The following is a 72,089-nucleotide window of genomic DNA, read 5'->3' as shown; positions in this document are numbered from 1 at the left end:
TCTGGTTTCTATGGAAGATCGTTCTTTCTTCTTTTTGACGATATCACGACGCTCATATGGACACACAAGTAATGTTAGAGTGTCTCAGTCAGTGTACGTGTTTTGTGGAGTAAGGTACTAGTCTTTCAAATGGTTCACGATGCCATCAAAAAAAAATCTAAAATAAGGAATAATTTATGAACACTCTGGAAAAATCCTTTCAAGTAACTCTGAGGAATATATTTACGACACTCTAGATTTATCAATGACAGACTTAACACTTAGTCGTGGGATGATGATACTGAATGAAATAACAAATAGGTAGAATACTAAATACTTACTATCAGAAAAAAAACATAGGAAAAGCAAATGTGAAAACTATAGTTAAAAGAGATAAATAAGTCTATATTAGAAATCCCACTATTTATACTGCAGTCTAGTTGTGGACCTGTTAAATTACAATCAAATATCGTGCCAGCTTTCAGTTAATGCAACAGGTGATTCATTTTGCAAACAAAATGGCTCTGAGCACTATGGGACTCAACTGCCGAGGTCATTAGTCCCCTAGAACTTAGAACTAGTTAAACCTAACTAACCTAAGGACACCACAAACATCCATGCCCGAGGCAGGATTCGAACCTGCGACCGTAGCGGTCTCGCGGTTCCAGACTGCAGCGCCTTTAACCGCACGGCCACTTCGGCCGGCCATTTTGCAAACACTGTGCGTCATATTACTCAGGCAGTAAACAGTAAAAACAGCACATGCAGTACTAAGACGTTCTGACTGCTCAAGGCATGACTTGATATTTTTCATTTACAATGTCGGAACAACAAATATGCGATAATGAGGCTGTGCCGGTGGTAATGATGACAGTAGCGGTCTGCCCGCACTGACAACAATCAACCTGCTGGATCTCGTAGCTTTTGATGGAGTGTTCAGTAGGACACTATCTTGACCACGTTGTTGCTGTTCACAATGGACTTAAAGGGTACCTAAAATTCCAACGTATATATCCTACAATACTCTTATGATTTATGTGCTTACACTGAACGTGAAGCATCAGCGTATGGTCTCCATAACATAGTTCAGTTGATGACTAAATTACGCTCTTGGTTGGAGGCAGGAGATAATCGGTGTTATTATTCAACAGGTAATGGTTTCCGGGCTCATGCTTCTCAGATCGAAACTGGAGTCGACTGTCAATATATTCTCACTGAGAACAAACTAAAATGCAATATTCACATTAAAAATGCTTTTGCAAAATGGAGAAAAGCAATCCATATGTTACGAAGGCAAGTAAACAAGTTAAAGCAGTTTTTTCTTCTCCAGAGGTCAACAGCACTGACTCAATGACGATATGCCGCAACCTCACTGTTGTTCTTGCTCATTGGGTGTATTGATTTAGAAAACAGCTCCATCCTTTCTGTTCAATATGAGTGCCCGTTGTCCGTGCGCACCAACATAAAGTCTACAAGGTATTGTGAGACCTTCAGAAAACAGAAAGCATTCGAAGATTTCGACCACACATGGAGCACCGTCTCATTCAGCAAGATAATACCAGACCACACATGAGCGCTGGGACATCTACGAAGCCGATGCCTTGAATTCACTATCATCGATCATTCTCCATACACTCTCAGCTTGGCGCCGTCCGATTTTCATCTGTCTCTAGAATCTAAAAAACACTTTCGATGACTTCACTTTGATAGTGATGAAGAGGTGCAAGCAGAGGTCAGTCTGTGGCTCCGTGAAAAAAGTTAGACATTCTACAGTAACGCTGTCAACAATCTCGTCTTCCTTTGGGAGAAATGTGTTCATCACCAGGGTGACCATGTTGAGAAATGAATATACACAAGATGAACAGAACTGTAGCTTGTTAACGTTTGCTTTATTTAATAGGATTCAAGAGCTTTCACACAATATCTTGGAAGACGTTACTTTTCAGCACGCCCTTATAGAAATAGACACTATGGGTAATGCTTTGTGTGGCTACCGCACATCTTGACTCATCCAGCAGCCCTTCTTCGCAGTGAATCATGCACACATTTTGATACAGCTGGCTCCATTCGTACTGCGCCACATGCATTGGTCACACGCTCCTGTAACCCCTTGGTGCTATTGTCGATGAGCTAGGCGTACACCGTGACTTCAAATCACCCAATAGACAGAAATCCAACTGATTCTTCTCCGGTCAACAGGTGGCCATGCTACTGGACGTCCACGGCCAATCCATCGCACATGAAATGTGTGGTGCCCCATCGTGCATAACCCATTAAACGTAGTCTTTCTGCAAGGGTAACATTCACCAACAGAAAGTTGGTGCTAAGTTATTCCATAGATATCGCTCATACACAGCAGCTCTTAATCTGTTTGATAAATTGTATGTCCCAACAATTCCTGCCTATACAATGATACCGACGTGATGCTGATTCCTCACTTCCTGATCGCTCGAGGATTTGCATCTCCTCACAGATGCGTGTCGTGGTAATTTACTGTGACATTTCTTGTGACGGCCTACACCACCGAATGCTACTACCTGTTACTCGTCAAAAGTGAAAGGGACACATTTCCTCATAGGTCCTCAATTCCAGACACGTGATTATGTGAATGTATCTTCTGTTGACCTCCTATAGGAATATGTGACTCTTTTTTAATACACTGCATCATGAAAATTTGTTTTTTCCGTCGAGTATTTGCAGTTACAAGAGTAAACAGTAGCCTATTTTTTGACGGGTCGATCTTCTCTATTTCCGAAATAATCAGTGACCAGGAGCTCCTATTCCAGTAATGCCTGAAGTATCAATTGTGTTGCCTACTTACGTGTTAGTCAGCACTATAACATGAGATCGAATGTTTTCTAAACGCACCAAGTGGAATCATCCACTTTTCTGGAAACGTTCCTGTGATTTGAGTAAGACTTTGCATTTGTGCCGAAATCTGTCTATTCTTAAATGTCACAGCAAATTTTTTCCTTGTTGTGCTGAAAACGGGCGCTTTTTTGTAATACTAGAAGCAATGTAAACTTCCTGTCTTCTTTTCCCACATTTTTTCATGCCCTGATACTATACGAAACACAAAAACAATCTGAAGTGACTCTATGATACATGGTAGAATATTTTTATGGCTATACAAGAAATGTCAACATTGCGTTATCATCCACTGCAACTTCTTTTTCTCGGCCTTTATTCCGTATCTTCTATGGAACATGTTGATAATGGTTGGATTTGGCAATTTTAGTAGTAAAGGGTAACCTTATGATATTACTGTCACCACCTATTGCCTCCTAGGACGGAATTTTCGTACTCCGTCTGACTGCGTCTGGTTTTATCCCACGTGAAAGAGCGTGAGACTTTTAAAATATTTGCGAATCATGTAACTGAGGTGGGATATGAGAAACAGCCCGATATTCGCTGACACGAATGTGGACGCCCAAAAACCATAACCATAACCATAACCATAATCATAACCATAACCATAACCAGCCCTCGTCATTAACGCGCCTGGCCAATTTGATACGGGAGCGACGCGCCTCGCCAATTCCCGAAACGGCGTGTCAACCCTTGTGGCTATCCTGGCGGGTATCATACACTGTCATTCAGAGGAATACAGTCCATCTTCAGATAACAATCATCCCGTGAGCTCCATTCAACGAGGACCGTCGTCATTCTTGTTAATATCTGTGTAACGTCGCTCCCAGTGCAACCTTAACTTCAAGAATAATTACTACATTGCCTGGTAGGTTCCTCCAGCGTCGACATATCCGAAATTAATAGAACTCTGGGGGTGATGGTCTTCGTCTCACGATGTCATGAACTGCCTCAAAACTAGTTCCAGTCTTCCCGCTTATTGTGTAAGTAGGCTGTTTAGGTTTTTTTATTGGTAACGCCACGTAGCGCTCTGTATGAAAATCACTGGCTGTGCTGTGTGCAGTCTGTGGCTAGTTGGCATTGTTGTAATATTCGCCATTGTAGTGTTGGGCTGTTGGCTGTTAACAGCGCATAGCATTGCGCAGTTGGAGGTGAGCCGCCAGCAGTGGTGGATGTGGGGACAGAAATGGCGGAGTTTGGAAATTTGTAAGACTGGATGTCATGAACTGCTATGTATATTATGATTTTTCAACACTATTAAGGTAAATACATTGTTCTCTATTAAAATCTTTCATTTGCTAACTATGCCTATCAGTAGTTAGTGCCTTCCATAGTTTAAATCTTTTATTTGGCTGGTAGTAGTGGCGCTCGCTGTATTGCAGTAGTTCGAGTAACGAAGATTTTTGTGAGGTAAGTGATTTGTGAAAGGTATAGGTTAATGTTAGTCAGGGCCATTCTTTTGTAGGGATTTTTGAAAGTCAGATTGCGTTGCGCTAAAAATATTGTGTGTCAGTTTAAGCACAGTCATGTATAATTGTTCAAAGGGGACGTTTCATATGTCGACCCTTAGCCGAGGATACCTCACTGGAATCTTCTGATTTTTTCTTGTAGTTTGTGTAATTAGTGTAGATTTTGTTTATTGCTAGCGCGTAATTGTAGAGAGAATCTCCTTTGTAGTTGCAGTCTTTCATTGCTGTACAGTAAAACAGGTGTGCCATGCATGTAGATTTGCACCAAGTATTTCGCAGCTGCGCTTGCAATTAACTAGATATTATTTTCAGCGCTATGTTAATGTGTTCTCTTATTTTCTGTGTTATCGTGTGAAATATTGTGACAATAATGGCGTGTGAAAAACGTAACACTAGGCTCCAAAGTAAACTGAGAAATAATAGTGACGACGAGCGTAGCTTACCAGCACCGCTGTGTAATGAATTAACAGACATTCAAAGTAGTAATTTGGTAACTGTGCATAGGGAAATGGAGCGGGCGTCAAATAATGGTGTAGACAGTGAAACAGGTAGTGAACAGGGAAGCATTATCGATCGATCGGTCGGCAACAGCTCGCCTCAGGAATCGGGAATGACAGAACACAACATTGCAAATACTGTAGACTCAGGTTTTGGGTTCTTACCGTTTTCTCAAATGAGTCAAGACACATTTTCCGCTTGTCAAAATGTGAATGTTGCCGGTGCAAATTCACTGCCGAAAAGCACTGAAGAACATGTTTCAGACACCAGTGCATTGTTATTACAATTAATGCAACAAATGGGACAAAAGCTTCAACAGTTAGACACAATGGAACAAAATCAGAGACAAATACAGCAAAAGCTTCAAAAGTTAGACACAATGGAACAAAATCTTCAAACGTTAGACACAATGGAACAATACCAGAGACAAACAAGGCAACAGTTAGACGCAATGGAACAAAATCTTCGGAAGTTAGACACCACACTTGAACAAACACGTGAAGGTTTAACTACTGAGTTACATAACATTGAATCAAAATGTCAAAAAGTCTGTAATGACGTAAAAACACAAATTTGTGAGCATTTCCAACCTATTTTTTCGCGTCATGAAAATGCATTACAGAATCACGAAGCAGCCATAAAAGAACTGCAAACTATTGTTCATGAAAATCACGACACCTTGCAAGCTAAAATTGACTCAGTTGCATCTACCGATTCGGTCACGCAACTTGCAAAAACTCAGGAAAACTTAAAGGACTCAGTAGATACGATTTCAACACAAATGGACACTCTGAAACTTGGTTCAGAAAAACACACAGAGGAAATAATTTCACTAACGGATAAAGTAGCCGAACTTTCAGATCAGTTCACTAACTTATCTACAAAGGTAGATGATGATCTGAATGACACAAGACCTGTAGCCTTCACTGACACTGAAGAGTATGAACAAATTAGAAAATTCGAACAAAATCAAAATCAAATCAATGCACAGTACAAAAGAGAAATCCGGGAAGTACAAGATCAGTTGGCACAAGTAATACAAGAATTACATATTTCAGAGGACACTCGCGCTCCAGTACGGGAAGAGGGACATAGAAATACGGAACAACCACAAAATAATAACACAGGACACTTCGGAAATTATGAAAGAAATTGGCAAGGCGCATTGGATTTTGAGATGGAACCGCTGAAACGAAGTAACAATGAGCGATGTGCGACTCGCCGACACGATGATTTTGACTATAAGCTATCCATTACTACACGTAAATTCAAAACATTGAAGAATTCTGACAACGACATTCATCACAACCATGGCTTCATCAATTCTCTCATTGTTTTCCTCCCAACTGGTCATTGGAGCACAGGTTAGAATTTATGTGTGGGTACTTGGAGAATGAACCAGCTGTAAGAATGCGATCGGTCATTCACGATTGACACAGTGAAGGAGAATTTTATCATGCCTTCCTCTCAGCGTATTGGTCTCAAGCTACACAAGACAGAGTAAAACATAGCATCATAATGATGAAACGTTTCGAACAATCTGAATTTTCCTGTCTTATGAAATATTTTGAAGACATGTTGAATCAGTATCTTTCAAACGCATACAGCCCCTCAGAACTCATCCGCATTTGCTTAATCAAATTACCTGAACATTTACGACATATTATTTCGGCAGGGCGTTGCAAAGATGACATTGAAGCTTGTCAGGGACTCTTACAAGAATTAGAAATTGACACTGACAATCGCGGAACGCGAAAACAGGAACCCAACAATTACAGGTCACATCTGTCGCAATTCCGCGATGAAAGAAATAATAACTGGACACGACAAGGCTATTCTCACAACACAAATCGTGACCAAAACAGACACCACCTGTATGACAACCGTTGGCACAGTAGTAATAATTACAGGGAAAGATCACCTCTCCGCGTAGTGACTATCACAGAGACAATCAGAGAAACAGACAATATGGGAACCAAAATAATTATTATCAAGGGAGACAGAATAACATTAGACGCAACGGTCCAGCGCGCAGTTACGATTCAGGGAGAAATTCTCCACCACATGACCGACAAGAAAGAAACCATGGAATCTACCGACATGACGACAGACGATATGATCGTAACGACAGACCTGAATTGCATCAGAACTGGCGGGTTTCAAACAGAGCAGTGCCCTCTCAACAAGGTGAATTTGTAGAAGTTAGGTCTCCAAATCCCAATAACGACGCGCGCTAACAAAGACACAATAGGCAATGACTCATACGGCTGGCAGCCACAAAACGTACTTATGAAACTGACGACGCAGCTGCTGTAGCTAGTAATTACGTAAAAATGAAAGACATTAGGGACGTCTTACTCCAGGAACACGACGTAAAACATAACAACATTGCATATCCTGTGATTCATATTACTGTAAATGACGTAAAATTAACGGCAGTACTTGACTCTGGCAGTCCCATTTCAGTAATTAGTGAAACAGCTTTTAGCAAATGCAACAAATCGAACGATTGCCCCACACTTCCGTTACGTAAGATTAAATTACAAGGTGCATTCATTGGAAAAAGTGTAGATGTATGCCAACAAACCAACTTAGAATTCTTTTGTCAAAGCCATAGCTTAAGGTGTTGCCTTCCATTGATCTCAGATCCAGCTTTTATTAGATCGAATTTCATCCAGAATGTAGAAAATACACAGCTTTCCTTTGTTTCGGCGTTTGTTATCAGTTTCGGAAACTTCCTTTTGGTTTGAACATTTCTTCAGCAGCATTCATTCGCGGGCTAAATTCCATATTACCTGAGTTCTTAAAACGTCAAATCACCTTATATGTGGACGATATTCTGATAGCAGAAGCCTCACTCCACACCGCTCACCCACTACAGCATTACTGACATTTTCCAAAATATTTACACGAACTGCATAACATGTCAATGACTCCATTTTTGATAAACATTGAACATTTATTATGTATACCTGTGAACTGATAAGAGAAAATGAACACTAACAAGTATAGGAGATGGATTTGTAACACGTAGGTAGTGGGAACATTATAAAAAGTGATGCTGTGCTAAATGATTTCAAAAAACTAAGTGATATGTCCTAGGACAAGTGACCTTGCAGTATATCGTTGAACTGTATGTGACTGTGATATTATGTAACCGTTGATGACAAACTGTTGAATCAATTCAAAAGAATGACTGTTAAAGAGACAAGATTAATCATGAACCAACTGGGATGGCTGGGCTCCGGCACAGTTTTGCCCAGGTTTCCTGTCTGCCTTCGCCCAAATGGGGGAGCCATGAACATATATAACCCTGGGACTAATTAAAAGAGCCATTCCATGAAAAAATACAGAATTGTAAAGAACGTTACTGGCACCATTGTGTCAAAGTACAGAAACTCTTTGCCAAATGCTGCCAGGGGGCAATGTAACGTTCCCTGGCAAACTCACACATTAATAAACTAAAATGTAATTGTACCATATACGCCGCTCTGAGCAATTTGTATATACTGTGATTATTTAACAAAAAATATTATTGAATTTTGTGTAAAAAACATTTGTTATTATTGTAATATTTTTTTGTAGTAATATTCTCTCTGTATTTAGGATGGTAATATTTCTATATTAATAATGTAATTGCGAAATGTGTCTATATCTGCGATAACAGAGATGTGAAATTCAGCCAGAGAAAAATAATGTCGTGAGATTACAAAGAAATGTTAATAGTCAGCAGTAGTATACAAGCACCATGTACTATGTATTCTTTGGTCTTCCTCCTTTAGAGCTGAAAGCGATAGGAAGCTGTGACGAAGCGTTTTATGAATGGGTGGACTTCATTTGTCTGTATCTAGATTTAGCCGCCATTGAAGGAGAAATTACGAACTAATGTGAGTTGAATATTTGTTGTGGTCTAAATATAATGAAATTTATCAAAAGTGTGTATTATTAATGTAAATTAGCTTGCCCATGTCATCTATAATATTTATTTCAAGAATTTTCAGCATTTTTAGCGGTGTTGCTGGGCTGTGCCGCGACCGATCGATTTGCAGCGGCGGCACATTTTAAAAAATTGTTCCGCTAAAGAAAAATTAACCAAACCCGTAAATCGGGAACAGATAAAAAATTAACAGTGAATTAAGAGAATGTTCCTTTTTTACAGCGATCCTGAGACTGACGGATTTTAAAAATAGCTACACATTTGTGCATTCATAGACAGATAGTTAATGTTGAAATTTAACAATTTTGGTTCTTTCAAATAACTTAATGTATAGTGATGTGTGTTTTGTCAGTGATAATTAAACGTCGGCTTGGCAATATTTAACCATTTTCTGCTAATAGAGACAGTCTTGTGTTCCATAGCTAACGCCGGGAAAGAATTCAGTAAATATTATAAAAAAAAAACCCACTGCATTTAGAAAATGTGTGCCAAGGCCGAATTATGTAAAAGGATTTAATTCACAACTAAATATTCTTAATCAGTTAATGTGAGATCACGTAATTCTTAAATGATACGTAATTTTAAATGAAAATGAAATTTTGTATTACCACACGTAAATAAGAAATAAGAGGTTCTACAACAAAGTTTGTTCGCTTGTACGTAGAAAAGAAAAGGAAATTAACTAAAACACAAATGATTCTTTAATGAAATCTCATCATTTCATTAAAGTACCATGTGTGTGGCAAGCACAAGGAGCCCTAGCTAATATGGTATTTGCTTATACAACTTTACACTTCGGTACCATATTTCTCTACCACAGAATTACACAGCTATCTGATCATTTAACTGAGAGAGACAAATATTTATTTTTACTACGTCAGTGACAGATGTTTACGCAATTACACAGTTGGATAACTTCGCACTTATGAAATTGTATTTTGTCTGCACTGTGTGAACTGTTCATATTTTTTTGGAACCATTGTGATACTATGAGAGCTTTGAATGATGTATTTGGTATGAGATCATGATTTTTAAAGTACGTTTGAGGTGGATGACACTATTGAAATGAGCAGAGAATTTTTTTAGGTTTTGACATTATTGCAGAAAGCTACGACGTTTTTGAGATTTGACTGAGTTGTTATGATGTTCTTTTTACGACGACGATGTGTATTATGCTGTTGAGGTATGTTTATGATCAATAAGCTGATGCTATATGAGGAATTTGATTATGCTATGTATTTATTATGATTAAATATTGAAGTGTCGTCGCAAGATTGACGTGTCGACGAATATATATATGTGTAATAAGGTAAGGAGTAATTAATAGTGGTTCGGGACTCTGACTTGTGAAAAAGGATGTTGGAAACTAAGAATCATACTTTAAGAGTTATGAAATGTGTGTAAATGCGTGAATGTATCACAATGCCGGCGAAAATTTTTTGAACACTGATATATTCATAAGATTTTGTTTCTACACATTTGCAACGCAAATTCTCGACCCGTGAAATTTTGTATATGAGACTGCCACTGTAGTGCAAACTGGTGTTGTAAATATTTCAGTAAGAAAGTTAATTGACCTTCACGTAATGCGTCGTGGGCACGACGCATTATGTGGGCAGCTGCGCGACAGTCGCCGGGAAAAAAGCCATTAGTGTGTGCCTTTCAGAGGCACAGGTGGAGAAAAAAGGACGCCATTATCCTCGCTATTGACATTTCTTTGTAGAAAGCATCGCAACTACGACACGCTCAAACTTGAAGACATATGATTACACTGTGGAGCTCGTAATTTATGATGTTTACCAAAATGCCTAAAGAAATGATGAGAAACATTTCACATCTATTGCCTTGCTAGTTGAAAGATTGTTTACTGCATTATGAAATGCCATATGGCTAAAGAATGACGTTTCACGCCTTGCTTTGCCTATTTTGTTTAATATCTAGTTTCTAGCTGCAATGCAGCATTGGTTAAAATAAAATTTAATAGATGTACTAATGTAGATATTTTATGCCTACAGATCCAGTAAATAACCATTTTATAATCTACTTCAAGAAATACGTGGGAGCACAAAAAGACATTTTCCTTCACAGGAATTGCATACATAATTTTTGTCAATGACTGGGTAACTTATTTAGTAGTGTAAGTTAAGGTGATGCATCACCCTAGTGTTATGATGTGACATAGGTTTTAAACATGGCCATTTTTACTGTAATATTTTTTCTGCTTGAGCTTTGTCATGTTTAGATATGAGTTATTGCATTTGCTGCTGCTGATTGCCAGGCATAGTGATACTGAATTTTAATTTGTGTTACTCTGCTAAGCCAGTTTACTACTGATTTATTTTTCTTGTTTGCTGCACATTGCCTTATATTAGTTGTAATATTGCAATTGCTTTGCTAATGCTGCTTGCTTTGCAAATCTGCACATTTTGTCATTGCTGTTTCCGTTAATTGTTTTGTGCTGCTGCATTGCCTCGTCCCTTAGTTTAGCATCTGAGCTCAGTAGATTTAAGTTAGCTTAAGAGGAGTAGACTATATAAGAGAATGAGTTGCGATGAATTGGAAGAAATGCATTGAGAAGTTTTACAAAAAAAGTACAGAAAACAGGTATAGATAGCACTTTTTGCAATAATTAAGAACGAAGGGAGACCTCCAAGAAGTAAAGAAAGTTTTGTTTGCAAGATACTGCAGTAAAACAAACCCTGTCCTTTCCCTTTCTGTTATTCCGCTATGTGTTTGTGTACTCTTGTATATTTGTGTTTTTCCTGTCTTTATGTGTTTAGCTGATGAGAGCTATGTTGTAGAATTTTTCTAATACTATGTTATTTACTTTGTAAAGATGTTTAGACATTATTTATTCTGTTTTGTTGCTCACATGTGAAGGTGATGTTTCAAAAGTTCTTCTGATCTTTATATACTTACTTATGTCATAATTCCTGTAACACTGATGTATATGTTTATTTCTATTCTTTTGTAAAGCCCCTATTACTACAAATGTTATCTGTATTGTTATGTTCTTTAATATTGTATTTTGTACCTTTGTAATTGTATTCTTATGTTGTAAATTTATAATTGTATAGACACCAGTTCTTCAAATTAGGTATCATTTCACTGCACACGTTTCTGTTGGTCATAATATATGCACAGTATGTGAGCAGTTGGGACTGTTAGTGTTTGGACGTGTGTTAATAATTCAGCAAGGGACTGGTTAACAGCATTGTTGGTTCTAAGGACAATTAGATAAAAACTTTGTGAGTGCACAAGTGATGGTTTATGGACTTGCTATATTCTCCGTAAGACTCTTCGATGGTGATTGTGCACCTGCACAGTCGCAACGGATGGCTGCTAGCCATCTCTACAAGGACTACAGTGGGGCTGCATCTTTGATGGCCCACCAATACCGTAATCTCTACCAGGACTACAGTGGGGCTGCTCTGTGATGACCTACCTACCAATATTCTTCAAAACTTCGACTGACTCTGCTGTGGGTTTGCTCTGTTGTGGCCCATTACCTGTCTGCATGTCAAGAGTCAGCACTGTCTTTCCTTTGGAAGGACAACACTACTTCTTCAAGACTACATGGAAATCCAGTACTTCCATGTGCATTTTCTTTTACTGCTGAGACTCTGAGAAAAACACTGCAATTTTACTGTGATGAATGATCAGGACTGTCTTTATGGACGTTGACCAACATTGTAACAATAAGTGTGTGCGTTTGATTTCTTTGTTATTGTAATTATGAAATTTTTTTCAAATCTGTATTGGCCACTGCCCAAAACTATTTGTAAAATTTTTTGTGGGAAGCATGGGGGCTATGTAAGTAGGCTGCTTAGGTTTTTTTATTGGTAACGCCACGTAGCGCTCTGTATGAAAATCACTGGCTGTGCTGTGTGCAGTCTGTGGCTAGTTGGCATTGTTGTAATATTCGCCATTGTAGTGTTGGGCTGTTGGCTGTTAACAGCGCATAGCATTGCGCAGTTGGAGGTGAGCCGCCAGCAGTGGTGGATGTGGGGACAGAAATGGCGGAGTTTGGAAATTTGTAAGACTGGATGTCATGAACTGCTATGTATATTATGATTTTTCAACACTATTAAGGTAAATACATTGTTTGTTCTCTATTAAAATCTTTCATTTGCTAACTATGCCTATAAGTAGTTAGTGCTTCCATAGTTTGAATCTTTTATTTAGCTGGCAGTAGTGGCGCTCGCTGTATTGCAGTAGTTCGAGTAACGAAGATTTTTGTGAGGTAAGTGATTTGTGAAAGGTATAGGTTAATGTTAGTCAGGGCCATTCTTTTGTAGGGATTTTTGAAAGTCAGATTGCGTTGCGCTAAAAATATTGTGTGTCAGTTTAAGCACAGTCATGTATAATTGTTCAAAGGGAACGTTTCAATTGTAACTGTCCATACCTTAACTATAATTATCGTCTCATGGTATTAGATTGTATCTCTTGTAACAAAATCGCTTCCACGGCACAAAACGCTCTCCTAATTTTTAAGCTTCCTGTAAACAGTGATTCTCTTGTCGCATGCATTTTTTAACTGACGTTCCATGTCCAATTTATCAGTGGATCTGCCTTCTTTCTCATTACCGTTGCTCTCAAAGACTTTTAATATTTATACTGATCTTTTGCCATTTTCATTAACTGTTTTAGTTAGATGAGCTTCTAACAGGTCTTTTTTCATATAAAATAAAGATTAATATATATTTTTATATATAACTAAAGTACACTGTCCAGTCACATTCATGTGACCATCTTTCGAAAGACTGAGTTACCTTTTGCAGCTCTGCGAGACGTGTAGGAAGAGAGTCTGTGGGGTTCTGGAAGACACCGACAGGGATGTGGAGCCGTGCCGACTCCAGTGCCGTGTCCAGCTACGCTATGTTTATGATCAGGGTGGCATCGCAGATTCTCGAGGGCTTAAATCAGGTGGGTCTGACGGCGAGGGGAGAACGGCAAACTCGTCCTGGTGCTCTTAGAGCCACGCAAGTACACCACGATCTGTGTGGCACGTTGCAGTGGCCTGCTGGTTGATGCTATCGTGCTGAAGAAAAACGAACTGCACGTAGGGGTGAACATAGTCTCTGAAGGATAGATACGTATGCGTACTTGTGTTGATTAATGATGCCTTCCATACTCACAAGATCAACCAAGAAATGTCATGAAAATATTTCCGAGACCAGACGCTTCCTCCTCCAGCCTGAACCCTTTCCGACGTGTTTGCTGCACGGTGTTTTCTTTGAGAAGTTTCGCGCCGTACATACCAAAGGTCATCTGACCAGTGTAGTATGAAACATGATTGATCTGAAAAGGCGGTCTGTTGCCACTCAGTGTACGTCTCGCTGCGCTAGTTGCCGATGAACGCCAGTTAGCACGGGTGAGTGTGCCAGACACCTGATGCAGAGGCCCATACGGAACAATATTCGCTGAAAGGAGACACTGTTGGTAGCCACTGGGCTGATCAAATGGTTCAAATGTCTCTGAACACTATGGGACTTAACATCTGAGGTCATCAGTCCCCTAGACTTAGAACTACTTAAACCTAACCAACCTAAGGACATCACATACCTCCATGCCCGAGGCGGGATTCGAACCTGTGATCGTAGCTGTAGCGCAGTTCCGGACTGAAGCGCCTAGAACCGATCTGCCACTGCGGCCGGCAGGCTGATCAGGGCATTCAGTTGCTTAATAGTTGCACATCTATTTGCCCGTACACATTTCCACAGACGTGGTTCAGACGTCGCTGACCCCCGTAATCTATGAGCCGTAGTGCGCAACATTTGCCTTGGCAGCGTCATTTTGTCATGCACGGCGTACTTTCACCACGTTGGCAAGAACAGTCTTCAGACTTATCCGTTGCTTAAATGCTTCCACCCTTGTCCCGGAATTCAATGACCATGCCCTTTTAGACGTCAGATAAATCTCTCCATTTGCGCATTACGACAGCGATGCACTGTTTACTGGGACCCCCGACGCGCTTTATATACCATCCACTGCTAGTGCTGCCACCTGCTGTGTGTGAGTGGTTATTCCACGTTGACGTCGAACATATGCGGTGGTACATTAATGTGACTCAACCGTGTAGTAACAACAGAACACAATAGAGAATTTGTTTACAACGTCATTACCTCAGATTTAGTCTCTGTGTCGAAATATTAACATTCGGTAAACAGATTATTTGAAATTTCAAACTGAAACAAAATTGTGTTATAGGAGTCTTGTGTGAATACTACGAAAATAAACACGCAATACAGAGACATACCATACGTAAATGCCGTCCAGTCAGCCTGCTTCGTGTACCTGTGCAGAAGAAATTTAGAATTTGTCATTTTAACTTGAGCGAATATCTCCGGTCGTTTTATATTCAGCGCCAGCGGTTTTCATGCATGGTCGCGGTGCCAATTGCCTGCAAGTGACAGCTGTATTGCAGCCACTCTGACGCACAGGTATTACTTCCTTGCAGCACGGAGATACTCCTCCTCCCCTCCTTTTCTTGAAAGCACAGTACTGGCAACTTTCTGCAATATGTTGTTTTACATAGGCTACCAGTTCTGTGTCGACTCAAAAATTAAATTTGATTTTTAATTGTGGTCCTGTACTAGTTCAAGTGGTTATTGTCCACATCCAGATACAGTTTTTGACTTTCGAATAAATTAGTGCTTCCTGTTCAGCTTTCAGTCAACTATTATTGACAAGTCGGCTCATGCTAATGAAGAGTGGTAACAGTGGTATCTTGTCTTTTTATCCACAAAATATGAAATGTAGGTCTATAATTTCCGGAGAGAAACATCACTTTCTAGGATAGTGTAGTTACTGCTCATAAAGAGATTAAACAGTGTCACTGCTGTTTAACGTCGTATTATACAACGTGAGCCAAGAACTGTGAGCTGAACATGGTCTTTCACAATAAAGACACTACTCGAAGAAACTAGTGTCTTTGATAAATGGGAGCTAATTAGAAAGTTTTTCCCGCCGTCGCTTTTTATAAATAGGCGCATTTTTTTATTCGTCTGTGCACCCACAAAATTATGTAATGAAGTCATCGAAGGCTTGACAATATCCTCACTGCTGTTACGTACTGTGCCGCAGAATGGTACAGTACAGTTCTACACGCTGGCATGTCTTGAGAGTCATCATCTCTGAGCATCTCTACATGGTAACTGTATCCTTCTTCCAGTTTAATCTGCTTCCTGCTCACGAAATTAATTCTTGTCTGGTGTCTCAGGATGTCTCCTACCAACCTATCCCTTCATTAGATCAAATTATTCCAGAGATTAAATACCGCCTCATTTGTTTTACTAGTCTGCCCATTCTATGGTTAGAATTCAACTACAACATCAATTCAGAAACTTCTAGAAAAAGAATCGAAGTAAATTTTCGATTTGTTTTCTTCGTGCTCTTATTGTATTACATTGTTCTCTTCTCTTTCAGAGTAGTTTTGTTCAATTGATAATCAAAATATGAATACTTACTACGAATTGTCAAATGAGGTGCATAAAGTCCTTCACGGTACGGAACAATGCGCTAGAGGATGATGGCGTTTAGAAAGAAATTATTAAAGCTGTAGCAAAAACTAATACAGAAGGAACCTGCAAAATTATTCATAGAGCATTTGTAAAAGAAGATGATATTCAGAAACTTGATAAATGCCTTAAGTACTCTACAAGATTCGCACGGTATTCGGCAGTCTCGACAAGAGTCTGTACATGCAATCGCATTATAAGTCAGGACAGCACAACAAACACTGAAATCTCGAAAATGGTCAAATGGTTCAAGAAATTCTACGTATTTTGTACCAAGTTGATTTTTCTTCATGTTAAAGCTCCGTTGTGGGTTTTCCCACGGTCGTCGGTTATTCTGTATAAATAATGTTTCATATACTCTGTTTTACTTCATATAGAAACTCTAGCCGTAAAATTCTGTTGCAGGTACTCATTTTTGAACTGGCAATCTAACTTGTACACAGCGTGATAATACACTGCACAGCCCATCATAATGTTGCGCAGCATTAAATACACGGAATACATTAGCAGCGCATCCAAACAAATTCTGTCTTGTTGAATAGAAATTTCACATACTGGTGTATCAATCACCCATATCAATTAATCTCTTACTTTTAGACATCCTTAATCATCTGATTAAAACAGCGCATATTAAAGATAAAAAGTATCAGATCTATGATCTAATTCAATATGTATGTAATCATTGTTTGAAGTGGAAACGTAATTTATAGTTTTTTTCATTTACTTGTACAGGCTGTTTAGGTTCGGAAGTTTTTCCGGAAATTCTGTAACGAAAATTACTTTTTAAACTCTGCTTTTCTCTGGAAGATGTTTTTAGGTGTTTTGTAGTGACAGAATACGAAATGTATTCCTGATAATCTGTCTCCTGAGTTCCCAGACGGGATAAAAATACTGAAAAGGGTAATTCCTTTTTGTAAAAGTAGCTTTGCAAGTTATGAATTTTGTAAATTTGCGTTTCTCATCTATTCTGTAGTAATTTAGATCGTTGCTTAAGCACTGTGGTGTAGTCTATCAGTTTTCGATTACAGGATATTTTTAAACGTGTTTGTAGTATGTCAACAAATTCTGCTAACCGGCAAAAATATAAATCGCCTGTTATGATATTAAGTAAGTATACGTGTCACAGAGAGGAGATTGTCATTTCAATCACAACTGATATTCGCAGAAATAGAGCGTGGAAACTTCAACCGAAGGGATCGATACGCAGTAACATGTGACGCAGTCCTCGAAAAACTAACCAGACTAGTTAGTGAATCGACCGATACTCAGCCTAATGGGTTACAATACCCATCATTGTAACTTATAAGGTATTTCCGAAATTTTTATTAACCAAACAAAAAAACGCTTTGGATTTTAATCGAAAAAATAAAAAATCTGACTTTGCACTGGTTACATCACAATGAACTTTTTCAAATTTTAAACGAAATTATAGAACTGAGAAGAAGTATAACCTAGTCCACTGCCTGGGATTCATTAATTTTGAGAAAGTTTTCTGCTTCCTTTGAACCACATGTGTAGGGTGTTCCCCAATTTCTATTGTAGGATTTTAGGGGCTTTAGTGTGATTAGATTGATAAGGAACTTATATCCAAAATGTGGCGTTTGGATGTAAAATTAGTTTCAATACCGAATCAGTTTCAAATCTCCTGCTTTACCGCAAGCTCTACAGATTCTCTTCTCCCTGACGGAGGAGCACAGTTGCAAACGTACCAGTTTCTACTCGAACGAAAACGATATGTGTTTTCATAATTACAAACAGTACTGATGACGGCGCCCTATTCTCAGTTTTTGTGTGTACCGTGACGCGGGAGATTAGAAGGTGATCTCATCTTAAAACTTATTTAACATTCAAACGGTACATTTGCGTACATCGGTTCCTTGTAAAAGCTTTATCTACTAAATACCGTCTAGAGGTCCTAGAGAAATAAAACATTGATATAATTTATGTCGGTATACTGAAGATGACACACTTAAATACTAGAGCTTCCAGAACTGAAAGCGGAGCTAGACAAGGACATTTCATATTACCCAAAGTGTTTCCGAAAGCCCTAGATGATGAAACATGCAGTCTCCCTGAAGAATGAGCTCAAAATTCATTCAGGCGTTTCTTGAGCAGCGATATTAACCACCTACTGATCCTTTTATTTCTAAGGGCTTGCTGTGTCCTCTCTCAGCGCCGAAGATCACTGCTATGTCAACAAACATTGCCGGTTTTATATGGAAATAAGGAAGAGTTTCTAAGTGAGAAGTGTAACGAGTAAGAAAGTAACTTGCTGCACACAGAAGAGACTCAGAGACAAGACACTTCGCCGTCTGAACACCAGAGGCGCGCACCTTGTGGCAGAACATTCCCATCGACAGTACAGGAGCGCCATCTTTTCCAAATCCAACATACGTGTTCTCTCTATAGGAACAGCAAAAGAAAATTTTGAAATTCCTCCGACGTAAATAAATAAATTCACCAGAACTTCAACCTATGAAGCACCAGTTTCTAATTTAAGATTCGAAGAGCCCTAAAGCTTTCGGAACCAAACCGTGAAGAATGTGATTTGTGGATTCTTTAGACGTAACACAATGTGAGGATATATGGAGGAAGTTGTGGACGGGATGGAATTACTTGTCCAGACTCAGCTGTATAGTAGCTAACTTCTAAGACGGATTGCTGCAAATGAGGTTACAATACTCATGTTCGTGATGCGAGCCTATCCTCCATCAATCAGAGATGTCAGCTGGGCAACCAACTCTTAGTATCCAATAATATTGTAAGAAAATTTATCGATTCAGCTGCAAATGGAATCGGTTCCAGATTCATTTGATGACTCTGACAATGCTGTGAATACAGTGCTTGTGTCATAATTCTCAGAGCTTGCAGAGCAAAGTACAGGAAATGTGTGTCATAAGGCTCTGGGAAGTTACAGAGTGACTATACCTTTAGCAGCGAAACGTTGCAGGCTGGAGAAGATCTCTTGGTAGGGATATCTATAGCCAAATAACACTTCATGGTAGCGTTAATTGAAGAAATCGATCGGAGCAAAAATAGTTAAAAAGCATACGGTCTTCTTAAGAGAGATCCGACAGTTATAGGACAGGCAGTTCTTATTGTCCACCAGGAAGCTCAGCAGATCCTCATGAACGGCAAACCTGGAAATAGTGTAATAGTTGCATTCTGTACTAGAAAACCGACTAAAGGACATGAAACTAATGAACTCTAGCTGAACTGAAGGCAACCATTGTTGTAGTAGAGTAGAACAAATAAAATATTACCAAAAAACTTTTAAGAATGGATCCTTAAAATCCCTAAAATCCATAATCACTGCCGGAGAACATGTCATATCCTTACGTTCTTGAGAAAATCACGTGCGATATTTATTGTAAAATCAGATGTGATGGATCTTTATGAATGACCACCAAGCAAGTGTCAGCATGGAGGCGACCTTCTAAATGTTTACAAAATGTATGGGTGAAGACTTCAGTTTAGAATGGTACTTCCCCTCCAGCGCTCGGCGTTTCCCCTGTAGTGACTGTCCATAACCCGCAGCATACTGCTCTCCCCACCTGTGCCGAGAGAGCATTTACCGGCCACCTTATTCTGCGTGGCGTCTACACTGTGTTTTTGTGCCAAGACATACCTTACTTCCGCCAGACTCATGCAAGTGTCTCCAAACTCAGTGTAATTATCAGTATATTTAAACACATTTTGAATGTCCCTGTAAGTTCGTTCTATTTATAGTACTTAATATTTCATAAATGGTTGAGGAACGTTGCCTTACAAAGTGTGTGTCATCATCACAAACAACTAAATTAACAAGAGATATCAAAATGGAAAACATTGAAGTAACAAAGACACTAAACTCCGTCCGAACAGGCCATGAAGGTCCCACGGCACCAACCGGCCACCGTGTCATCCTCAGCCCACAGGCGTGACTGAACGCATGGAGAGAAATGTGGTCAGCACACTGCTCTCCCGTACGTATGTCGGATTACGAGACCGGAGCTCAAAGTTTGCCCCACGAGGGCTAAGAGCATCCCGCTTGCCAACAGCTCTCGGCAGACCGGATGGTCACCGATCCAAGTGCTAGCCCAGCCCGCCAGCGGTTAACTTCAGTGTTCTGTTGCAAACCGGTGTTACCGCTGTGGCAAGGAAGTAACAACTTTCTGGTATACAACCCAATGAAAAGATTAATACAGGACTCGCAACATTAATATGCTAAGGTAGTTTCACGAACAAAATTTATACAATAACTCTAAGACGAATTCATATACTTTACAAGTTATTTTGCAAAATTTGAAAATGAGCTTCACATATCCAGAGCGAACTGCCAACACCATGGTTCTTCCATGAGGGCTGCATAAAACTACATGGGTAGGAGCAGCTCAGTCACCTGATCTACAAGGATTGCAGAAATGTACTTGCATGCAAACAAAAAGTGAACCAAAGTAAATAAAACGTACTTCTTTTCAGGGTATAAATAAAAATTTATGAATATCGCTTTTACAAAACAATGTAAAGGTCAATCGTTCAGTATTATCTATACTTATCATCACATAGAAACTTCCTTTGTAGACCTCCTAATCTAGAACTGTTCGACAAACGTTTCCTTTTATCAGTGTTCGCATTGTCAGTGACGTTGCAGCTCTAATAGAAAAGCACTGTAGTTTCTATGGTCTCTGTCTATCTGTTTTTACGTTATGTTCCACAGTGAGATCCCGTCAAGACTATTTTTCACTCTGCTTCTAAAAAATGGTTCAAATGGCTCTGAGCACTATGAGACTTAACATCTGAGGTCATCAGTCCCCTAGAACTTAGAACTACCTAAACCTAACTAACCTAAGGACACCACACATATCCATGCCCGAGGCAGGATTCGAACCTGTGACCGTAGCAGTCGCGCGTTTCCGGACTGAAGCGCCTAGAACCGCTCGGCCACCGCGACCGGCACTCTGCTTCTCCAAGAATGTATATCAGACTGTAAATGTAAACTCTGTTTTGTTTATTATAAGAACTGAAGTCGGCTGGTCCCGTCGGAGGTTCGAGTCCTCCCTCGGACATGGGTGTATGTGTTTGTCCTTAGGATAATTTAGGTTAAGTAGTGTGTAAGCTTAGGGACTGATGACCTTAGCAGTTAAGTCCCATAAGATTTTACACACGCACACAAGAACTGAAGCCTTCACGCAGTTATAAATAACGTCAACCTAAGGCTTGCATTTAGCTGTTTGTTATAACCGAGAAGGTTGTCTGGTAGAGTGTGAAAGTTACCAGCTTTGAGTACAAAGAAGCTGTCGCTTCTTTGTTGGGAACTGCCAGCGACAAAGTAACCGCAGTGCTTATTACGGCCTCACCTCAAGCCTTACAAAGTCTTCTTTGATTTTCTGCTCCGTAACCCGCTGAAAGACATAAATCGCGCCTGCACTCAGCCGAACATCTAATTAAAGGTTGAGAGAATTACTGTGTTCGCATCCACGCTTTTCACTTTCCTTAATGAAGTCTGAAAGTTGAGGAGAGCTATGACACCGTTATCTGTGTTACACGCATCCTTCGCCATTTCTCGTTGTCCATATTACGTCAATGGCAGTCAATCTAAAAATGTACAGATTGCCAGGCAAAATGTATTTGTGTTGGTACTATTCAGTGTGTATTAACACGTTCGAAGGACACATTGTGATAGTGTCTGGCGCAGAAGTATGAACTGTAAATGTTCGTCGGTATTTGCACACAATGAGGAGACGTAGGTTTCATATAACAAGGACATAGTCTCACTGACGCTGTGCTGGGGGAATGTTTAGTAACTTTACATCGATATAGAAATAAGTGTAAAAGGGATCGGTGATTGTCTCATAGGCTAAGTGTGAATTTTGACGACACTCATTTAGTAGCTCATAATGCCTTTAAGGGCCGGATAACAAATAAATTTCAGAACCACAAATAAATTCCCTTTGCGTATTCGTCGTTTGTAGAGCCAATTAATAGAGCCTGCGTGAGCAGTGACTAATACAAACTTTCTACTTCATATTTTTAGTTATTAAAAATGTCATATCGTTATCGAGGAAAGACGGAGAGAAGTCTGTACTTCTATGCAAATGTTACACTTGACACAGCGACTGTGCAACTGGTTGGTACACACCAAGAAATTAGACATAATTTCTACTAAAAGCTGCGTCGTTTCTGCAATTTTCTGAGAAAGCTTCGCATACATTGAAGTAAATTGCCATTATCACAAAATTAATGTCTCAAAGGAGGAAGACAATCCTAGACAGATGCCCAGGTGAAATACAGCAGTATGAGACAGCATGGTAACTTGCACTTCGTGAGAGACAAAACTCATAGGTCATTAGTCAGTTATCGAGAAAACAGATACCGATGCTTCCCGTTACCCCAATAATGGGTGAAGAATTTCCTCTTGTGCTGGTTGTTGACCGTTACGGTGAAAAAATGGCGCAAATGGCTCTGAGCACTATGCGACTTAACTTCTGAGGCCACCAGTCGCATAGAACTTAGAACTAATTAAACCTAACTAACCTAAGGACATCACACACATCCATGCCCGAGGCAGGATTCGAACCTGCGACCGTAGCGGTCGCTCGGCTCCAGACTGCAGCGCCTAGAACCGCACGGCCACTCCAGCCGGCCCGTTACGGTGAAAATTATTCAGTTTACATAAAGTGTTTCAGTTAAGGTTGCTTTTAGAAATTATAGACTGATGAAGAAATAGTCCTTTTGTAACAGCTTACTAGTTTTTAAATTAGTTGACATTGCTAACAACTTCTTATTTTGAAATTACAGATCTTGCCAAATGTATGTTTTACGACTGAGTGGATTTACAATACAAGAGAGTCACGGCAAATGGAATTTTAAACTTAGCTTAAACATGTGGAAGTTGTCGCAGACTGTAATGGATAAAACAACGCCATACCGTTTAATTCAGTACTGCGTTAAGAGTTGCTAACAATTTGATTGTATTTGTTCTGTCAGAAATCAGGCTTACAGTTATATACAGGGTGTTAGTTTTAATTTTCAAAATAAAAATCTAGAAATGTACGCATCGTACAAAATAAAAGTTCTAGATGGGAAATAAACATTACCGAAACTGACGTCTGACCGCGCTACAACTCGCCACCTGCTACCACTCGCTTCTCCCAAAGGTGTTAACTTTGTATTTTCAAATGGGAACCTATCATTTTACTGTAGTTTCTGATTTTAAGCCAAAAATATACCTATGGTATACCCTGAAACATTGTTTGTTGTTTGCTGTAAACGACAAAATTTAATTCATTCTGTTTTTATTATTAAAAAGCTACTTATTTAATTGTACATTAAATTTGCAACAAAAAATTGAAGTTTTTCCAAAACAGTTGACATTTTTGTTCAAAATTTGATTACGTTTTGCAAATTTGATTGTACAATAAAACTTTATTTTCAGGCATTTAAAAATGGCTAAGAAGCTACTTCTAATATAACATTCCTTTCTGTTCCCTTCGGTCAGTCTCTACGCTATCAGAATGATGGATTTTTGTGTCTCCTAGAATCTCGCCGTCAGAGAGACTGATTTCGGTATGTTCTTCCTTCCAACTGCCGTAACTCTCGCTCCGGTTGCTACGAAGTCGTCAGCGGAACACAACCCACAATAATATTAAGGAAAAATGTTCTTAACAATAGTGACAGACGCCGCTGCCATGGATACACACATGCTGAGTGAACTCGACACGACTATGCGGCTGGTCCCGACGGAGGTTCGATTCCTCCCTCGGGCATGGTTGTGTGTGTGTTTGTCCTTAGGATAATTTAAGTTAAGTAGTGTGTAAGCTTAGGGACTGATGATCTTAGCAGATAAGTCCCATAAGATTTCACATACATTAAAATGAACATTGAACTCGACACGCACGCTCCACCGATCATCGCCCCACCGCAGGTTCGCCCCACCACAGCGCTGAAGCCCTTACGAGCATGAACACGCGACGACTCGACACCACTCCTCTACGGAGCCTTCTCTGGTAATGGATGTCCTACCCTCAGAACGAAATAATTTTAATTTAAGGAGAGGCTGCAAGAAATTTGGACGCTGCTGTTGCTCTTCATATTTACACGTTTTGCTGATGTGCCACGATTTCCTACGACTGTGTATTGTGTTACAAAAGAATTTACTGACTCCTAGAAAGAGAACTTGTAGAGCAACTGTTAGTGGGACAGCAGTAACGAAATCGCAGTAGTAGCTGTAGTGACTCAGAATCCACATAGGAGTAACCGAGGAACTTGTTGTTGGAAAAGTGGATGACAGACATTGATTTGTCACGAGGGTTCTTGGAAAGTGGATTGGTAAATTGAAATAGCTTGCATTTTGGTAGTGGGACTTTTGTAGATAACTGCTCCAGTATTTTTGGTCCTTATAAAGCTGTACTGACAGCAGCTATCAAGGGGAGCTTGGATAGTCGGACTACACCATATGAAAATGTAACAGAGAAGCTCGGAGCATTTCTCTGAAAATCGTTGGGAGAATGGCGCCGAGTCCTGTTAGTTGAATTTAGAAGCTGGCGTTTTACGTACACTCTTTGACATAAAACTTGACTGGCGGCCGGCCGCTTCAGAGGCTAAGTCCGCGCCGATCGCGACATGGGACAAAAAAACTGGCCAACTCGCTAATTCTCTAAGTCCGGTTGTCTGCACATTCTGGCAACACTGTAGACTGCGGCACTTCCTGGAGGAAAATTTGTCCCATGATAGAAAAGCTCTAGGCTGATTACGCCTGTGGTCTAGCGGTAGCGTGCGTTGTTTCTGTTCATAATGTCAGTGGATCGAGAGCAGCTGGCATAAAATATTTTTATAGCCTCTTCTGACTGAATGCTGAAGACGTGAATGTAATGGTAGCGCAGAATCAATCTATTTCGCTTTGTGACACACCGATATCAACATTTTATCCGGTAACGATTTTGCGGCAGATTTCCTGCAGACTGTCCTCCTCTGGACGCCGTATGCGGCAAAGCTCCGGGATCCATTTGCTGGCTACTGGCAGCGGCCGTGGCGACAGCAGCGGCGCTGCACTCCCCAGTTCTTTATCGAAAGCGCCTGCTACCGCTCATCGCTTTTGACGATTTAAAACGCTTTATTATTAAATGTTGCTCCACAGAAAATTTCTACAATTTCCATTCACGCTCAAAAGCAACGGAGACAGACGCCCTGATTAGTAGGCAGGTATTATATTACATTAATCGGCAAGAGTGGAGTATGGCCCAAAATTAATTTTATAGACTGGGACGAAATTAAACCACCTCACTACATTCGATGAATTTATAAATGCTTCATACCTCGTTTCTTTTCCTTTCAAACTCAATTATTTGTGCAACTTTTGGTCAATGTTTGGATGTTTTCGTCAAGCCAGAGTGAGCGTCTGTGGTGTAAAGTGTATTACAAAAATGGTTCAAATGGCTCTGAGCACTATGGGACTCAACTGCTGTGGTCATCAGTCGCCTAGAACTTAGAACTACTTAAACCTAACTAACCTAAGGACAGCACACACATCCATGACCGAGGCAGGATTCGAACCTGAGACCGTAGCAGTCGCACGATTCCGGACTGCGCGCCTAGAACCGCGAGACCACCGCGGCCGGCAAAGTGTATTACAGTTCTTGTTTCATTCCTTATGGTAAGTCTATGCGATAAACTGTGTGAATACCTTGCAATGCATGCTCTGTAGCAGTGCAGGAACACTGCACATTTGGAGTTCCATGTATGGGTCCATGAAGTATTTATTGTTGATCGGAAGTGATAGTTAAGGTGATCAGATTTAAACCAGAAAAATTTGTCGTTTTGAAGGTTTCAGAGAACGGAAAGGAATTGCTAACGCCGGTGTTAGAAAACGTCTACAGTTAAATGCTATTGCAAAAATTTAGAAGAAGGGAACTACATTAATGAACATGTGCACTTCATAAACAACCTTCTGACATGTTAGACCTATATGACGAACAAAGCTCAAATTTATATCGTTGACAGTCGGTTTGAATCTTTCCAGGGTCTATTTTACAGTGAAGCACCTTGGAATTTGCAAAGCAGAAATCCATGATATTAACTTAATTTACTAAGTCGAAATCGGACGAAGATTGATGTTTAAAGGCATTCTTCAGATTTCGCATAAGAAATTTTTACTAGCAGTTTGCAACTCCATTAATTAAAATGGAAAATAAAAGGTTGTAGTCAGCGGCTTCTACCGTGATTCGAACTGCTATGTCTTATAGTACAAGCACTGCAACGCACAAGGGAACCTCTGAGCTAACGACACACTGGCGGCCAGAGGCGGAATATAGTCACTGCGATGTTGCCTGAGCCTCAAAACGCAACCTTAAACACACGAACAGAGGAGGTGGAGATTACTGTTTTAACGTCCCGTCGACAACGATGTCATTAGAGACGGAGCACAAGCTCGGATTAGGGAAGGATGGGGAAGGAAATCGGCCGTGCCCTTCCTAAGGAACCATCCCGGCATTTGCCTGAAGCGATTTAGGGAAATCAGTGAAAACCTAAATCAGGATGGCCGGGCGCGGGATTGCACCGTCGTCCTCCCGAATGCACACACAAACAGGTGTTACTTATGTGAAGAACGCCGTTCTTGGAGTCCAGAAATTAAATATACTTTCTAATTGTGTCATCTTGCAGTGGATTATATCGTACGAGTCTTCGATGTGGAAAACGAATGTCAAGTGAATTTAGCGAGGTAACGCCGACCTACACCCGGAAGTAAATGCACTATCAGAGTGTTGACAAATACTTGCTACGACGCTGCCATTTCTAGGCTCTCTGACGAGGCAGCTCTTCAGCGAAATGCTTGCCGTGATTCTCCGATACGGTTCTTCAGAGTGGAGACGCGCGCGCACGTTTGGTTTTTATGCGGCCTTCTCCCCTGATGGTTTCTGACGTCGCCTTGTGGGCTATGTATACATATGAGACATTCAATTATCATTAATCCAGAATGATACAAGTTTCAGCTTACGGCGTGGAAGAAGGCTGTTGACGCCGACATTATATCATTTCAACGTAGGGAAAGCAAAACGGATCATTCAATGTTTCTCATTCAACATAAAGCATGTGAGATAATTTTCCGTAACGTTCATAATCATCTAAAAATACAAACGAAGTAAAAATACACCGGAAGCTTATTCGAATTGAATATAACGCTTTGCACCTGGATGTCGAATTTGACCACTTGCAATCTTTTGCAGCATACACATAGAATGTCATGATTACCACGAGAATGAAGAAATATATTGGTAAGGATGGAAGCAAGAAGAGACGCAGTCAACAAATATTCTATTCCTCATGGCATTCATTTCATTTGACACGTAAGAAGAGGTAAAGCGGGAATTTACTTTCGTTAACACGAAAGATATGCCGCACATATTGATAACGAGGAAGTCTGCGTCTTCATACGTTTCCTCCTTGAAATCTGTATGCTCTATAATATATTAAGTAGCCCGATCATTGTTTCAGTAATGTTACCCTCTTGTTTGACCCCGTAACGATGAACAGATTCCAAATGCATGTCTCCCTTCCTGGGTTGTTTTTTGTGTTTTATTGCTTGGAATTCCTGAAGCAGACCACTGTGCCTTCCCCCCTCGTGGGTTAGGTCTCAAAACTAAACCGCTTTGTATCCAATGGCATAATTTATTCAGACAGCATCAGCATAAATCAAACAAAGCCTTCCATTTACAGTTGCAGCACTCTAACCAGCACTGACCAAAGTGTAATCCACGGTCATGGTCCTAAATTACCAGCTGTCTGCTACTGTGGCAAAGTCCGTACTACACTTTCGATTCCGCAGCACCATTTTATCTGGTAACACTGTGTAGTTGCACAGTTGTGCTACCAGGTCTGTCCTCACACTGTCAACTTTATGTATCTCACTTCTCCTGTAGCGTAGATCATGAGGAGCCGAAGTAAATGAGTGTATTCTGCATGACGTAACATTCAGTATTCCCTTCTTTCATAGCCACTCTTCATGTGCATCGATACCAAATAGGAATGTGAAAACTCTTGCGAGTGAGAGAATGACAATAACAATCGTAACAAGAACAAGCAAATAATGAATGATGTTTATTCCAACGCAGAACGAGAATGGCTTTAAATATAAAAATCTGTATCTATATCTATATCCATATCTATTGATCTTTGAGTTGGCACAATGCAAATATATTCTTAGCATTTAGTTACTGAATTTAGTTCTGGATGTTTGCAGAGAAAAGGAAAAGTCGGTACTTCTCGCTAGTGTAATATAATGTGAACCAGCAACTACCCTTTCCTTAGAACACGACTCAAGCAGGTCCTCAAGTAGGTAGCAAGGCACTGCTGCATTCTATTCCCTGACATTGCTCTGATGACGGTTAATGCAGATAGTTCCGATTATGAAATACAAAACGTATTGCAGGTTAGTTCCTAGGATAGTAACATTAAATTTGCGTTGTAGACGGCACATGAACGTGACGACTATCCATATTACTCATCAATATAAAAAGACAATATTTTGGGAATTTAGCAAGATTACTCAAAATGAATTCTGAAATTGGGTGACTGACTGCACAGGTGCTAAACGTCGTCAAGAGTATACGATATCCTAATCGCATTAGGAATATGAAGATCGTCTTCGACAGCTCGCAACTTTCACATTGCTATCTCCACCCTACTCCAGACAGCCCTCGGTGGAGTTGCACTACGTTGCCGATGTTATGGAATTCCTTCAAACCGACAACAGACCACATATTGAAAAATACAAGCGAATTCTCTTGCAGCGTAAGCTTATTGTAACTAATCTAAAAATTATTGGAGAGGAACATTGTCCTATTCAAAAAAAGTAAAATGTTACACACTGTTGACGTCAAACGGACATTATCTATGTCCTGTCTTGTGTCCTACTCATCTATAATATCAAGTGTACTATGAAAATGATTATATATAATGGATGATAGGGTAATGCATTGATACCAGATGGTGGGGACCTGCCGGTGTGGCCGTGCGGTTCTAGGCGCTTCAGTCTGGAACCGCGTGACCGCTACGGTCGCAGGTTCGAATCCTGCCTCGGGCATGGATGTGAGTAACACGGTCCCTGACTTCAGCCGTCGCACGGACGCCAAAATGCAAAATATTGAAATAAACGATATCGGAATTGAAAAACAACTGCTATCACTTAGTAGCGGAAAAGCATCCGGACCAGACGAGATACCCGTAAGATTCTACAGTGATTATGCTAAAGAACTTGCCCCCTTTCTATCAGCAATTTATCGTAGATCTCTGGAAGAACGTAAAGTACCTAGCGACTGGAAGAAAGCGCAGGTCGTTCCCATTTTCAAGAAGGGTCATAAATCAGATGCGAATAATTATAGGCCTATTTCGCTTACGTCAATCTGTTGTAGAATAATGGAACATGTTTTATGTTCTCGTATTATGACGTTCTTAGATAATACAAATCTCCTTCATCATAACCAACATGGATTCCGCAAACAGAGATCATGTGAAACTCAGCTCGCCCTATTTGTCCAAGAAATTCACAGTGCCGTAGACACTGGCGAGCAGATTGATGCCGTATTCCTGGACTTCAGGAAGGCATTTGATCCGGTTCCGCACTTACGTTTAGTGAAAAAAATACGAGCTTACGGAATATCGGACCAGGTTTGTGATTGGATTCAGGATTTCCTAGAAGAAAGAACACAACATGTCATTCTTAACGGTTCAAAATCTGCAGATGTAGAGGTAATTTCGGGAGTACCGCAAGGAAGCGTGATAGGACCTTTATTGTTTACAATATACATAAATGACTTAGTTGACAACATCGGTAGCTCCGTGAGGCTATTTGCAGATGACACGGTTGTCTACAAGAAAGTAGCAACATCAGAAGACTCGTACGTACTCCAGGAAGACCTGCAGAGGATTAATGAATGGTGCGACAGCTGGCAGCTTTCCCTAAACGTAGATAAATGTAATATAATGCGCATACATAGGGGCAGAAATCCATTCCAGTACGATTATGCCATAGGTGGTAAATCATTGGAAGCGGTAACGACCGTAAAATACTTAGGAGTTACTATCCGGAGCGATCTGAAGTGGAATGATCACATAAAACAAATAGTGGGAAAAGCAGGCGCCAGGTTGAGATTCATAGGAAGAATTTTAAGAAAATGTGACTCATCGACGAAAGAAGTAGCTTACAAAACGCTTGTTCGTCCGATTCTTGAGTATTGCTCATCAGTATGGGACCCTTACCAGGTTGGATTAATAGAAGAGATAGACATGATCCAGCGAAAAGCAGTGCGATTCGTCATGGGGACATTTAGTCAGCGCGAGAGCGTTACGGAGATGCTGAACAAGCTCCAGTGGCGGACACTTCAAGAAAGGCGTTACACAATACGGAGAGGTTTATTATCGAAATTACGAGAGAGCACATTCCGGGAAGAGATGGGCAACATATTACTACCGCCCACATATATCTCGCGTAATGATCACAACGAAAAGATCCGAGAAATTAGAGCAAATACGGAGACTTACAGGCAGTCGTTCTTCCCACGCACAATTCGTGAATGGAACAGGGAAGGGGGGATCAGATAGTGGTACAATAAGTACCCTCCGCCACACACCGTAAGGTGGCTTGCGGAGTATAGATGTAGATGTAGATGTAGAGTGATGTCCTTAGGTTAGTTAGGTTTAAGTAGTTCTAAGTTCTAGGGGACTGATGACCTTAGAAGTTAAGTCCCATAGTGCTCAGAGCCATTTGAACCATTTGAACTATTTAACACAAAATGACATTAAAAATTAAAGTTATTCACGAGCAGCTAGTTGAGAATATGTATGAACATTAAATGACACGACGAACTGAAATAATATGACAAAGAGTTCAGCGCTCACTGGGAATAGAGCCCCACACATATCGTTGTTGACTACACACAAAGAGACGTCAGCTACCGAATTTTTCTCCACCAGCTGCTCAGAATAGTATCTTGAACTTACAGTCATCTCGCAAATAGTTCTGTGTCTCACTGGGAGTTAAAAACGTCAGATATCGTTAGTGTTGACAACGAATGAAAATACATTAAAAATCAAAATTATTATCCACCAGCAGATAGGTGTTCTCATGATAGAGCTTGATAATACATAATTAAATCTTTAGTGCCGGGCCAGGATTCGATCCCATTCACGCGTAATATGTGAAGGTGTTGAGGAATCTGCAGTTTTGAACAAACAACAAATTGTAGCCGAGCTGTATTGCCACGAAGGGATCAAATTCCGCGTTAAGGGCGGTTTGAGTTGCATTCCCAGTTTAGAACCAATTTTATCGACATACAGAAGCTCAAATAAAAGATGGAATAAGTGTCCTGTGACCATACATAGCGTTTGTGTCGTCACTTGAAATAAATAATTAGTATAAGAAAGGTTACTGGTGATAGAGTTTCTACATGTCGCCACTCCAGACTTTACTGTGGTTCAACCTACCGTCTACTTGGTAAAGAAGGAATATCATCTTTAATGTGAATTTTCATACCACGCAGCCATTATATCTCCTTCACTTGGTGTAGCCAGGAGAGAATGGAATCTGTCTCTCCCTATCTAAAATCATTGACGGAAGTGGGAATCGAACCCGGACCATAGGTATAACAACCTACCATCCGTCCAACAGACCACGAAATCCTCTTCTCTCCGAGGCATTTTTCTATCGTAACGCAGTTGCGCCACACTGGATGAGAATTCTGACATACAGGCTCCCTGTAGTAACTTGCAGCATGTTCAGTAAATTCATTTACTTGGTTGACCGAATCACCATGAACTAGCTGCCTCGGCTACCCAGTGCATACATTCGACTATTTTGTAATCACAGAAATAAAATCACGTAACTGCCACCTACACACAACTGCCAACAGTGTAGGATGCAGAAGTTTAAATAGGAAGTGTGCCTTTCCACTTGAGCTATTCTATTGCGCTATCTGTTACTAGAAAACGTCGTTCAGTCCAAAAGAAAAGCTGTAACTGTTTGTCTCTCAGAAGTCAAGACCTGGCCATATGCATAATCTCACAGTGCTGTGGAATCCAAAAGTTCTGGAGGAATAGTTGCCGAGCTCTGGAGCTGCTGTAGCTACGTGTCAGCTTGTAGCATAGATAAGATGTCGCGAGTTCGAATACATTCAGTGCTACATTTTTTAAAACGCAATTCAGCTCTCTGCTGAAGGTATCAATCTAATGGACCTTTGAACATAATTCCCTTCACTTCTCAACCCAAAGTAGTCGCATGTGGAAAAAGGGCTAACTACTGTGACATTTTGTTCTATTCAGGTTTAATAGACAGCAGGCAGCAGATGCATCTCGAAGATGTGCAGGGAGAGCGCATCGTGCCATAATATGTCAGAAAAGTATTTTCTACATTAGCCGTCGTGTGGTAGTGATATTTTATTCTTCTTCAAACTTTGTTTGACAGCTTTAACTCAGAACAAGTTTTCTACATGCATGTAATCAATAAACTCCATGTGCATTGTCAGACTGTCTTAGGTAACATCAGAGAATTCGCATATATCGTTGATGATTAATTTCTCTCTCATGTTTACTATTGTTTTAACAACACTAAAGGAAACCTTATGAAAATTGTGCACTGTATTATAAGAAATGAAATAAAACTAACCATGATAACCTTACGACGAAAGTATCTGTACACAAGCATGCCTCTATCGACACGAATTAGTAAAATACTACTCACTTAGATTTTGATTGGGTCTGTGTTTAATTGGTATGCTGTGTCATACTCAAGAGGTATGCAAATGTGGCATTTCATAAATATAGTTACGTATTCCTAGAAACCCAAAATTCGCTTGTCAGCAGCGGAAAGAGGCCTTACCTGTTGTGCAGCATTGTAAGTTTTTCAACATTGCACTATGAGCTGAAAGCATTTTCTTGCGATTTCCTTATTGATGTTTGATCTGACTGCTTGTAGCTCTTTCACAGAAGGGATAAAAACGTTACAGTCAGTGAGACTGGAACTGCGAACGGTAACAGACGCTTTTTCACAGGTCAGCACGTTACCACAGAGCTGGCGAGGAGGTATGGGTCTTAGCTTCGTATTACGAAGGCAATAGTAACTAGAACTCGTAAACCGCTATTTGAAGGTCGAGATTAGTTGCGGTTTCCACCTGCAACGACTTTCCTGGGCTGAAAACCGTAAATTTTCAATCTTTTGTTACCCTTCAAGCGATAATAACTCAGATTATTCAATGGAAATGACAGGTAAAATCAAGTGAACTGACTGCAAACTGAGCATCATAAATCAGTAACTCTCATTGTTGTTTCTATATTTCTTTCGTAAGTGTACTCAAAACTAAGAAAGTCATTCACAGGCGTTATCGTGACTCGCCGATAGTCGAGCACAACATACAAATAAAAATAAAAAAGAATGTGTGTGTGTGTGTGTGTGTGTGTGTGTGTGTGTTTGTGAGAGAGAGAGAGAGTGTAAAAAATTGTTGTAAAGAAATTGAATCATGGTATTTAAAGAAATCTTTCATTAAAATGACACGTTCCACATCATTACGAAATGTCGTATTCATGATCTATGGAACAAGAGTTAATCTAATGTAATCTAATCTAATCTAATCACATCATATTGATGATTAACCATGAAGAGTCATGAATTACCGAAATTTTGGCCAATACCAGTAACCAAATCTAAACTTGAAAATAAAAGACGACAATTTTTGTAATAAACCGTGACTCCTATCAAGACCCTTTCGTCCCTGTTATCTAACCACGAAAGATGTCTGATATACCTCCATTCTGAAGTAACAAAGTGTGCATGCATTTAAAGATGAAGTGCATGATGTGAAGTTCTGTGACGGAGATACGAACCCAACACGTAATCCGATTGTTAACTAAGAAAAATCAAATGTTACGTATCGGTTTTTCTTACGAGCCGCTAGGTGTCTGAATCTAAAATAAGGATACAAACTTTTGTGCCTAAGCGACCATCGTACTGCACACCTACCGTGAATCCACGAATATAGCTTAAGTATCAGTTGCTTACTCATGAACAGTAAGATGTGTGCGTGTTTGACCAGAAATAACGACACCTGTTGCGATTGTTGGAAACACATGAACAGACATTGAAATTGCGCGTTAATTTTCACTAGCAGGTGGGTGTGCACTTGATAAAGCTAGAAATGAAATTATGAATATTTTTGTACTGGATCAGGTTTCAGACCCACATACTTACCTTTGGAGGAGACCTAGAGAAGATTGCAGTCTTGAGAAAAGGAACGAAATGACTGAACTATATTGTTCCGAGAGATTCAGATCCTCGAAAGAGGAGATACGAATTCGAATCACAGTCCAGCACCAAATTTTTAAACGTCTCTAGTTCAATCAAGTACAAGTAAAATAAGAGCCCCGTCCCTTTAAATGGCTATCGGTTCATTAAATAAAGTAAAATTTTCTAATGTAAGTAAGCTTACTGGCGACTGTATTTCTGTTTACCATGACTTTCGCTGTGTCATTTCCCAACGTAAACCGGCTCTGCCCAGTTGGTAATAAAGGAACGTGATGTTTAATGCGGATTCTGGATTATAACGTCTTTCTCTTGAGGTTACCAGAGGTAAAATAAATCTGTTTGTGCCTCTTAAAAGTAAATGCCTGAACCCACGCATTGCACCTGTGATAGCTCGTTCCACCATACCATTGTGGCCACATTACCCAGCACCAAGAGTGTGCTGTAACGGATGATGTGCTTAGCTTACAAAATTAGTCACGGTGGAAAAAATGCGAGTCTATTAAATGGGTAAGCAGAAGCAAGCTTCTGACGCAGAGATTATGCTATTCTCATGTCAGCAGGATGTAAAGACTCTTCTAGGCATCATAGGCTGGATGTGAAGCCATTTTGATTTTTCACAAATTCAGCAAATTTCTTAGTTCGAGAAAATCCACTGTGAAGTGTGAAGTTGCCGGATAATTCGATTATTACTGTTATTATTAATATCATTTTATTCATACCGCTGCTGTAACACAAGTGCTTGAACATCATTTAATGCCTTTTGGTCACTATAGATGTAGTTTCCCAAGAACAGGTTCTTTCCCTGTCTACGGAATCCTTTTCATGTTAATATCAAACACCAGCAATTACTCGTAGATTACTTTAAAACTAAAGTAATTGACGAAGACGTTACTTGGTAACAAAAACGCACTGCCTTTCTTCATTTGCTTTCGCCTAGAAATGGCTATCGAGTACTGACAAACCAAAAGGCAAGAGATCTTTCTGCCTTCCGATATACGTTGCTGTTAGTTCTTCCACATGATTTGGTCGACATGACCTGTTTCAAGTTGTGTATGACAGACAGTGTTTTAGAAAATCTATTGTTTCCCTTTGAAATAAACAGAAGTATTTTCATTCTAAGCTGTCCAAGTACAAAATTTTCACAATATTAGTTCAAATTTAATATTCGCTTCTATGATGTAGGAAAGTATTTCACAGTCGCAAAACTCGCATCCGAAACGTTGACCTTACACTTAGTCACTGACCATAAATTCTAGCTCAGAGTGACACCAGTTTAAATAACCAAATGTAGCGAAGACTGTTTGCCAGTGCTCTTTCTCACCGGAAAATACGCAATTCACTCATTTGGCTCCATAAGTACACTGCAACAGTAATTTCTGTGTGAAATTTGTCAGTAAGCTTTTGCCTTCCAACCGGCAAAATACGGCAGAGTACGGCCGGTAAACAATTCACAAACCACGATTTAGTGCCAATAAGACGATTTCTTTAAACATTGTCGAAGCTGAAGGAATTTATTTTCTGCTTAAATCGTCTTAAGCAGCAACGTTCACAGATATCTCAGATAGGAAAAAGCTGAATATCCAGGTACGAAGGTTGTAAAACAAACTTCCCACAGTTTGTGTCAGGTTGATCTTTTCGTCTGATAACACTGCTTAAGTATTTTGTCTAAGAGGTATCACAAGTAGTATCCCTGTAGCTGTGGGAATCATTGGTTGAAAACGAGTTTAACACCAATGGGTACAGTGCTGCAAAATTGTCACAATTATTATCAACCTAAGTCTGAGTTCATCCACAAACTGAGGCGTATTTATAATATTGGAGGTAGACTGTGTATCCTTGCCTTTCTTGAGTGGTCATTGGAAGGCGTTTACACACACGTATACAGTACTATGAATACTTCGAACGCTATGGTTAACGTTGCGATAAAAATTTTGTCGATATGTGCTTTCGGTCGCCAGACGTCATATTAGCTGGTCTCGCGTTTTACCTGAAGACTACGGTCGTGTTCCAGCAGCGGTATGAATAAAATGATATTAATAATAACAGTAATAATCGAATTATCCGGCAACTTCACACTTCACAGTGGATTTTCTCGAACTAAGAAATTTGCTGAATTTGTGAAAAATCAAAATGGCTTCACATCCAGCCTATGATGCCTAGAAGAGTCTTTACATCCTGCTGACATGAGAATAGCATAATCTCTGCGTCAGAAGCTTGCCTCTACTTGACCATTTAATAGACTCGCATTTTTTCCACCGTGACTAATTTTGTAAGCTAAGCACATCATCCGTTACAGCACACTCTTGGGGCTGGGTAATGTGGCCACAATGGTATGGTGGAACGAGCTATCACAGGTGCAATGTATGGGTTCAGGCATTTACTTTTAAGAGGCACAAACAGATTTATTTTACCTCTGGTAACCTCAAGAGAAAGACGTTATAATCCAGAATCCGCATTAAACATCACGTTCCTTCATTACCAACTGGGCAGAGCCGGTTTACGTTGGGAAATGACACAGCGAAAGTCATGGTAAACAGAAATACAGTCGCCAGTAATCTTACTTACATTAGAAAATTTTATTTTATTTGATGAACCGATAGCCATTTAAAGGGACAGGGCTCTTATTTTACTTGTACTTGATTGAACTAGAGACGTTTAAAAATTTGGTGCTGGACTGTGATTCGAATTCGTATCTCCTCTTTCGAGGATCTGAATCTCTCGGAACAGTATAGTTCAGTCATTTCGTTCCTTTTCCCAAGACTGCAATCTTCTCTAGGTCTCCTCCAAAGGTAAGTATGTGGGTCTGAAACCTGATCCAGTACAAAAATATTCATAATTTCATTTCTAGCTTTATCAAGTGCACACCCACCTGCTAGTGAAAATTAACGCGCAATTTCAATGTCTGTTCATGTGTTTCCAACAATCGCAACAGGTGTCGTTATTTCTGGTCAAACACGCACACATCTTACTGTTCATGAGTAAGCAACTGATACTTAAGCTATATTCGTGGATTCACGGTAGGTGTGCAGTACGATGGTCGCTTAGGCACAAAAGTTTGTATCCTTATTTTAGATTCAGACACCTAGCGGCTCGTAAGAAAAACCGATACGTAACATTTGATTTTTCTTAGTTAACAATCGGATTACGTGTTGGGTTCGTATCTCCGTCACAGAACTTCACATCATGCACTTCATCTTTAAATGCATGCACACTTTGTTACTTCAGAATGGAGGTATATCAGACATCTTTCGTGGTTAGATAACAGGGACGAAAGGGTCTTGATAGGAGTCACGGTTTATTACAAAAATTGTCGTCTTTTATTTTCAAGTTTAGATTTGGTTACTGGTATTGGCCAAAATTTCGGTAATTCATGACTCTTCATGGTTAATCATCAATATGATGTGATTAGATTAGATTAGATTACATTAGATTAACTCTTGTTCCATAGATCATGAATACGACATTTCGTAATGATGTGGAACGTGTCATTTTAATGAAAGATTTCTTTAAATACCATGATTCAATTTCTTTACAACAATTTTTTACACTCTCTCTCTCTCTCACAAACACACACACACACACACACACACACACACACATTCTTTTTTATTTTTATTTGTATGTTGTGCTCGACTATCGGCGAGTCACGATAACGCCTGTGAATGACTTTCTTAGTTTTGAGTACACTTACGAAAGAAATATAGAAACAACAATGAGAGTTACTGATTTATGATGCTCAGTTTGCAGTCAGTTCTGAGTATTATTAGTGATGTGTCGGCAGCTGGGCCAACACCTTGTAGATAGAGGTGGCTTAGAAAGCACGCTAGACTAACGCAGACGGGCGTGAACTACTGGAACAGGATACGTAATTAATGCTATGAAGAAAAGAACGGAGTTTCTCATATACTTATCTTTAATAACTCATTGTGGTACATCGCACTAAGGAGACTTTGATTACAATCACTGTAAGGCTATTCTGTCTCTCGGCTAATGAGAGAGAAAGGCTTCGTACGTCTAGTCGCTAGCTCTGTCGTCCGTACAACTGGGATGAGTTCGAGTCAGTCTCTCGAGACCTGCCTTGTGGTGGCGCTAGGTTTGCGATCACACAGTGGCGACACGCGGGTCCGACATGTACTACAGGACCGCGGCCGATTTAAGCTACCACCTAGGACGTGTGGTGTCTGGCTGTGACACCACAATTAGTAACTACGCTCCAGTCCCTAAACCTAGTTACAGAAAGCGAATCAGACGCATTACGTATTCCAGGCCGTAGCAGCCGCGACTTGGAGACACCAGCTATGGTCACTTCCCAGACCGCTGTAGGATCACATCGGTTCGTCTTCTTCCTGCTGGTACTGTAACTGAGATTTGGCAACAAGGCAACGTATGTTTGGCAACTCTGTGATCGACGAGTTACTTCCTGGTGTGCACGGAATTAAGCCTCAAAGTTCACTTGCTTTTACCTGTCATTTCCATTGAATAATCTGAGTTATTATCGCTTGAAGGGTAACAAAAGATTGAAAATTTTCGGTTTTCAGCCCAGGAAAGTCGTTGCAGGTGGAAACCGCAACTAATCTCGACCTTCAAATAGCGGTTTACGAGTTCTAGTTACTATTGCCTTCGTAATACGAAGCTAAGACCCATACCTCCTCGCCAGCTCTGTGGTAACGTGCTGACCTGTGAAAAAGCGTCTGTTACCGTTCGCAGTTCCAGTCTCACTGACTGTAACGTTTTTATCCCTTCTGTGAAAGAGCTACAAGCAGTCAGATCAAACATCAATAAGGAAATCGCAAGAAAATGCTTTCAGCTCATAGTGCAATGTTGAAAAACTTACAATGCTGCACAACAGGTAAGGCCTCTTTCCGCTGCTGACAAGCGAATTTTGGGTTTCTAGGAATACGTAACTATATTTATGAAATGCCACATTTGCATACCTCTTGAGTATGACACAGCATACCAATTAAACACAGACCCAATCAAAATCTAAGTGAGTAGTATTTTACTAATTCGTGTCGATAGAGGCATGCTTGTGTACAGATACTTTCGTCGTAAGGTTATCATGGTTAGTTTTATTTCATTTCTTATAATACAGTGCACAATTTTCATAAGGTTTCCTTTAGTGTTGTTAAAACAATAGTAAACATGAGAGAGAAATTAATCATCAACGATATATGCGAATTCTCTGATGTTACCTATGACAGTCTGACAATGCACATGCAGTTTATTGATTACATGCATGTAGAAAACTTGTTCTGAGTTAAAGCTGTCAAACAAAGTTTGAAGAAGAATAAAATATCACTACCACACGACGGCTAATGTAGAAAATACTTTTCTGACATATTATGGCACGATGCGCTCTCCCTGCACATCTTCGAGATGCATCTGCTGCCTGCTGTCTATTAAACCTGAATAGAACAAAATGTCACAGTAGTTAGCCCTTTTTCCACATGCGACTACTTTGGGTTGAGAAGTGAAGGGAATTATGTTCAAAGTTCCATTAGATTGATACCTTCAGCAGAGAGCTGAATTGCGTTTTAAAAAATGTAGCACTGAATGTATTCGAACTCGCGACATCTTATCTATGCTACAAGCTGACACGTAGCTACAGCAGCTCCAGAGCTCGGCAACTATTCCACCAGAACTTTTGGATTCCACAGCACTGTGAGATTATGCATATGGCCAGGTCTTGACTTCTGAGAGACAAACAGTTACAGCTTTTCTTTTGGACTGAACGACGTTTTCTAGTAACAGATAGCGCAATAGAATAGCTCAAGTGGAAAGGAACACTTCCTATTTAAACTTGTGCATCCTACACTGTTGGCAGTTGTGTGCAGGTGGCAGTTACGTGATTTTATTTCTGTGATTACAAAGTAGTCGAATGTATGCACTGGGTAGCCGAGGCAGCTAGTTCATGGTGATTCGGTCAACCAAGTAAATGAATTTACTGAACATGCTGCAAATTACTACAGGGAGCCTGTGTGTCAGAATTCTCATCCAGTGTGGCGCAACTGCGTTACGATAGAAAAATGCCTCGCAGAGAAGAGGATTTCGTGGTCTGTTGGACGGATGGTAGGTTGTTATACCTATGGTCTGGGTTCGATTCCCACTTCCATCAATGATTTTAGATAGGGAGAGACAGATTCCATTCTCTCCTGGCTACACCAAGTGAAGGAGATATAATGGCTGCGTGGTATGAAAATTCACATTAAAGATGATATTCCTTCTTTACCAAGTAGACGGTAGGTTGAACCACAGTAAAGTCTGGAGTGGCGACATGTAGAAACTCTATCACCAGTAACCTTTCTTATACTAGTTATTTATTTCAAGTGACGACACAAACGCTATGTATGGTCACAGGACACTTATTCCATCTTTTATTTGAGCTTCTGTATGTCGATAAAATTGGTTCTAAACTGGGAATGCAACTCAGACCGCCCTTAACGCGGAATTTGATCCCTTCGTGGCAATACAGCTCGGCTACAATTTGTTGTTTGTTCAAAACTGCAGATTCCTCAACACCTTCACATATTACGCGTGAATGGGATCGAATCCTGGCCCGGCACTAAAGATTTAATTATGTATTATCAAGCTCTATCATGAGAACACCTATCTGCTGGTGGATAATAATTTTGATTTTTAATATATTTTCATTCGTTGTCAACACTAACGATATCTGACGTTTTTAACTCCCAGTGAGACACAGAACTATTTGCGAGATGACTGTAAGTTCAAGATGCTATTCTGAGCAGCTGGTGGAGAAAAATTCGGTAGCTGACGTCTCTTTGTGTGTAGTCAACAACGATATGTGTGGGGCTCTATTCCCAGTGAGCGCTGAACTCTTTGTCATATTATTTCAGTTCGTCGTGTCATTTAATGTTCATACATATTCTCAACTAGCTGCTCGTGAATAACTTTAATTTTTAATGTCATTTTGTGTTAAATAGTTCAAATGGTTCAAATGGCTCTGAGCACTATGGGACTTAACTTCTAAGGTCATCAGTCCCCTAGAACTTAGAACTACTTAAACCTAACTAACCTAAGGACATCACTCACATCCATGCCCGAGGCAGGATTCGAACCTGCGACCGTAGCGGTCACGCGGTTCCAGACTGAAGCGCCTAGAACCGCACGGCCACACCGGCAGGCCCCCACCATCTGGTATCAATGCATTACCCTATCATCCATTATATATAATCATTTTCATAGTACACTTGATATTATAGATGAGTAGGACACAAGACAGGACATAGATAATGTCCGTTTGACGTCAACAGTGTGTAACATTTTACTTTTTTTGAATACGACAATTTTCCTCTCCAATAATTTTTAGATTAGTTACGATAAGCTTACGCTGCAAGAGAATTCGCTTGTACTTTTCAATATGTGGTCTGTTGTCGGTTTGAAGGAATTCCATAACATCGGCAACGTAGTGCAACTCCACCGAGGGCTGTCTGGAGTAGGGTGGAGATAGCAATGTGAAAGTTGCGAGCTGTCGAAGACGATCTTCATATTCCTAATGCGATTAGGATATCGTATACTCTTGACGACGTTTAGCACCTGTGCAGTCAGTCACCCAATTTCAGAATTCATTTTGAGTAATCTTGCTAAATTCCCAAAATATTGTCTTTTTATATTGATGAGTAATATGGATAGTCGTCACGTTCATGTGCCGTCTACAACGCAAATTTAATGTTACTATCCTAGGAACTAACCTGCAATACGTTTTGTATTTCATAATCGGAACTATCTGCATTAACCGTCATCAGAGCAATGTCAGGGAACAGAATGCAGCAGTGCCTTGCTACCTACTTGAGGACCTGCTTGAGTCGTGTTCTAAGGAAAGGGTAGTTGCTGGTTCACATTATATTACACTAGCGAGAAGTACCGACTTTTCCTTTTCTCTGCAAACATCCAGAACTAAATTCAGTAACTAAATGCTAAGAATATATTTGCATTGTGCCAACTCTAAGATCAATAGATATGGATATAGATATAGATACAGATTTTTATATTTAAAGCCATTCTCGTTCTGCGTTGGAATAAACATCATTCATTATTTGCTTGTTCTTGTTACGATTGTTATTGTCATTCTCTCACTCGCAAGAGTTTTCACATTCCTATTTGGTATCGATGCACATGAAGAGTGGCTATGAAAGAAGGGAATACTGAATGTTACGTCATGCAGAATACACTCATTTACCTCGGCTCCTCGTGATCTACGCTACAGAAGTGAGATACATAAAGTTGACAGTGTGAGGACAGACCTGATAGCACAACTGTGCAACTACACAGTGTTACCAGATAAAATGGTGCTGCGGAATCGAAAGTGTAGTACGGACTTTGCCACAGTAGCAGACAGCTGGTAATTTAGGACCATGACCGTGGATTACACTTTGGTCAGTGCTGGTTAGAGTGCTGCAACTGTAAATGGAAGGCTTTGTTTGATTTATGCTGATGCTGTCTGAATAAATTATGCCATTGGATACAAAGCGGTTTAGTTTTGAGACCTAACCCACGAGGGGGGAAGGCACAGTGGTCTGCTTCAGGAATTCCAAGCAATAAAACACAAAAAACAACCCAGGAAGGGAGACATGCATTTGGAATCTGTTCATCGTTACGGGGTCAAACAAGAGGGTAACATTACTGAAACAATGATCGGGCTACTTAATATATTATAGAGCATACAGATTTCAAGGAGGAAACGTATGAAGACGCAGACTTCCTCGTTATCAATATGTGCGGCATATCTTTCGTGTTAACGAAAGTAAATTCCCGCTTTACCTCTTCTTACGTGTCAAATGAAATGAATGCCATGAGGAATAGAATATTTGTTGACTGCGTCTCTTCTTGCTTCCATCCTTACCAACATATTTCTTCATTCTCGTGGTAATCATGACATTCTATGTGTATGCTGCAAAAGATTGCAAGTGGTCAAATTCGACATCCAGGTGCAAAGCGTTATATTCAATTCGAATAAGCTTCCGGTGTATTTTTACTTCGTTTGTATTTTTAGATGATTATGAACGTTACGGAAAATTATCTCACATGCTTTATGTTGAATGAGAAACATTGAATGATCCGTTTTGCTTTCCCTACGTTGAAATGATATAATGTCGGCGTCAACAGCCTTCTTCCACGCCGTAAGCTGAAACTTGTATCATTCTGGATTAATGATAATTGAATGTCTCATATGTATACATAGCCCACAAGGCGACGTCAGAAACCATCAGGGGAGAAGGCCGCATAAAAACCAAACGTGCGCGCGCGTCTCCACTCTGAAGAACCGTATCGGAGAATCACGGCAAGCATTTCGCTGAAGAGCTGCCTCGTCAGAGAGCCTAGAAATGGCAGCGTCGTAGCAAGTATTTGTCAACACTCTGATAGTGCATTTACTTCCGGGTGTAGGTCGGCGTTACCTCGCTAAATTCACTTGACATTCGTTTTCCACATCGAAGACTCGTACGATATAATCCACTGCAAGATGACACAATTAGAAAGTATATTTAATTTCTGGACTCCAAGAACGGCGTTCTTCACATAAGTAACACCTGTTTGTGTGTGCATTCGGGAGGACGACGGTGCAATCCCGCGCCCGGCCATCCTGATTTAGGTTTTCAATGATTTCCCTAAATCGCTTCAGGCAAATGCCGGGATGGTTCCTTAGGAAGGGCACGGCCGATTTCCTTCCCCATCCTTCCCTAATCCGAGCTTGTGCTCCGTCTCTAATGACATCGTTGTCGACGGGACGTTAAAACAGTAATCTCCACCTCCTCTGTTCGTGTGTTTAAGGTTGCGTTTTGAGGCTCAGGCAACATCGCAGTGACTATATTCCGCCTCTGGCCGCCAGTGTGTCGTTAGCTCAGAGGTTCCCTTGTGCGTTGCAGTGCTTGTACTATAAGACATAGCAGTTCGAATCACGGTAGAAGCCGCTGACTACAACCTTTTATTTTCCATTTTAATTAATGGAGTTGCAAACTGCTAGTAAAAATTTCTTATGCGAAATCTGAAGAATGCCTTTAAACATCAATCTTCGTCCGATTTCGACTTAGTAAATTAAGTTAATATCATGGATTTCTGCTTTGCAAATTCCAAGGTGCTTCACTGTAAAATAGACCCTGGAAAGATTCAAACCGACTGTCAACGATATAAATTTGAGCTTTGTTCGTCATATAGGTCTAACATGTCAGAAGGTTGTTTATGAAGTGCACATGTTCATTAATGTAGTTCCCTTCTTCTAAATTTTTGCAATAGCATTTAACTGTAGACGTTTTCTAACACCGGCGTTAGCAATTCCTTTCCGTTCTCTGAAACCTTCAAAACGACAAATTTTTCTGGTTTAAATCTGATCACCTTAACTATCACTTCCGATCAACAATAAATACTTCATGAACCCATACATGGAACTCCAAATGTGCAGTGTTCCTGCACTGCTACAGAGCATGCATTGCAAGGTATTCACACAGTTTATCGCATAGACTTACCATAAGGAATGAAACAAGAACTGTAATACACTTTACACCACAGACGCTCACTCTGGCTTGACGAAAACATCCAAACATTGACCAAAAGTTGCACAAATAATTGAGTTTGAATGGAAAAGAAACGAGGTATGAAGCATTTATAAATTCATCGAATGTAGTGAGGAGGTTTAATTTCGTCCCAGTCTATAAAATTAATTTCGGGCCATACTCAGCTCTTGCCGATTAATGTAATATAATACCCGCCTACTAATCAGGGCGTCTGTCTCCGTTGCTTTTGAGCGTGAATGGAAATTGTAGAAATTTTCTGTTGAGCAACATTTAATAATAAAGCGTTATAAATCGTCGCCGGCCGCGGTGGTCTCGCGGTTCTAGGCGCGCAGTCCGGAATCGTGCGACCGCTACGGTCGCAGGTTCGAATCCTGCCTCGGGCATGGATGTGTGTGATGTCCTTAGGTTAGTTAGGTTTAAGTAGTTCTAAGTTCTAGGGGACTGATGACCACAGCAGTTGAGTCCCATAGTGCTCAGAGCCATTTGAACCATTTTTTTATAAATCGTCAAAAGCGATGAGCGGTAGCAGGCGCTTTCGATAAAGAACTGGGGAGTGCAGCGCCGCTGCTGTCGCCACGGCCGCTGCCAGTAGCCAGCAAATGGATCCCGGAGCTTTGCCGCATACGGCGTCCAGAGGAGGACAGTCTGCAGGAAATCTGCCGCAAAATCGTTACTGGATAAAATTTTGATATCGGTGTGTCACAAAGCGAAATAGATTGAATCTGCGCTACCATTACATTCACGTCTTCAGCATTCAGACAGAAGAGGCTATAAAAATATTTTATGGCAGCTGCTCTCGATCCACTGACATTATGAACAGAAACAACGCACGCTACCGCTAGACCAAAGGCGTAATCAGCCTAGAGTTTCTCTATCATGGGACAAGTTTTCCTCCAGGAAGTGCCGCAGTCTACAGTGTTGCCAGATTGTGCAGATAAAAGGACTTAGAGAATTAGCGAGTTGGCCAGTTTTTTTGTCCCATGTCGCGATCGGCGCGGACTTAGCCTCTGAAGCGGCCGGCCGCCGGTCAAGTTTTATGACAAAGAGTGTACATTGTACAACTATTATGGTACCTCCCTCTTGCTTCTCTCGTAAGGGTTATGGACAAAAGCTACGAGAGATAAGGAGTCCACTCGAAACCACGCTCGTTCCTCTATTTACATCTTTGAAATAGTGTAACGCCTACTGCGATCACTCGTCCTTGATGCGAATGACCCAATCTCTTTAAGTCACTTTAATAGCTTGGTGGAATGTTTGACAGAGGGAATATAATGCTGTGGATGAAGATTAAGGCTCCAGCAAAGCAGAATTTTGAAAGAGATTCACCTTCGAAATTGTAACAGCCTTATGATTCCATCGGAACGAATGTGTGGTGTGGTTATCATATGGGGGTTTCATTGGCTTGTTCTTCTTGGACAGCACATTTACCAGTATGGCGTACCTACAAAAGCCTGAGACTTCCATTTTACCTACCATCCGTGAGTTTCATGGGGATGAAAGGTTACACTTTCAACAAGATGGAGACCAGACCCACTACAATAACAGTGTAACGGTTCCTCAACTAAAATCTACTCGCAAGATGGACAGGCCGAGGAGGTGCTGTCGAGTATCCACCATGTTCTTCAGATTCAACGCTCCCGGACCATTGCCAATTCGAAATATCAAAAGACATCGTTAATCGAGAAAAACCACCCATACTGGAAGAGCTTCGAGATTGCAACGAATATTTCTATGCAAACATCCAATTGAGCACGTTGCAATCTGTAGTTCGTGCAGCACTTCAGCGGCATCGCCTGTATATGGATGTTAAAGGCGACTACTTGAAACACCTAGGAAGAGTTCAATAACTAGATTTTTATAATAGACTTTCACCGAAAATAAGATGATTCTGTCACTTAATGTATAAGTTATATGCAAATAAACAGTATCTCTAAAGTGAATCAGCTTCTTGAAGTTAAGCAGTAGGTTGTAACAATATCATACAATTTAGCACTTTACAGGTTATCGCAACTGTCTCCCACTAGTTGAAGCCGAGGATTCTTCCAATATGGTTACACCAGTGGTCTAGAGATATCCCTTGCGTAAGGTTTCTCTCCTTCTCTCCATCTATCAATCTATCTCGTGCTCCCCTCAAGGACTTCTTTGTCCAATATCCCATCTTCATCTTGCCATATACACTCCTGGAAATGGAAAAAAGAACACATTGACACCGGTGTGTCAGACTCACCATACTTGCTCCGGACACTGCGAGAGGTCTGTACAAGCAATGATCACACGCACGGCACAGCGGACACACCAGGAACCGCGGTGTTGGCCGTCGAATGGTGCTAGCTGCGCAGCATTTGTGCACCGCCGCCGTCAGTGTCAGCCAGTTTGCCGTGGCATACGGAGCTCCATCGCAGTCTTTAACACTGGTAGCATGCCGCGACAGCGTGGACGTGAACCGTATGTGCAGTTGACGGACTTTGAGCGAGGGCGTATAGTGGGCATGCGGGAGGCCGGGTGGACGTACCGCCGAATTGCTCAACACGTGGGGCGTGAGGTCTCCACAGTACATCGATGTTGTCGCCAGTGGTCGGCGGAAGGTGCACGTGCCCGTCGACCTGGGACCGGACCGCAGCGACGCACGGATGCACGCCAAGACCGTAGGATCCTACGCAGTGCCGTAGGGGACCGCACCGCCACTTCCCAGAAAATTAGGGACACTGTTGCTCCTGGGGTATCGGCGAGGACCATTCGCAACCGTCTCCATGAAGCTGGGCTACGGTCCCGCACACCGTTAGGCCGTCTTCCGCTCACGCCCCAACATCGTGCAGCCCGCCTCCAGTGGTGTCGCGACAGGCGTGAATGGAGGGACGAATGGAGACGTGTCGTCTTCAGCGATGAGAGTCGCTTCTGCCTTGGTGCCAATGATGGTCGTATGCGTGTTTGGCGCCGTGCAGGTGAGCGCCACAATCAGGACTGCATACGACCGAGGCACACAGGGCCAACACCCGGCATCATGGTGTGGGGAGCGATCTCCTACACTGGCCGTACACCACTGGTGATCGTCGAGGGGACACTGAATAGTGCACGGTACATCCAAACCGTCATCGAACCCATCGTTCTACCATTCCTAGACCGGCAAGGGAACTTGCTGTTCCAACAGGACAATGCACGTCCGCATGTATCCCGTGCCACCCAACGTGCTCTAGAAGGTGTAAGTCAACTACCCTGGCCAGCAAGATCTCCGGATCTGTCCCCCATTGAGCATGTTTGGGACTGGATGAAGCGTCGTCTCACGCGGTCTGCACGTCCAGCACGAACGCTGGTCCAACTGAGGCGCCAGGTGGAAATGGCATGGCAAGCCGTTCCACAGGACTACATCCAGCATCTCTACGATCGTCTCCATGGGAGAATAGCAGCCTGCATTGCTGCGAAAGGTGGATATACACTGTACTAGTGCCGACATTGTGCATGCTCTGTTGCCTGTGTCTATGTGCCTGTGGTTCTGTCAGTGTGATCATGTGATGTATCTGACCCCAGGAATGTGTCAATAAAGTTTCCCCTTCCTGGGACAATGAATTCACGGTGTTCTTATTTCAATTTCCAGGAGTGTATGTTGGCCACTTCCATTTCATTGCCTAATTGTACTAAATCAATGACTCGTCGCTGTGCAAATATCGACAGTTGTTTTTGATCTCTTCTAGTTAAGTTTCAATTTTCACATTCGTAAGTTCACTTATTATTCAAGTTTCGCAAACGTAACTAAAAACAGGAAGGACACAAAAAAGATACGAGTGGAAATCTACACTAGAAATATATACTAGAAGACAGTCGGCTCTTTTCTAAATGCTAAAGTATTAAAGGAGCACACTGGCCACTTTCAAACGGTTTGGATAATGTAGAAGTGGTACCACACTATTTTAGTCTCCATGTGGTGAATGATGAACAAACAGTGTCGGTCGCAAAGCTGGATTTTTTGTTTTATTTATCCTCTAATCACGCGTTTCGCCTTATACAAGATATCAGATTGGCTGGCAAAATGTGGTGTAAGCACATAGGATGTCACGCATACAAATGTCCCAGCAAAAAGCAAAGAATTTGAAAGAAATGTTCTGACCATGGTGGTTTCCGGCTGGGACATTTGGGATATTTGTATGCGCGGCAGCCTACGAGCTTAACACCATATTTTGGCAGAAAGTATTGTTTGTTCTTTTATATTGTTACCACTCGTTGTTTTACCACAACGCCATGGGTTGGAAAACTTTCCACGTAGTGTGTATATGGTAGTCGGTTGTATGAATTCACCGCAGTAAGGGAAGTCTACGTGTAGATTTGACAGAATGGCAAAGAGAACCTACAGTGTTTTAACGTACACGTGACCACACTGTGAATGAAGTTGCTGGTTTGATAGTGTATCAGCGTGGACTGTCCAACGTGTCTAAAACGAATGGTGTACCACTTGCAGCGATGTAACAGGGTGTAAGAACAGTGGCCGTAAAAAAATACGAGTATAATAACTGACTGAGTCCAGAGACGAGTTCAACGTCTGTTCAATCACAAACCCGGCAGGAAATGTTGCTATTAGTGATTGCAAATCCATCTGAACCACAAATAACGACTTGTGCATAATGTGAAGGAAAATAAAACAATCTAAAAATCAGAGACGGTGAAGTAGTCTATATAAAAACTGAGTGAAAGTTCATATCCACAGAGCTGTTTATTGTGTTTACACTGTATGAAGACCGGTTTCATACCCTGAGCTATATCTTCAGGTCATATTTGCATGTAGGATGAAACTAGATAAGTAAAAGCAATAGTAACCAACATACCCTACGGACCACAGTACGCAGTAAAGATATGGACCCACAGAAACTAATACTTGATGTCCAAGGTACAAGTGCGCGTAAAAACATCCGATTCGAGCCATGCTTAACCACTACTACATCTCCAAAACACAATAAAGGACTGTGGTTCCCAAGGTCGAATCTGGGTATCCTTTTAGTTTAGTTTCTACCGCTAATCCTTGCGACTTGAGTTTGGAAGGGACGCAGCGGTTTTTTAGTTTTGGTTGCGATTACATGGCTTGTTGTAAGTGGTTAGGCTTCCATAATTTCATTGACGACTCTCATTTGCCGATACTATGCTTTATAGCAGATTAGGGTGGTATAGTCGGTTCTGTGAGCGAGATATGTGGTTTAATAGCTACTTATTTTTTTATCTATACTCCCAGGACGTTTTCTGTCTTTAAAACTATACTGCCGATTTCATTTGGCTAGAATAATCCATGATAAAATTGGCACATTAGTGTCTCGACATTACATGCTAGTCTTTTGTTTTATTTTAGTAAATTTCGCATCGTTATTTTGTCGTTTTCTTTTACTCATATGTGTAACTTGGATTACCTATATTTGTGTACCTACTCATTAACTGAAGTTTTTGTGTTGTTGACCATTATGTTTCCGACAATTTACACCTGCAATCTTGCTTCTATGATGTTTAGTATGCATGTACTTTTTTAGATTTACAGTAACGCATTTCTTTGCTTGGCTCTGAGATATGGTAGGGCCCCTTACACTGAGTATGTTGTTATCAGCTTGTTGGTGGTTTCGAAACTCTTTGTGACTCCCAGTGTATCACTGTAATCTTCTGGCATGTAGCACGTTTATGTTATTGACCATGTTTTTGTTTCTTGGTATTTGTAAACCTGTACGCTTGTATGAATGGATTTTCTTTATGATAATGAGGTATTTTGAAGACTCAGGACGGCGAGGTTTTTACTGTTTCCTTATGGTGTAATTTGGTGTTATATATTCGTCTGCATACCACTTTTCAGCCGGTTAGAGACCCAAACTGACACATCCAACATTTCGTCTGTGGGATATTTGGTACTTCTTGACTGTATCTCAGAGTGTGTTGCGATTAGTTGTCATTGTTTCCTGCATTGTCTTTAACTTCACCGTACGGCTTATGGGCAATCTGTGCAACTGGCGGCTTGAGACTTCTGTGTTATGTAGACTTGCACCAACACATTCTTTCATCGTCTTGGGTTCCTCTGTCACTTGTAATGTTTTTTGTAGTATTGTTCCACTTCATGGTCAGTTCACAATGTGATGCCATATAATAACTCCTTTTTCGCTCACACTTTTTGCCCCCTTTTGTGCACAAGTATGTTACTTAATTGGCGGGATTATACTTTGGTATTTTTTTTGTCCCTCCACGCTTACCGATCTTTTAGCTTTGTCCATCACTGCATTACCTATCGCCACACAACTTTGCTATGTGTCAGTTCCTATTAGGATGGGTCCGTCATTTGTATATATAACATTAGTGTGCTACCTTATACTCCAGGGGAAATAGTATGACGTTGTCAGCTGAGATTTCGGATGACTCCCCTTATTTAATATGTAATATGGATCTGAGGTCTTCATTTGCTCCACTCTTATATTGCCCGCCTGTTAATTGATGTAAGGGACACCAAGTAATATCTTTTTACTTTGATTTGGTGTATAATGTAAGCTCTGAATTTTTTTGTTTTTTTTTTTGTTTTTTTTATTTTCTTCGCGAGTTCTTTTCATTCAGTCTTTCACTTACTATGTTGACTGTCGTTGAGTTTTGCATCAGGTTGAATTTTTGGTGCTGTGACAACTAATTATGATACATCACCAGTAGCGATAATACGTCTCAGCGTGGGTTAAGGCCTGGAGATAGTCTATTGAACCACCGTAACAGGTTCGAGTATAACAAAATAACATCGAAAAACGGTGGCAGGTGTTTCATTCTGTTACGTAAGTGAACGGCCAAAGTCCTGCAGATCATCTGTCACAGGAATGGACTTACCAAAAAGAAATCATAAATCATGGTGACTCTACTTATTGTCAATGAATAAATTGTTACTTCTGTTCGCTCCATTGCTTTCAGTTACTATCTGCACTGTAAATTCTAGCCGCTTCCAAGTTTAATAGAGCTATGTTATTTTACAGTGACACATTGTGAGAAATTTAGTCTCGTTCTCAAGTTTTAGGCAACAGTCTGCTTAACTAGACACTCAAAAAATGCCGCTTCGAAAGATGCTTTGGTAGACCTGATACGCTTCCAGCAGCAAAGGGATGGAATAAAGGTGTCCCTAGAGAAGTCGGTCACTCCGTGCCGCAGCTTATACTTTCTCCACCCAAACAGCAGCGGCTCAGCGCCATCATCAGTGGAGGCGGCAGCTCGGCCTCTGGACGAGCGAGAAGAAAGCCGGCGGGATCTGGGCCGCCCGCCTTTGTATCTCTTGATGTACGAGTGGGGAGGCGCGGGGAGCGGCAGCAGTGGCCGGCAATCCCAGCACCCCGACAGCCGGCTTTGTCTCGAGGGAAACCGCCCCCTCCACTGCTCCCCTCCCCCTCCCCCATCTCCCCCATCACTGGCCTACCGTAATTATGTCCCACCGCAATACGTCACTGAGCTGTTCCTCCCCCTGGCCTTTCCTCTCAACGCTGCTGGTTGCCGGTATCGTCCTATTTCCCGCTTTCTAAAGCTTTCCCCTTTCTTTCGTAGGCGTGATTTATGGAGGACTCTGGCGAGTAGGGCGTTTACATTTAAAGGAAATGCCACAACATATCCCATCTACTGTGGGACCACGTGTCCTAATGGTAAATGGGGCACATCTTCCTTCGGAGCCTGAGTGACTTTCTACATGTAGTGTTTCTTTGGAACACTACAGGATTTCGTAGGTGAAAAGTATATAAATGCAAATATGATTCAGTGTTGACCGACTCACGTCTTCCTTACATAGTCAAGAGTATTTTTTTGAACTCGAGATTACGTTCATTATAGACAGGAGCTTATTCAGTATTTCAGTCTAGCAGTGTAAAGTTGCGGCATGGAAAACAGGAACTAAATTTCATTCTAAGGCCGATTGTGTGTGTGTGTGTGTGTGTGTCTGTGTGTGTTTGAATACAGAATTTCCCGGTGTATATTGCTGACAAAATCTTATTGCGCTCCCATCCCGATGGATGCATTGTAAGTCTACATTTCAGTGAGTGTCATTATCATCATATTCTATCAGAGGCACCAGGAGTCACGTTCACCAGAGTATGATGAAATTGACTCTCACCGAAATGTGGAGATACAATGCAGCCACCCAAATCGAAGCCCAAATGTGTGTGACAGGTAGTGAGGAATGAATAAACATTGTAGCACTATCGTTTTATGTTATTAAATAACTTCTTTTCAAAACAGTACTGCGCCCACAGATAAATGGGGCACTGTTTTGAAATGACTGGCCTTTTGTTCGAGAGGACAGGTACTCCACTCCTCACCTGGCCATTCTGATATGGCATTCTCATGGTTTCCCTAAATCGTTTCATACTAACGTTACTATGAGATCTATAAGTACAGTATGTAAATGTCTGTATACACGAATTAATTATACATTCTGTTCTTTACCTGTGATACCACGACATGTCGAAAATCTGTGTAAACGTGACCCACAAATGAATGAAATTACTAATGCTACTACTACTACTACTACTACTACTACTACTACTACTATCACCATTACTACCACTACTTTATTCGTAATCTACTGGGGAATAAGGTTGGGTGAATTTTATCACTCTTGGACCATTATTTGTGACAGGTGGAAACCTAAGTTTGAGGATTTCGACTAGACTATACGACACCTTAGTCAGTTTCTATTCTGGTAGGGGATGAAATTTTAACTGCCTTATTTGATTAGCAAGTGCTAGAGAGGTGCTGGAATAGAGTTACAGATTACAAGTTCTTGTGCAAATATCCTGCATGGAATTCCAAATGTCTAGCAGTGTAAAGTTGCGGCATGGAAAACAGGAACTAAATTTCATTCTAAGGCCGATTGTGTGTGTGTGTGTGTGTGTGTGTGTGTCACGAAGTGCTGCAGTCCCTATTTCCATTCAGTCACAGTGCAGTATTAAAAAATCCAGTTTGGTGGAAATAGACCAATTTTAAGTCTTATAAACCATACACCCTCTTCTTTCCAATCAGTCAGAGCAGAGTATGTAAATGGTGTGCAAAATGGTGTCAAATGATTGCACACCACTCTTTCCTCCACTAATGGTCTGGTGTTACTGCAAGGGCACGAGTAGTAGAGTAATGTACCATCTGGAACACTTTGTTTACTCTTTCCTCCACTAATGGTCTGGTGTTACTGCAAGGGCACGAGTAGTAGAGTAATGTACCATCTGGAACACTTTGTTTACTCTTTCCTCCACTAATGGTCTGGTGTTACTGCAAGGGCACGAGTAGTAGAGTAATGTACCATCTGGAACACTTTGTTTACACTGGACCTCGAAGTCCATCTAGGTCAGTGAGGCCAATGATGTCATCACTGTCATAAGTGACATCATCAGTGACAGCATCACTGTTATGCGTGACGCCATCACCTTTGTCACTCTTATCATCCTTATTGTTGGCAAGCCATACCTACCTCTTAATCTCCAGCGAGTCATACTCCAATATTAAATATGCAAGAAACAATGGAAACTCCAAGAAGTCGCAAATAGTGTGGTGTCACTGCCAGTCACCACACTTGCCACGTGGTAGCTTAAATCGGCCGCGGTCCATTAGTACATGTCGGACCCGCGTGTCGCCACTGTGTGATCGCAGACCGAGCGCCACCACACGGCAGGTCTCGAGAGACGTACGAGAACTCGCCCCAGTTGTACGACGACGTTGCTAGCGACTATATGGACGAAGCCTTTGCTCTCATTTGCCGAGAGACAGTAGAATAGCCTTCAGCTAAGTTCATGTCTACGACCTAGCAAGGCGCCATTAGCCTTATATAGCTTGTATCTAAAGAGTCGCACTTGTATCGCCACAATCTCCAGATGTCTCATCAAGAACGATGTATACAAAGGAAGGATTAAAAGTTAAGTAGTCCAGAAGATATTTACTTTTCTTTATAGCATTCATTAAGTCTCCTGTTTCAGACCTCACTCCATCCTTCGTGAGTTAGCGCGTGCATCTTGGCCGCCTATTTCAATTAGTGTGTGTAGTGTTGGCAAGTCTGCCGACACAACAATTTTGGCGATGCGGATTAATCAGGATATTGTTCTTTCTCATTGCTTACATTTCCTTGTGTCATGGCTTCGCCAGATGTACTGTCCGAATTTGTACGTCGCTTGCAGAATCAGCAGACGCAGGCGTTATTGGATGCCCTTGGACAGCTCGTCCAGGGTCAACGTGCGCTGCAAAACGATGCGGCCGCCGCCGCTTCATCGCTACCGCAGCCACAACACGCCGTTACACCATCCTTCCGTAATTTTGATTCAACGCAAGAAACGTGGCCAGAATGGTCCCGCCAATTCGGCTTCCATCTAGCCGCCTACAGAATTCAAGGTAATGAGCGGCAGCCGTTTTTGCTTTCTTGTGTAGGTGTGTCCACCTACCGTGTGATAGTGAAATTGTTTCCCCGACGCGACATAGCAACTCTGTCCTACGACGAAATTTGGTCTGCTTTAGATGCCTATTTCAAAGAAACAGTTAATGTAGTTGACAAAAGGTATACGTTTTTTCGTACCAAACGTACGGCCGGTCAGACTAATAGGGAGTGGGTTGCAACATTGCAAGGACTTACTAGGGATTGTGATTTTGCATGTGAATGTGGACTTCCGTATTCAGATACTATGGTGCGTGATGCAATTGCACAGAATGTTTCTGATGTTCGCATACGGGAACAGATTTTGAAACTAGTAAATCCCTCCCTTCAACAAGTGATAGACATTTTAGATAGGCAAGACACACTCGACTTTGCTCAGGAATCATTTGAAACTTCGCCAGCAGTGTGTCACATTAACCGACCCGCCGGGCGCGCAGCACGGGACGTTAAACGGCCCTCACGCACGTCCGAGCAGCTGCAGCCTAGCTCGCAAACACGTGTGCAGCGTAAGCAGGCCAATGCCGTGCTCAAATCATGCCCGCGGTGTGCAACTAGACATTCGCGTGACAATTGCCCGTCACGCCAAGCTATTTGCTTTTACTGTCATAAGAAAGGACATGTTCAAAGTGTTTGCCAGAAAAAGCTAAGCTCAGACAATCAAAACCATTCCAGGCCCTTTGCTTCGCGCCGGAATCGAACCAGGGACCATCAGGCTTGTGGACCTTCGCCCATGGACATTCATGTCGTTAATTCCACCCCGTCCAGTGCCACTTTATCTCACAGTGACTGTGTTCGTCCCGCACAAAGTGTGCGTCGACGTCGCCGGAACTCCCGTAAAGTCGCAAGTGCTTCTGTACCTGTATCAGTTCAAATTGCACGTGAAAGTCGCTCTTGTCGTCAGCAGGACAATAAACTTTTTGTAGACTTAGACTTTGGAAACAAAGTGAACGCGCAACCGAAATTTTTCAGAGCACGCAATGTTCCCCACGCATTGCGTGATGAGGTCGCAAGAACGTTACACGATTTAGAATCTCAAGGTGTAATTGAACGTGTGCAGGCTTCCCTCTGGGCCTCACCCTTAGTAATTTTGCCAAAACCTTCCGGAAAATTGAGACTTTGCGTGGACTTCAAGGCAACTGTGAATCCACAACTTGTGACTGCAACTCTTCCTTTGCCCCGCCCGGAAGATCTTTTTGCCAAACTGTGCCCGGGAAAATAGTTTTCGAAATTGGACCTAGCAGATGCGTACTTGCAAATACCGGTGGACGAAGAATCCCAGCGCGTCTTGGTGGTTAACACGCATCTTGGATTGTACCGATTCAAAAGACTGCCATTCGGGTGTGCATCCGCCCCTGCATTGTTTCAGCAATATTTACAAACTGTTTGTGCGTCGGTCCCTACTGCTGCGAACTATCTGGACGATATTGTGATCTCCGGAAAGACAGAAGCCGAACATTTAGCCCACCTACGAACGTTATTTCAGGTCTTGCGACAAAATGGTCTTCGCTTGAGGAAGGACAAATGTGTGTTTTTTGCTCGTGACTTACCATATCTGGGCCATGTCATAAATGCACATGGCATACATCCGAGTCCAGAGCACCTCCGTGCCATACAGGAGTTGCCTTTGCCACAGAACTTGAAACAGCTCCAGAGTGTGTTGGGAAAAATTAACTACTATGCCAGGTTTGTGCTGCGCGCTTCTTCCATTTCTGCTCCGCTTCATCGCTTACGCCGTAAAGGTGTTCCGTTCGTCTGGACGACGGAATGCGAACGCGCCTTTCGCCAGTTGAAATCGGCGTTGCTTTCAAATACTTGCCTTACGCCATTCGATCCCCGGAAACCCCTTTTGTTGATGGTAGATGCATCGGATTTCGGGATCGGTGCTGTGCTTGCGCACAAAGATGGATCGCATGATCGTCCTATTGCCTTTCCTTCAAAATTACTCTCGTCTGCGCAACGCAATTAATGCCAGATAGGGAAAGAAGCTTTAGCTCTCGTGTTTGGTGTTACTAAGTTCCATGATTTCTTTTATGGTCGTCACTTTACCATCATCACAGACCACAAACCTTTGACATCGCTTTTTCATCCGAACAAGCCTGTACCTCCATGTACAGTGCAGAAATTCATTCGCGGGTCTCTTTTCCTCTCGCAGTACCGCTACGATATCTTGTATCGGTCCACTGCTAAGCACGGAAACGCTGATGCGTTGTCCCGTTTGCCTGTTGCTGAGGATAAAGCATTCGATTCTTCTGAACTTGCTTGCACGTTCATTGATTCGGAAACCGATGACGTGGTCGAATCGTTTCCGATTGATTTTCGTCGTGTCGCTACAGCCACAGCTGCTGACCCTGTCCTTGCTACTGTTCTGCATTTTGTTGCTACGCAATGGCCCTTGTCAAAGTCACGGATCGAGGATCCGTTGGTTCGCCGATTTTTTGCTCACAAGGAGAGACTTTTTGTACGACGTGGTGTTTTGTTGTTGCGTTCGGATAATGATCAATCCAGAGTCGTGGTCCCACGTTCGTTACAATCCTCTGTCTTACGGCTTCTTCACCAGCGACATTTGGGTATAGTGCGAACGAAACAACTTGCTCGTCAGTACTGTACTTGGTTCGGAATCGATGCTACGATTACGAATATGTGCTCTTCTTGCGTGGCATGTGCCGAACAACAATCCGCCCCGCCGCGTAAATTCTTTGCATGGCCGACAGCCACTTCCCCTTGGCAACGCTTGCACATCGATTTTGCTGGTCCATTCTGGAATGCTCGATGGTTGGTTGTGGTGGATTCCTTCAGTAATTTTCCATTTGTTGTCCGGATGTCTTCCACGACGTCTTCTGCCACCATCCAAGCGTTGTCTGCTATTTTTTGCATTGAAGGTCTTCCCCAGACTATTGTTTCCGACAATGGCCCACAATTCATGTCCAGAATTTCAGTCATTCTGCAAGGCCAATGGTATTCAACATCTGACATCCGCGCCGTTTTCGCCTCAGTCAAACGGTGCCGCTGAACGATTGGTCCAGACTTTCAAGTCACAGATGTTGAAGTTGAAAGAGTCACATTCTAGGGAGGACGCATTGTTGCTCTTTTTGTCTTCGTATCGCTCTCAGCCCCGAGATGGTCGCTCGCTGGCTGAGTTGCTCCATGGTCGTCCTCATCGAACCTTGATGTCCTTGCTGCATCCGCCGCATCAGGTTCCAGTGCCGCGGCAGACTCCTGCCTTTGCTCCTGGCGACGTTGTATTTTATCGCAACTATCGAGGTTCACGGCGTTGGCTCGCAGGGCGCATTCTTCGCTGCCTCGGCCGCGCGATGTATTTGGTTTTGGGGGCCTCTGGTGAGGTGCGTCGGCATCTCAATCAGCTGCGCCTCTGTCGTCGCCAGGGTTCTGCCGCTCCCCGTCTGCTTTCAGCGACGGTGCCGTCCGGTCAGCGCCCTGGGGACCCGTCTACTGGCTCGCCTCATCCCCAGGTGTTACCGACGCTGCCTTCCATTTTACCTCATGGCGACGCGCCGCCACCGCCGTCTGTTCTCCCGCCGGCGCCGCCAGCAGTGGAAGCTTCGCTGCAGCCGCCCAGCGCCTCCCTGGGTCACACGCCGCCGCTCGCTTCCCGTGACCAGCTGTCCTCCGCCATGGAACTCTTGCCCGCTCCGGACCAGATGTCGTCTTCGCCCGTCGGGTGCCCCGACCACATGGAGGTCGACCCTTCGGCCCCTCCTGTCTCTCTACGAGCGCATACACCGCATGTTGACGTGCACCCTGGACTAGGTTTTCAGGCGTTTCCTAGCTCCCCTCGGACTGAATGGCCGGGTGCGGGTGGCACAGCCTCGCCTGTTGTTAGGCTCCCCACCTCATCGCATACGTCACCATGGGGTCCTCCCCACGGCGGGCGGAAGCCTTATAACACGACCGTTCGCCGATTTGCGGGGGAGGAATGTGGTGTCACTGCCAGTCACCACACTTGCTAGGTGGTAGCTTAAATCGGCCGCGGTCCATTAGTACATGTCGGACCCGCGTGTCGCCACTGTGTGATCGCAGACCGAGCGCCACCACACGGCAGGTCTCGAGAGACGTACGAGAACTCGCCCCAGTTGTACGACGACGTTGCTAGCGACTATACGGACGAAGCCTTTGCTCTCATTTGCCGAGAGACAGTAGAATAGCCTTCAGCTAAGTTCATGTCTACGACCTAGCAAGGCGCCATTAGCCTTATATAGCTTGTATCTAAAGAGTCGCACTTGTATCGCCACAATCTCCAGATGTCTCATCAAGATCGATATATACAAAGGAAGGATTAAAAGTTAAGTAGTCCAGAAGATATGTACTTTTCTTTATAGCATTCATTAAGTCTCCTGTTTCAGACCTCACTCCATCCTTCGTGAGTTAGCGCGTGCATCTTGGCGGCCTATTTCAATTAGTGTGCGTAGTGTTGGCAAGTCTGCCGACACAACAAATAGTCCAATTGTGTAAGTGGAAAGTAAAAAAAAAAACTCCCCTCCCACACCTCTAGCCAGTCACGAAGTGCTGCAGTCCCTATTTCCATTCAGTCACAGCGCAGTATTAAAAAAATCCAGTTTGGTGGAAATAGACCAATTTTGTGTCTTATAAACCATACACCCTGTTCTTTCCAATCAGTCAGAGCAGAGTATGTAAATGGTGTGCAAAATGGTGTCAAATTACATAGTTTCTGACACACACTTCCCTGTCTCCAACCAGTCAGAGTATAGTGTTAAACGTAGTACCAAATAGGCAGTAAACATTTAGTAATCCTCAGCTTAAAGTAAAAAGTAACCATTATTTTCTCTATCGTAAAAATAGTGTCACACTACGTTACTAAAATACACATATATACCCGTAATGTAATAATAAAGTGACTGCAAGGTCAGAGTTGTGCATTATATACGCAAAATGGCGAACACACACGTTGTATAAATATACCTTCCTCTCCTCTCCTCCTGTCAGTATCTAGTATTACAAAGCAAGACCCAACTGCAAAGTAACCCCATTGGCATTATGCTCAAAAGTATCGGAATGATACGAATTGTTTATCAAAGAAGAAAACAGATCGCACACCACTCTTTCCTCCACTAATGGTCTGGTGTTACTGCAACGTACCTCTATGCGGCTGTTCTCAGAAGTGGTTGGTTTTTCACAGTTAACGAAGTAAAAAAATGTGTACTCTCATTCTATTTTGTGCATCAAAACTAATCGTTCATACTATATTTAATAGGGGAGATGTGCTACTGTTGCTGAAACAGGATTGTGACACTTTTATACTTCGTTAACTGTGAAAAATTTTCGCTAATTCTAAAATGTAATTCGTTTATTTCTTTATAGTAGCAGACTTAGGTACAACACATTTGTCTAACTCTTAAGAGTGCTGCTTAACTTCAATTTTTTTTATCAGTAATGTCAGTAAGCGAGCTGTGAGTATTTTAATAAGTAAAACAGATACTTTAGGTGCGTAAATAATTAAGCTTCGTTGTACTTGTAAAATGTGTGGATTTTAAATATAATACAACATTATTAATTTTTTGGTCGAATTTTCGTCGACGACTTGCATATTACGATAAGCTTACAAGCTGTGTGTAATTTAATAATTCGTACAGTCTCTTTAGAAACGGAAAATATTTCTTTTAAAAGTCCCTAGAGGTTGCAGGTGCTCATTGATGTTATGTCGTAAAGGAGTGCTGCTCAACATAAAATTTCTCGTAAGGAGCACCAATATGCCAGCTGCGAGTATTTAATTCAGCGACAGTATTTCTTAATTGGATGCTTCATTGTGGTTGCAGTGTGTGAAGTATCTTACGCAACTTTATTTTGCTAGAATTGATGCTGCTGTAGCTGGGCACCTCTTGTGAGGGTGTGTACAGACAATGTATGTCGTTCAATAGTTTAAGTAATTTCTTGTGATAAAACAGCTTATTTCTTCCTATTATTTACTCCTTCCTGTGCAAAAAATCGTGTGTGTGTGTGTGTGTGTGTGTGTGTGTGTGTGTGTGTGCACGTGTGAGTTAGTACTTTCATTGGATGTTGGATTAGTTAATTACAGGTTACTTTACTAAGCCATGATTCGAATAAAGCAGGAGTTTTGTTTATAATACTTGTCATCCACTGCATTTCTTCTTATGACTCATTATCTTCACTCCCCTCCTTAACTGCTGATGAAAAATACATTAGACGATGACTGAACACACATTATTAGATTGAATACACTTTACACATTTAAATACCGTTGAAATATAATCGCCGGCCGAAGTGGCCGTGCGGTTAAAGGCGCTGCAGTGTGGAACCGCAAGACCGCTACGGTCGCAGGTTCGAATCCTGCCTCGGGTATGGTTGTTTGTGATGTCCTTAGGTTAGTTAGGTTTAACTAGTTCTAAGTTCTAGGGGACTAATGACCTCAGCAGTTGAGTCCCATAGTGCTCAGAGCCATTTGAACCATTTTTGAAATATAATCATTACAGCCTTTCTGTTGTACGTAATCTTAACTGGGTCGCAGTCAAACAGTAGGTGTTAGCAATTACACACATCAGAAAAAGTCTTGCATACCCCAGTTGACAGAACTCCTGGAGATAAACGTTGGCTGTCGATATTGTATCACAAACACAGTCCTTTTGACTGTTCGGAGATGTCACTAAACCCGCCAAAAGATGTAAACAACCATGCATGAAAAGCGCCTATTAGACGGAGGGGGTCCGACAGCCTATCAGTTCCCGTCATTCCACCAGGAAGGAGGTACACGGCTCGTGTTGCCTCAAGTTCAGCCATGCCTAGACGGTCAATACCGCGGTTCGATGGCTTCCGAATTGTTACTTTGTGCCAGGAAGGTCTCTCAACCAGGGAAGTGCCCAGGCGTCTCGGAGTAAACCAAAGCGATATTGTTCGGACATGGAGGAGATACACAGAGACAGGAACTGTCGATGACATGCCTTGCTCAGGCCGCCCAAGAGCTACTATTGCAGTAGATGATCGCTACCTACGAATTATGGCTTGGAGGAACCCTAACAGCAACGCCACCATATTGAATAATGCTTCTCGTGCAGCCACAGGACGCCGTGTTACGGCTCAAACTGTGCGCAACAGGCTGCATGATGCGCAACTTCACTCCCGACGTCTATGGCGAGGCCCATCTCGGCAACCACGACACCATGCAGCGCGGTACAGATGGCCCAACAACACGCCGAATAGACCGCTCAGGACTGGCTGGCATCACGTTCTCTCCATCGATGAGTGTCGCACATGCCTTCAATCAGAAAATCGTCGGAGAAATGTTTGGAGACAACCCGGTCAGGCTGAACGCCTTAGACACGCTGTCCAGCGAGTGCAGCAAGGTGAAGGTTCCCTGCTGTTTTGGGGTGGCATTATGTAGGGTCGATGTACGTCACTGGTGGTTATGGAAGGCGCCGTAATGGCTGTACGATACGTGAGTGCCATCCTCCGACTGACAGTGCAAGCATGTCGTCAGCATATTGGCGACGCATTCATCTTCACGGACGACAAATCGCGCCCCCATCGTGCACATCTTGTGAATGACTTCACTCGACTAAAGTGGCCAGGATGTTGTCCGGACATGAACCGTATCGGACTTGCCTGGGATAGACTGAAAACGGTTGTTTATGGACGACGTGACCCCACCAACCACTCTGAGGGATCTACGCCGAATCGCCGTTAAGGAGTGGGACAATCTGGACTAACAGTGCCTTGATGAAATTGTGGATAGTATGCCACGACGAATACAGACGTGCATCAGTGCAAGAGCACGTGTTACGGTATTAGAGGTACTGGTGTGTCTCGCTGTATGGTGCTACAACATGTAATGTGTGGTTATCATGAGCAATAAAAAGGGCGAAAATGATACTTATGTTGATCTCTATTCCAATTTTCTGTACAACTTCCGGAACTCTCGGAACACAGGTGATGCAAAACTTTTGTTTATGTGTGTATATTTTTCTGGTGGTACATAAATTTCACTCTCCCTTTTCCCTAACGCAACACAATCTTGTTTTGTAAACGGAAAATACCTTGATGATAAGAATCACTGTGATACTCGATGTAAATATCTTCAACCATCGACGAATTTGTAGACTTTTTGAATACTGTAACATCAAAGATGCAGAAAATGATTAATTTAAGACTCTTTTACGTTTTACATCAAGGGTGGTTTATAGATTGAACTTACAACGTTTTTGCCAATACAGACGTGAACAGTGAGAAAAACTCATGGTAAAGAGATTGAAATTGTGACCCTTTTTGACGGTGGACCCATCTCTAAGTAGCAGTAATCATCTGCGAATGTAAAACAGCTGTCGATATCCTTTCGCATTTTCTGTATTTACTGAAAGAATTTAAGGGGAATCTCACGTTCGACCTATTCTACTCTCATCCACACACTCTTGGCTATGTGCCAGCACTGGGTTCGACACTCTCCCTTTCCTTCATCCACAACAGCACAAAGTGAACACTGCATTGTGCAAGTGCTCATACGGTCTTCCACACGAAACGGTTACACGGTAAAAATTTTTTGAAAGAAATTTCTGCCATTTGACTGTTAATCGTTCATTTATTTTCCACAGTTATGATTTCGGTTTTGTGGCCATTCCTGTGTGTATGTTCTTCTCCGTGAACACTCTGCTGTTCACAGTAAAGTGCCTGTCAGAGGACTTGATGAACCACCTTCACGCTGTCTCTCTGGAACGGCGCGCGGTAAAAACGAGCACTTAAATTTTTCTGTGCAAGCCCTGATTTCTCTTTTTTTATCGTGACGATCATTTCTCCCTATGTAGGTGGGTGCTAACAGAATGTTTTCGCAATCTTTGCATACAGTCGATTTCGACAATGTTTATAAAAATCAACACTGTAGACATGCATCTCTTTTCTATGTATGTCTCTTAATAATTGTATTTATGTTAGTGCACATTGATATAATGTAAGACTAAGTGGTCACTATTATATAAATAATACATATTTTCCATTGTTGACTTTAATATATAACAATTAATTAATAATACGTTATATTGCCTTGCATTTAAGTTCATATCAGTTTTGGTACTGAGGGAGATGTTAATGATGATTCCCCCAGCACATCTGTTTATGGATGTCATTTAGTGTCATATATTAAACCCCACTACCTTTCTTGAAAAAGCTGTACACAGACGCTCTTTCAGGTCATAATGACCCAGTGTGGTATTAAAGTGCATGACGATTATAAATTATTAAAAATTATTATAATTTTAAATGTAAGTTAATTTGTTACAATTTAAACAAATTTTAAGTATTACATGCCACCAGTCTCCCCAGTGATGTAATCTCCAGCCCTCAACGAGCTGTCGCGCAATAAAGTTTCACTTAGCGTACAAATTGTCAATCACGAGAAAAATTAGAATAGAGTTTTGCTTTGAATTCTGCAATTTGGGCTATAGTATCTAATGTGATCTTCACAAACGTGTTTGTTACAGTTGGAAGACTTCATTGGTGTGTTGTTGTCACAACTTGATGGACAGAGATTGCATCTGGGATGTTCGTAGCTTTGGTTGCCACTACTGGAGCTTAGTGTTTGTATTCTTCTAACAATGGCAACTAACTGTTCATTTAGTGGCAATATTTTTCTAGCTTCAATGTAAGGCATGACTAGGAGTCTTCCCAATTCATCGAGAAAATTTTTCACAATGGTTTTTTTTTCCACAGCACAAAAGCATTTCAGGCAAAAGTATAAATAATATTGCTGAAGACCATCAGTAATCCTCTTGCGTGTGTTGGTGCCAATCAGCTGATCCATTGTGTCAACTGCTCCCTTACTTGCATTGCAGTCTTATATTAACTTTGGTTTCTTGTCTTCCCTTTGCTTATTTCATCACTGCTGTGCATTGTGCTCATCAGGAGAACCTGTTTGTCCTTCCTTGAAACGTAAGGTATGATTGTGGTATCGTTAGTAAAAAAGAACTTTGAAGTGTGAACATCCTATTTGCTTCATATATCATTAGGAAGTTCAGGCTTATTTTTTCTCGCCGTCCGTAGCATTCTAAGATGTCTTTTGTGAAGCTTTGGCCTATTTGATGTGATATGAAGAAATTGTCACACGCGACATTTTGTCTTTTAGCTTTGGTTCCAGATCCAGGACAACTCTCATGTCTTGATTTTCGTTCTCAGATGCTTGTCCCGATAATTTTCCTGTGTAGATTCGTGTATTCGAGACTTAATAAGTTGCACTTTCGCACGAAGTCCATATTTTTACTCCATATTTTGAGGGTTTGCTCTCCATATGTTATTTGAATGGAAAACATCCTCGGAGAGCGAACAGTTGTTTATCCACTGTTAAATCTGTGACAGGATTGTATAGTTTTGAAAGTATTTCCACACACTCATCACACAAAACTCTTATAGGTTCCTACTTGTCATTTATTCTTCGTGCTCTTCGATCATACGTGTCATCGAAACGTAACACACATGACATGCAACAGAACTATTTCAGCAACATTACGCCAGGAAAGATGGCTCTATCTGTCTCTGGAACACACAGACTCTTCGTTGATTCACTATATTATTTATACACATCAACCAGTAATAACAGACAAAAGTGTAATTTCATCTAATACTCCCCAGATATCCGTATAAACTCTTCGACCTTCAATGTTAGTCATTTCCACTACAACACTCTGAATATTATGGTTCGTCATAACTTGAAAATAAGATTTTATATTACTTACTCTGGCGACAGCATATCATGTCAGACCAGGAGTCAGTTTTATAAAGTTTGCACGAAATGCTCTTCCAGTTTGCGGAAAAGTCTCTAAGCTCCACATCATACTTTTGTCTTTAGACTAAATAAGTTGAACAGCTTCCTGATTGTCATTTGGGGTATCAAATGTGAAATACCTTCTGAATCAGATGAAGGATGAATTTAGTCATCACGGTTAAGATTTTCTTCTTCAGAAATGTTCTCCTCACTGTCAGATGCGTTTACTAATGCTTCCAGTTGCTCATCGGAAAGAACTCGTTTTGTTATGTTAGCCATACAGAAACTACGGCAATAGATACGTGTACTGCGTCTGCACACAACTGTTGATAAAATGTAACTGTTAGCGATAATGTGCTATAGTAATTTGAACGCAGTCAGCGACTTGCATTGTTGCATAGCCTTTGCACATTTCAATAATAAGGAATCATATATTTACTTTGTCTTAAAAAACCGTATACGTATACCTCAGGCTTGTATAAATAAAACTTGACTATGGTATTTGTGTATCCTGTAAATTTTTAAGTCTCCCTGACGAACACAAGTGTAACAATTTTTTGTAGTAAAGGAGAAAAAGTATTTTTTTTTTAATTTGAGCCTTGAAGTGGCTAGAAAGATTTTTAAAAATCAATGTAATCAAGTCTGGAGCAATACCATTTAAATATTAAAAAGTTATGGAACAACACATTCCTTTCCGGGTCATATAGATCCGAAGATAGCAGCATGGTTAAAGATATCTGCCAGGGTGTTTAGCTATCACGGGGGCGTTAAGCAGTATGACTGCTTTTTTGTACAAGTCTTCGTAAGTAAGATATGAACTGCAGTTGGTCTTTTTTGAATAGCACCCCTATATTTTTTCTTCGATAATTCACTTCCTCTCCAAGTATCAAACAACTATGTGCTTTTATAATAGTGTTACATGTCATTGTGATGAAAATAATCACTCGTGTTTTTACGGATTTAATTACAAATTAAATTGTCCAAACAAGTCTCCTGTTTCACAAATCCGTCTTCTCGTTTAATATTTCTGATGACTGCTTTCTGCTGGAGTACCCAGATTGTGTAAAATGTCTTGCCATAGACATAAAATCTGAGCGTTTCCAGAACCGCTGTGGGTGCAAAAGGACATGTTGCGCTATTAACTAGCTTAACCATGGACTTGGAACACCTTTGTCAACCGCATCTCAGTTATATGACATGCAACACAGCACGTTCCTGTATGCACTGTATGATGCTCAAGACCATGATACATGCTCATTTTCGACTTATTTCTGGGAACACACTGACGTAGTGTGAGTTACCGAGCGTTGCGCTCTCATTTAAATATATGGCCGAAAGAGTCAACCTGCAGGAATTGTGAAACGAACCCTGTCATCCAGGACCGCGTGCCACAAAGGGCGCAGATTCCCCACGAGATGGGGAAACTCACAGGCGTCTGTTGTCTATTGAGGCGTAAGCGCTGTAGTGTGCGAGTGAGACAGACGAGAATCTATGTCATAGAGAAACCCAGTAGAAGCCCTTTGTGGCCAAGGAGATGTAGCAGTGTTATATATGGCGGACCTAGGATCGACCGTAAAGGGAAACATTTATGAAAACTATTTAATTCTGTAGTAATGCAGGGAATCAAGTCATAGTATTTTTAATCTGCCTTCCTCCAGAAATTTTCATGGGGTTCCAAATAAACCTTGAATATCGATCATATCTACACTCCTGGAAATGGAAAAAAGAACACATTGACACCGGTGTGTCAGACCCACCATACTTGCTCCGGACACTGCGAGAGGGCTGTACAAGCAATGATCACACGCACGGCACAGCGGACACACCAGGAACCGCGGTGTTGGCCGTCGAATGGCGCTAGCTGCGCAGCATTTGTGCACCGCCACCGTCAGTGTCAGCCAGTTTGCCGTGGCATACGGAGCTCCATCGCAGTCTTTAACACTGGTAGCATGCCGCGACAGCGTGGACGTGAACCGTATGTGCAGTTGACGGACTTTGAGCGAGGGCGTATAGTGGGCATGCGGGAGGCCGGATGGACGTACCGCCGAATTGCTCAACACGTGGGGTGTGAGGTCTCCACAGTACATCGATGTTGTCGCCAGTGGTCGGCGCAAGGTGCATGTGCCCGTCGACCTGGGACCGGACCGCAGCGACGCACGGATGCACGCCAAGACCGTAGGATCCTACGCAGTGCTGTAGGGGACCGCACCGCCACTTCCCAGCAAATTAGGGACACTGTTGCTCCTGGGGTATCGGCGAGGACCATTCGTAACCGTCTCCATGAAGCTGGGCTACGGTCCCGCACACCGTTAGGCCGTCTTCCGCTCACGCCCCAACATCGTGCAGCCCGCCTCCAGTGGTGTCGCGACAGGCGTGAATGGAGGGACGAATGGAGACGTGTCGTCTTCAGCGATGAGAGTCGCTTCTGCCTTGGTGCCAATGATGGTCGTATGCGTGTTTGGCGCCGTGCAGGTGAGCGCCACAATCAGGACTGCATACGACCGAGGCACACAGGGCCAACACCCAGCATCATGGTGTGGGGAGCGATCTCCTACACTGGCCGTACACCACTGGTGATCGTCGAGGGGACACTGAATAGTGCACGGTACATCCAAACCGTCATCGAACCCATCGTTCTACCATTCCTAGACCGGCAAGGGAACTTGCTGTTCCAACAGGACAATGCACGTCCGCATGTATCCCGTGCCACCCAACGTGCTCTAGAAGGTGTAAGTCAACTACCCTGGCCAGCAAGATCTCCGGATCTGTCCCCCATTGAGCATGTTTGGGACTGGATGAAGCGTCGTCTCACGCGGTCTGCACGTCCAGCACGAACGCTGGTCCAACTGAGGCGCCAGGTGGAAATGGCATGGCAAGCCGTTCCACAGGACTACATCCAGCATCTCTACGATCGTCTCCATGGGAGAATAGCAGCCTGCATTGCTGCGAGAGGTGGATATACACTGTACTAGTGCCGACATTGTGCATGCTCTGTTGCCTGTGTCTATGTGCCTGTGGTTCTGTCAGTGTGATCATGTGATGTATCTGACCCCAGGAATGTGTCAATAAAGTTTCCCCTTCCTGGGACAATGAATTCACGGTGTTCTTATTTCAATTTCCAGGAGTGTATAATACACTCCTGGAAATTGAAATAAGAACACCGTGAATTCATTGTCCCAGGAAGGGGAAACTTTATTGACACATTCCTGGGGTCAGATACATCACATGATCACACTGACAGAACCACAGGCATATAGACACAGGCAACAGAGCATGCACAATGTCAGCACTAGTACAGTGTATATCCACCTTTCGCAGCAATGCAGGCTGCTATTCTCCCATGGAGACGATCGTAGAGATGCTGGATGTAGTCCTGTGGAACGGCTTGCCATGCCATTTCCACCTGGCGCCTCAGTTGGACCAGCGTTCGTGCTGGACGTGCAGACCGCGTGAGACGACGCTTCATCCAGTCCCAAACATGCTCAATGGGGGACAGATCCGGAGATCTTGCTGGCCAGGGTAGTTGACTTACACCTTCTAGAGCACGTTGGGTGGCACGGGATACATGCGGACGTGCATTGTCCTGCTGGAACAGCAAGTTCCCTTGCCGGTCTAGGAATGGTAAAACGATGGGTTCGACGACGGTTTGGATGTACCGTGCACTATTCAGTGTCCCCTCGACGACCACCAGTGGTGTACGGCCAGTGTAGGAGATCGCTCCCCACACCATGATGCCGGGTGTTGGCCCTGTGTGCCTCGGTCGTATGCAGTCCTGATTGTGGCGCTCACCTGCACGGCGCCAAACACGCATACGACCATCATTGGCACCAAGGCAGAAGCGACTCTCATCGCTGAAGACGACACGTCTCCATTCGTCCCTCCATTCACGCCTGTCGCGACACCACTGGAGGCGGGCTGCACGATGTTGGGGCGTGAGCGGAAGACGGCCTAACGGTGTGCGGGACCGTAGCCCAGATTCATGGAGACGGTTGCGAATGGTCCTCGCCGATACCCCAGGAGCAACAGTGTCCCTAATTTGCTGGGAAGTGGCGGTGCGGTCCCCTACGGCACTGCGTAGGATCCTACGGTCTTGGCGTGCATCCGTGCGTCGCTGCGGTCCGGTCCCAGGTCGACGGGCACATGCACCTTGCGCCGACCACTGGCGACAACATCGATGTACTGTGGAGACCTCACACCCCACGTGTTGAGCAATTCGGCGGTACGTCCACCCGGCCTCCCGCATGCCCACTATACGCCCTCGCTCAAAGTCCGTCAACTGCACGTACGGTTCACTTCCACGCTGTCGCGGCATGCTACCAGTGTTAAAGACTGCGATGGAGCTCCGTATGCCACGGCAAACTGGCTGACACTGACGGCGGCGGTGCACAAATGCTGCGCAGCTAGCGCCATTCGACGGCCAACACCGCGGTTCCTGGTGTGTCCGCTGTGCCGTGCGTGTGATCATTGCTTGTACAGCCCTCTCGCAGTGTCCGGAGCAAGTATGGTGGGTCTGACACACCGGTGTCAATGTGTTCTTTTTTCCATTTCCAGGAGTGTAGTTTAGAATTTACTGTTAAAGTGAAATTAACAAGTTTTGTAACAAAGACTTGATTACTAAAATATGAACGCTTTGGTCGATATTAACAATAGACATTCCATACAGAAGCGTATCATTAAAATGACAAACATTGTAAACATCAATTTTGTAATTTTATTTGTTTAAAAGATATAGTAAATTTAAATGATCAGTATTTTCAGTTAAGCATCAGATCATCATTTCCTCCACACAAAACACAATGAACGATGACAGCATGGCACCTTATTGAATCATTAGGTAATAGAATATTTGTTGTAAAGTTTAGTGCATAACAGTTACTTTTGCTCTTTATCTATTTATCAGAAAGCACATTGAAGCGAGGCTACTGGCCGTGACATTCAAAGTTAAGAAAGAAATTGTATTGATTTTATGTAAAGGAATTTAACGTTTATTATGTAATGGATATTATTTTTAATTTACTTAGAACATGAGGGTGGTCAAGCTTTGATAATTTAAGTATGTTAAAATGTAAAATAATGTAGAATAAGCTGTAGCCAATCAGGCGGACGGCTCCAGGAAAGGGAACTGACCTAGTCAGTTGAGCGAGGATATTCGGCGCAAGGGAAACGCGGCCGGGGACGGGCAAAGAGGCAGTGCTGGTGCAGACGCGAAAGCGATCATTTCTCGTCGGACACCAAAGGGGACAGTTCGGATGGAGACGCGAAAACGGACAGTTCGGCTGTCGACACCAAAGTGGCCAGTGCTGGTGGAGACGCGAAAGTGGACGGTCGGTCATTAGGCAGCTCGGAAATGAAACTACTTAGAAAATCTCGCGTTGTGAGGTATCGCAGGACTTAAATCACTGAGCGGTGAGCAGCCGCCCGCCTGGTGTGAACTATAACTTTTCGCATAGTTAAGGAGGAGCAGTATTGTTTCGCAATGAGATTCTGAATGATCGAACTGTATCAAATGGATATGTGCTCGGGTGTAACAGTAACTATAAATACGACCACTTTCGCTATTACACTACTGGCCATTAAAATTGCTGCACCACGAAGATGACGTGCTACAGACACGAAATTTAACCGACAGGAAGAAAATGCTGTGATATGCAAATGATTAGCTTTTCAGAGCATTCACACAAGCTTAGCGCCGGTGGCGACACCTACAACGTGCTGATATGAGGAAAGTTTCCAACCGATTTTTCATAACCAAACAGCATTTGACCGGCGTTGCCTGGTGAAATGTTGTTGTGATGCCTCGCGTAGGGAGGAGAAATGCGTATCATCACGTTTCGGAATTTGATAAAGGTCGGATTGTAGCCTACGCGATGGCGATTTATCGTATCGCGACATTGCTGTTCGC

This window comes from Schistocerca nitens, chromosome 4, assembly GCF_023898315.1.
Source record: "Schistocerca nitens isolate TAMUIC-IGC-003100 chromosome 4, iqSchNite1.1, whole genome shotgun sequence".
In the NCBI taxonomy this organism is placed as follows: Eukaryota; Metazoa; Arthropoda; class Insecta; order Orthoptera; family Acrididae; genus Schistocerca; species Schistocerca nitens.
This window is presented reverse-complemented; position numbering follows the sequence as displayed.